The sequence below is a fragment of the Euprymna scolopes genome, chromosome 21 (genome assembly GCF_053919585.1).
Source record: "Euprymna scolopes isolate OS-2025 chromosome 21, ASM5391958v1, whole genome shotgun sequence".
NCBI lineage: Eukaryota > Metazoa > Mollusca > Cephalopoda > Sepiida > Sepiolidae > Euprymna > Euprymna scolopes.
Genome location: NC_136502.1, coordinates 71,206,231 through 71,278,319, shown reverse-complemented (window position 1 = coordinate 71,278,319; position 72,089 = coordinate 71,206,231). Strand labels below are relative to the sequence as shown.

General features: G+C 32.9%; 2 protein-coding genes across 7 annotated transcripts; one reads left to right on the top strand and one right to left on the bottom strand.

Annotated features, from left to right (window-relative positions):
- Positions 1-1,205: 1,205 nt before the first annotated feature.
- On the bottom strand, positions 1,206-20,277 carry LOC145242466 (uncharacterized). Of its 5 annotated transcripts, XM_080105522.1 has the most exons (4): positions 20,231-20,274; positions 15,946-16,075; positions 10,768-10,914; positions 1,206-2,671 (listed from the first exon to the last, which is right to left on the bottom strand). In XM_080105522.1, exon 4 carries the CDS (start codon positions 2,506-2,508, stop codon positions 1,471-1,473), a length of 1,038 nt encoding a protein of 345 aa, XP_079961648.1. In that variant the 5' UTR covers positions 2,509-2,671; positions 10,768-10,914; positions 15,946-16,075; positions 20,231-20,274; the 3' UTR covers positions 1,206-1,470. The 5 variants fall into 5 exon arrangements, with proteins under 5 accessions (XP_079961648.1, XP_079961650.1, XP_079961652.1 ...); XM_080105524.1 differs by lacking the exon at positions 15,946-16,075 and having other exon boundaries at positions 20,231-20,277; XM_080105526.1 differs by lacking the exon at positions 10,768-10,914.
- Positions 20,278-37,496: 17,219 nt separating this feature from the next.
- Positions 37,497-61,245, top strand: LOC145242464 (uncharacterized). 2 transcript variants are annotated; one of them, XM_080105520.1, is made up of 3 exons: positions 37,497-37,816; positions 44,711-44,831; positions 53,614-61,245. In XM_080105520.1, the coding sequence occupies exon 3, from the start codon at positions 54,446-54,448 to the stop codon at positions 55,382-55,384; it is 939 nt and encodes a 312-aa protein (XP_079961646.1). In that variant the 5' UTR covers positions 37,497-37,816; positions 44,711-44,831; positions 53,614-54,445; the 3' UTR covers positions 55,385-61,245. The 2 variants fall into 2 exon arrangements, with proteins under 2 accessions (XP_079961646.1, XP_079961647.1); XM_080105521.1 differs by lacking the exon at positions 44,711-44,831.
- Positions 61,246-72,089: the final 10,844 nt, after the last annotated feature.

Below are 72,089 nucleotides of genomic sequence, written 5' to 3'. Positions count from 1 at the left end.
TCGTCTACTTTAAGAATAGCATTTTTATTTTATTAAAATGTATTGAATTGAGATGACTAATCTATGAGAATATTTTTTTTTAATTTACTCTGAGTTAGTATTATTTATTCCAGCCGTTGTTGATTTTATAACGTTTTTATGCTGCATCTTTTTGAATCTGGAAATCATTTATGTCAAACTATAGAGAATCAGAATTTTTATGAGAGTAGACTGAGTAGAAGCGTTTAGAAGTGGTTGCATGTTTAGTGAGTTGCATGTTATACAAATAACAGATTTCTGCAAGAAATATTTAACTAAGAAAACTCAACCAAGAAATAAGAACTATGTTTGTTTGGTTTAGGTTTAATCACCAAAAATTTAGTTTCTCCTTTGTAAAATTAATGTCTCTTTTAACAAGGGTTCATGCTAAGAGATAAAGTCATTAAGTTATTCTGGCAAGATACCTTAAATTATGTCCATAATTGGCAGCAGATTAGCCTTTTCAAGTGGATCCCTTGATGGTATTTGTGATGTATATATTAATACATTGCAGCAGCAGGTATTCAATTGTTTTTTCTGAGCATTTTACAGTCAGTTGAGGTTTAATTATGTTCACTTGGATTTCTGTTTTATTTTGATAAAAAAAAACCAAAACTTTTTACTTGAAGTTATAATTTTATTTGGAGAAATAATTCTATTGAGGCACTAACTGAAGCTACACAATTGAACAGGCAACCTGCGTTGAAATTAAGCAACAACTTTGAACCAACATAATGAGTAGATATGATCACAGCCTATGAGGTGAATGCACACAGATGCACATTCATGAGTTAATTATTGTTATTCTTAATATCACTAACCTTAATCCCTAGAATTGATTATTAATCAACAACTTTAACAATATGAACAAGCCCAGGATGTATTTTGGAAGCTTTAAACTTAATCTTATTTTAGATGTATTGTACTATATATCTAACTACTTCATTTACTCACATAAATTATTAAATAGTTTTTTTTAAGAAAAAAGCTTATAGTCTCTGTTCATCAAGCTTTTATGTCAATATTCACAATTCTCTGTTGATATGCCAGATTGACTTTATAAAGACAGAAATCTTCAGGGTACCCAGTCCTCACAAATACTGAAAGAAAATAAATCCAAACTCTTTCATTGTTCATTTTAACAGTCAAATTATTAAAACTGAAAACCATCAACAAAACACATTTAGTTCTTTTGTAAATTTTATTTCATAATTTTAATATTCTCAAAATTTCAAAAGTCCTAATCCATGTTATCACAATGGATGGAAAGTCAAAAATGAGCGTTTGTATTGTAAACCAGCTTCCCCCACCCCACCGATTGATATCCTCGTCTGTTTGTCTTACTCTTTACGACTATAAACCATAACAAGGGAAGACACAGATATAATTCATTTATTAGTAAATAGGAATTTCACTTTCGTTTGGTATAAGCGAGAAAAAAAATTAAATCTGTCATTTATGAGTTTTCAAATGATTTTTATAGGATGTATTATAAGAAAAAGCTTTGCCACACGCGTCACAATGATATGGAGTTTCTCCAGTGTGGGATCGTATGTGGATTTCTAAGTTTGCTTTTAACGAAAAACGTTTGTCACAAACTTTACAATCGTACGGTGTTTCCCCAGTATGTGTGCGCAGATGATTTTTGAGGCTTGAATTTTGCGAGAAAGTTTTAGCACACACTTCGCAATAAAAGGGAGTTTCACCCGTGTGTGTTCGTGAGTGAATATTTAAATTACTTTTAGTCAAAGACTTTTTACCACATACATCACAAACATACAGAGTCTTCTTAGTGTGTGTGTTTTCGTGATATTTTAGACTAGAACTGTGAAAATAAGATTTGCCACAAAACTTACATTTAAATGGCATGTTTGGTGAATGCATCGCCATATGGCTTTTTAAGGAGCTATTCTGTGAAAACCTTTTCAAACAAACGTCGCATGAGAATGGTCGCTCATCCGCATGGGTTTTCATATGAGGTTTTAAGGAACTCTTTTGTAAAAAACCTTGGCCACACACCTTGCAGGAAAATGGCGTCTCTTTTGTATGAATTCTGCTATGGACATCAAAGTCATCTTGATCATTAAAAGTTCTTCCACAGATATTACATTGGAATGAAGTTTCTTCGGTATGCTTTTTAAGATGATGTTTTAAGCTATCGCTATGGAAATAAGCTTTTCCGCACAACTGACAGACGTATGGGGCTTTCTCCTCATGCATTCTCATGTGACTTTTTAAGTGGCTCTTTTGAGTGAATTTTTTTGCACATATTTCACAAGAAAACGGAGTCTCGCCCGTGTGAAGTCTCATGTGGATGTTTAGATTACTCTTCTGTGAGAAAGCTTTGCCACACGCTTCACAAGAAAATGGAGTCTCGCCAGTATGACTTCTCATATGAATGTCTAAATGCTCTCTTTTATAAAAGACTTTACTACATATTTCACACGGAAATATATAATTTTGTCTTTCGTTTTCTACGTTAACTTCCATGTTTAATTTCTACTGACTATAGAAATTTGCTTGATTTCATATGTAGAAAAAAGAAATATGGGCAGATGGGAAAATCAGTTTTTCAAATTACTAAACACAACTTATCTTTGATTCAACATCATCAAGTTCCAACCTGGGTTTTTCTTTCTAACAATTTTACAATCTGAAAGAAAAAAAATCATACAATTTATGATGAATGTAGCAACATATTTTATAAGATTACATTGAGAACTGTTTTTTTTTATATTTCCAAGAGAACTAACTTGATTGCTCAACCAAAGAAACATTAGAAATTCTGATACTTGACACATTCAACAATTTGTATGTAAATAATGTAAATATTAAAATTCTGAAATATTTCACAAACAAGGTTTTTGATTTTCTTATTTTGTCATTTCAGACAGTCCAATCGAGAGATCTTTTTCAGATTCTAACCATCTCTTTAAATGCAATTGTTTGTATTTCTCTTGCACTTGATTCACCAGGTAGTTTAAAAAATTCTTTTTCATGAGTCCAGTTGCTCCTATAATTACTGGAATGATGGAGATCTTCCTAAGATTTCAGTTTTTTTTTTAATGTTTTTACGCACAAGACTTTGATATTTCATTATCTTTTCCCTCTCAGCTCTGTTTAACCCAGCACCATTATCTCCAGAACCACTTTAAGATTGGCAAAGATACATGGGAGGCTGATTTTCAGTGTTTGCCGCTGGTCTCAGGGCAACGATCTTAGCCATGCATGATTTGTGTTCATTTGGGATGCCAAAAATAAAAAAAAAGTCAAAAGTCATCATTAGAGATATTAACTTCTACTAGGGTTGCTTCTTTCTTATTGTCCAATATCACCATGTCAGGTTTAACAGCTCTATTTTTTAGGTACATGGCTGCAGGAATTGCATAATCACCGTGCTTGGTGCATGATTTAATGCCAACTGTTCTTGCTGATATATGTTCCCAGGACTTGCTTCTATACAAGGTATTCAACTTTTTACAGATCGTGAAGAAATCTACACACTCCATTGTATTGCATTATATAGTAGCTGCCCCCCCCCTATCAGAACCTTACAATTGGATACAGGTGGCTCACACTCTCTACTTTTGTGTAGCAGAACCTGCACTTATTATTGAGAGCACTCATATTTCATGGACAGCATTTGGAACTTTCAGATGAGATTTAAAAATAACTGAACTTACGAGAAGTTATTAGTAATTGTCTGTATTTTTGGGATGAGGTGTTTTCATTGATTGAGATTGTCGGACTGACTTCCTCATCTTGGTTGTTATCATCAGGTGTTTTGTATCGAACTGGGGAACCGTTTGTTAGGAGTCTCGAACCCAACCCTTTATTATTATTACGGGGGTACCGTGTTCGGACTCCAGCATGGCCGAGTGGTCCTAGACGTTGTATCAAAAGTTTACAGTTACCCAAAGGTGCTGAGTTCAATCCTGAACGAAGGCAGTGAAAAAGTAACATTCAAAACAGAGAATCAGCAACTATGTCCCAGAGCCTAGCTGGAGTCTGAACACGGTACCCCCGTAATAATAATAAAGGGTTGGGTTCGAGACTCCTAACAAACGGTTCCCCAGTTCGATACAAAACACCTGATGAAGGCCGGAGGGCAAAACGGCCGAAACGTTGTGACGATAACAACCAAGATGAGGAAGTCAGTCCGACAATCTCAATCAATTACTAGAAGTTATATTTATTCATGATATAAAGTAGAACCATAAATAATGAAATGAATTAAAATTTTGTTTGTTTCACCATATACAAACAAGAAAAACGCAGCAATAATTATACTGAAAACTAAGAACTCCTGTATAACTAACTAAAGTAAAAAAAAAAAATAGTACATGTTTGGAGTTTGAGTTTCAAGCAAAAAATATAGGGGTTGTTATGTATATTCTAAGAACGTCATGAATAAGAAAATTTTGGGTATTCATGTATCGGAAAATGTAACTTAATAAAAAATGCTATTTGCCATGTAATAGCTGGTAGGCATGGTAATTAATATGAAGCAATATGAAAAATGACTTATTACATTTCTTCTGTATTTCTTCAGTGTGATGGATTGTAAGGATGAGGACTTAATATAGTATGAGTTAGTTAATTGTACGCTTGTGGAGAAATTACTAATCAAAGCAAAAACTGCTGATCAGATTAAATATAAAAACTGATAAATTTGAAGCTTAGTGATATTAAATTTTGCTGTTGAAAACACATAGTAATAATTGGCCTAAAAATCGCTGATGAAGCAGATTTTAACAGTTTTCATCGCTATACCCATCAACAATACATGAGCAAATCTCACTTTATTCTTTAGGCACTTGTGCATAATTTTAACCAGACGTAACTCAGCATCCGATCAGTTTTGCTTGGAATATGGCATCATGCGCTCGGGTTTGATTGTAATGTGATGTAAGATGTTGATCAGCCAATCAATGCACTGCAAAGTAGCAGACAAACTTTTCGAAACAAAAATTGGAAGGAAATAAAAATCATTAAATTCATTAAGCAGCACACACCTTTTCTGAAAACTTTTCTAAAAACTGTGTAAACAAAAAAATGAATATCTCCAGTTTGGAAAAATATTTGATGATGCCGGAACAAGCGGTTTCATAGTGTCAAGAAAAAAATAATTGCTGAAAAAAAAAACAACAAAAAAACTGCATTTCCTGTGGCGAGAAGTGCATCATCGCTAAAAGATATAAGAATGGATGTGGATGGAGATGCACATGCACGCAATGCACTCCCCAACCTCCCCATGTTAAGAACTGCTTTCTGAATAGACACCACTCCGCAACCTCCCCATGTTAAGAACCACCATTACCAAAAAAAACAAAAAACAAACAAAAAAAACATAATTTATTAATCTTTTTCTTGAAAAAAAAAAAAAAAGAAAAAAGGTTTCTTTAATTGTGACTCAAAAACATAAAAAAAACAAAAAACTTTTATCTGTTTTGATTAGAACTTTTTGTTGGACAAAAAATAAAACAAATTATAGGAAAAAAGAAATTATATTACAAAAAAATAAAACAAAAACTTGTTACAGTAGGTCGTTGTTTCTTGGTTTATTTTTTGTTTTGCTTATTTCTTCTGTTAAAATTATTATTATTATTCCTTAATTTTTTTTTTTTTTACCAGCATTTGTTACGCTTTCATAATCAGGGAAGCTCAGTGGTTAACCTTGTGTTCCAAGCAATGCCAATCGGACGTTGAGTTACGTCGGGTTCAAATTATGCACAAGTACCATTCTATATAAGATGTTAAAGTGTTATAGTGTATTACTTTCTGCATAGTGTTTTTGTTTCATTTTACTTCAGTTAAAGTTCTCAGAAATCAAAGGTCCCCTTCCTAGGGACTAACACTTGATGTCTATATGAGATATGTAGATATTCGAATATTCCATTAAATCTCCTTTATCTTTCAAACACTGAGGTAGTAAAAAAGTTAAGGATGTTCCTCTTCCCAATTGACCAGTAAAATATATTATGGTAAATCTTTATTGTATTTTCTTGGTCATACTGGATTCCAGAACAAGTATTCATTTAGTCTGGTGGATTATCCAGCTTTGTGTTCTTGCTTGAGGTAACATAACTTGGAGAAAGTGCACCATTCCTCATATAAACCGCTGTGTGTTAGCCAGTTATATATCAGAAAAAAGATATCTACACCAAAAAATAATCGAAAATTAATCGAAAATTAAAAATATACATCTTATAAAATTAAAAATATATATTGATATATATATCGTTTTATCTTATACTAGCATGGGTACCTGGCGATGCCCAGGTCGACATGAAGTTCCGTTTGGAACAAACCTGCTATACTAAGGATATTAATCATTTTCATTGTGGGCAACGGCGATAACCCTACAACAATTTAAAAAATAAAAGAATGGATAAAAACTTGTAAATGTAATCGCCCAAAAATAGAAGTATATGATACCCTCTCCACCAGATATTTCAACAGAATGGATACAAAGAGAAGAAGCTATTCTTCAGATATTGAGCACTTTTTGTTGCTTGTGCTCTGGACCCCACCTCCGCCAGAAAAATAAAAATAAAATAAATGAGTCAAAACAACTTTTATTTCAATAAAAATAGCAGAGAGTGCCAGAGTGACTGAAAAAAAAAATAGCCGTATCGCTGAAAAGCGAATAAAGGGAAAAGCTAATTTGCCCACTCTAGAAATAATAACGTTATAAACATTAACGCATTTGAAAAGTTTAAGAACAAAATGTAATTTCTTTTATTGGCTTGTTCCTTTTTTTATTTTTTTCACTGCCTTTTTTATTTCTTCATGAATGAAAGTAATTTTCGACTTGTTTCTTTTTTTGGGGGGGGGGGCAATTCCTGGGATGCTCAAAGATTCTGTACAGGCATTTCAAGAATAATAAAAACAAACGAGATCTTTTCATTTAGTTGTAAGTATTTTATTTATTTATTTATTTATTAATATTTAAAAATAAAGCAAAACATCTTTCTGTCTACACGAAATTATTTTTTCATGCTAGAAACTTATTGCGATTAGTTTCTTTTTTTATCTTTAAAACTTCGGAACATAAAAACAAAGGAAACAGGGGAAATAACTGCACCCATTTCTAAAAAAAAAAAATTAATGTCGGAAATAATAATTCCAAAATAATTAAATTAAATATATTATCAATATAATTATTATTTAAAGTTGATGAAATAACAATCTTAAATAGAACACTCGCTAGAAACTTAAACTAACTTACAGCTATTTAATAAAATCGATTTCTCTTAATATACATGCAAATGAGGTAACATCTTAATCGTATATTTTGAAAAAAAACATACTATATATAGAAATCAATGAAATATTAAAGTAATCGACCTTTTGTATATATTAATCAAATTGTAAACAAACAGACAGGAATACGAATTTATATATATAGATTTCCAATTCTTTATTAGCAGGAATACATTTTACTGACTCATCTCCCCTATTCCCCCTTTTGCGTTTGTGCCAATGGTGAATCATTGGAGAATCGTAAATATACGATAACATACATTTATATATTTTTTATTTTATTTTTCCAAAACTTATTACTAGAAAGGGGGGGTTGGGGTAAAATATTAATTCTGAGAACGAGTATATCTTCCCTCTCTGTTTTTGTATTTCCATTCCAGACGTATTGGGTTAATGAAGGACATCTTTATTAGGTTGAAAGGGTGAAGACAAGAATAAAAACCTGAATCGACTGAGAAAAACAAAATGACAGATTTTGATTGACACCAGTTTGACCTTCACTTTCGCACATGACTTTTGTAAGGAATTATAAAATAACACGGATTAAGTAAAGATTAGATACCCTGGTAGCAGATGACGAAGATAGGCGCACATTTCAAGTGACACCGGTTGTTCGACCTTGACATTGCCGTTGGTTGTTTGTAAACACGTCAAATAGCAGACAATGTCCGAATGTTCGTGAGCAAGATTTTTTTAAAAAATATATTTACAAAACTTTTTAAGATTTAAAAGAAAAAATATATATTTACAAAACATTTTCTTTAATATTAAATATTTACAAAACTTTTAAGAATAAAAAAAACAAAACTTTTCTATTTATGCAAAACTTCTTAATGTAAGTAATAAAACGAACGTATTTAAACAAAATATATTTAAATAAATGGGTGTCTTTCTGGGTGAGTTCTTCTTATATATTTACAGAACTTTTTAATAAAACTATTAATAATAATAATATAAATAAATAAATTGTAAATTTTTACGATGTGCCCCAGCCCCAGCATATTATAAACACTCCAACCTCCCTATGTTAAGAATGTCCTTTGGAATAACACCCCCAACCTCAAAAGCCGTTCTTAACATGGGGAGGTTGGGAGGTGTTTATTTTGAAAGCCGTTCTTAACATGGGGTGGTTGGGGGTGTTTATACTACGCTGAGGCAGTTTGTAAAATAATACCAAATAAATAAATAAACCGACGTTATAACAGAATTTCGGATGATGTCAATTAAAAAATACACAATTTTTAAAACGATTTAAATGAAATTATTATAACCAAACTTTTTAATAGCAGAAACAAATATAAAATAACTGACTTGTTCTGATTTTTGCGACCAAGATTAATTTTTATGTACAGTGTGTGTGTGTGTGTGTGTGTGTGTGTGTGTTTTTATCTTTCTTTGTGCGTTTTTAATACAATTCAATATTTATTTAAAAGTGTGATGTATGTAGGTGGTCAGTGAAAGAAGAAATCCTTCTAGACCGAGGCAATTTTTATGCATAAAAAAATCACAAATGTAAACAATCGAGATTTTTAAAAATATATTTTATTCACATATCTTTTATAACTTTTATTTTTATAAAGTATCACAGGATACAAATCTTTTTATAATTTTCATTTTTATTTAAAAAAAACAAAAAAACTTGCTATTTGCTTACTTCTCCATAAAGACAAATTAAGTGCAAGTAAGTTTAGCGTCCGAAATTTTCAGTTTCTAATGTTTTGTAATTAATATAGTTCATTTTTATTTTTTTTTTATTTTCATTATAATTATTAGTTTTATTAAAGTTCTATAAATATATTAAAAAACGCACTCAGAAAGACACCCATTTATTTTAATATATTTTGTTAAACTTACGTTCATTTTGTTACTTACACAAAAAGTTTTGTGTAAATAGAAAAAGGGTTTTTTTTAATCCTTAAAAGTTTTGTAAATATTTAATATTAAAGAAAATGTTTTGTAAATATATATTTTTTCTTTTAAACCATAAAAAGTTTTTGTGAACATTCGGGCATGCCTGCTATTTGACGTGTTTTCAAACAACCAATGTCAAGGTTGAACAACTGGTGTCACTTGAAATGTGCGCCTATCTTTGTCTTCTGCTACCGGGGTATCTAATCTTTACTTGGTCCAATAACAGAAATGTTTGGACATTCGCAACCAAGATTTATTTTTTTATTTAGAATGCATTTTTTAAAAATATATTTACAAAACTTTTTCATAAAACTATTTAAACCAAATACAAGGGGAATTTTTAATATAACAAAACATATTTAAACAAAATACATTCATATAAATGGATGTTGATTTTTAGGGAGATTTGGCTGTGTTCCGAATGCATTTCTTGTTTAAAATTGTCACTAAAAAGTAGGTTTTATGATATTAAAGCTTTTATTGTCTATTTTCACTGGTCACCATGTTTGTTTTTGCATGAACACAAAACTTAAAAGTCTTTAGTTGGTACTTTATTGCATTTTGACTAAAAACTTTTTAATAAAACTATTAATACCAAAACTTTTAATGTCCATTATTTTATTTTTTAAATAAGGAAAAATCCGCTATTCCAATCCATAGTGTCTCATTTTGGGAAGAACAAGCTTCCCAAAATGAGGCACTCTGGATTAATATTTTTATTAAAAAAAAACAAAAAAAAAACAAAACAGAAAAACATTCATTTATTTACATATGTTTCATTCCTTACATTAAAAACATACTTTGTATTTTGTTTAAATAGTTTTATTAAAAAGTTTTGTAAATTTCTATAAAAAAAACAAAAAAATGCGCACTCTACATAAAAAATAAATTTTGGTTGTGAAAATCCGAGCACATCTGATATTTTATATTTGTTTACAAAGGCCATGTACACATGTTAAGATCAAATGGATGTTGATTGATTGGGGTCCTTATTCTTGTCTTTATCTGGTAAAAGCTAGAACAGTTAACAGTCGAAAAATTGTAATTAAAAAAAACTGTTAAGTTATTTTATTTCAAATTATTATTTTTTGACTCTGACACATGATAAAAAAGTATGGACTACCTGTCACTTAACCATTGAGGTGTCATACCTGAAAAGTTAGTAAAAGAAAATAACTTGCCCCACCAATTAACCCTAAATCCGGCAGGATTGCATTCTGACTTATGATTATTGATAGGATAAGTTTTCTTCTGTCTTTTTTTATTTTCTTTTTTTAACTCTCTTTAGGAATTAAGGCCCTGCTCCCAATGGTTATGTGACAAGTGACTGCATTTTTTTTTTCTCAATTCATAAAGACTGCTTTAATTAAAATAAAATTAAAAAACAAAAAACAGTTTCAGTAAGTTAAAAGTATGCAGGTTGGTAGATAATTAAATTATATTGCATTTGGTTTTGTTAAAATCCTTTTAGTGTTAACTATTTTGAACAGGTTATTATTATTTGCAAAAAATCATTAAAAGAAATAAACATGTAAAAGCCGAGTAATGCACTTTCAATTTGATGGTACTCACCCTATCTACTTGTCTTTTCGAATCTTGTATTATAGATACACTGCTTTTGTAACTCTAGTTGGCAGAGTCCATCAAGGCGATATTAAATTTTCTTGTTCACACACTGCTATTCCGAATATAGCAAGCCGCTATCAAAGACTCCCTCTCCTGCAGCAAATGGTCATGATTTAAGAAAAAAAAAAAAAAATGAAAAATTAAGAAAATAGTCACATAAAATTTTAGGGGAAAATTTTTTTAGGTTATCTTCAGTTAAGTTAAGCACCACTATGTTGACAAAGAAAGGTTTGTCGGCTGGATGGTGAAGACTGTAAAAAATCCCTCCCCAATTTTTTTTTTTTCCAGTAATAGTTTTTTTTTTATATAGTCTTTATTTGAACTAAAAGCAGTTTACATAAAAAATAAATTGCTTATTAAGATAGTTGACATATTGATTTTTTTAATATGTTGTTTTAAGCAAAAACAATAGTACTTACTTGTCATGTCGAAAATAGTAATATATCCAAAAATTATGAACAACTGCTATTGTGTTTTTAGTAAAAAAAAAAAAAAAGTCTATCGCTAATAGGCATGGCCAAAATGGAAGAAGGGAGTAAGTATTTTTTGACAGTCTCTTTAAAAATCTACCAAAAATCAAGTAATTATCCAATCAATACGAAATTATCACCGATTATTAAGTAAAGATTGATCTTTATAACGGAGTACTTTTTTTCATAATCGATATTTATATATATATTTTTTTTGCCTACCCCCCCCCTCCACACACACACACTTCTTTATTTGTGAGTACAAATATGTTTAGAATAATCAGCTGTAACTGAAAATATATTGTATTGTGGGGAGGGTGAGATTTGTTGAATATGATAATTATTCTTTCAGATTAGCAAAAAAACTTTTTTTTTTTCATTATTTTTACGAAAAACACTATTTTTCAATCTTTGAAAAAATAAATAATTTCTTTTAGTGAGCCCAAGATACCAATTAAATAGGAAATATATAAAAAAAAAAATTGATAAATAACTGCGCATTTTGTTAAAAATACGATCATTTATTTCGGCAATTTGTTGTTACGCGATATCTCCTCGCCTATGGTAGACCATAAAGGCCTACAAACAGTTGTTATCTCCCCCTTTTCCTTTTTGCTGTGACTTGCACTAGCAGTGTCAGAAACCGACCTTAAGAATGCGTGAAAAAAATTGAATAATTCGACCTCCTATCTTTACAAGCTTATAACTACTTGAAAAATGTAATTCAAACCCTAATTTTTTTTCAATTAAAAGAGCAAAGACCAAATCTAAAAGAAAATAACCGGTTTAATAGCAAATTATGCAATATTTATTATTTAAAATCGGTTTTCTTTAAAAAAGATTTGAAGAAAATCAATGAAATTTTACTTACTTCGATTATAAAAAATCGATATAAATTCCAAAAAATCACGTACCTATAAAAAATACTATTCAATGTGTAGTTCCATTCTTCACTGTTAAGAATTTATTCATATTTATATTTTAAATTCCATTTATTTTTTTAATAAAAGAATTTTTAAACAACTGTTTGAAAAAGGCACCATTACATAAGCATTTTTATGTTCTTATCGAAACACCGGAAGTATTGGTTTGTTCTTGTTTAGAAGTATGGATGGACAGAAGGAAGTAAAAACCACACATTCGCGTTAGCTGTCTAGCCTTGTACGTGAAGAAATATGTGTTCCCATAGTTGAAAACTAGTCAAATTTTACTTATAAGTTTTTGCCTTAAAAAATTTTTAAAAAGTCAAGGAATTTTTTTTTCTTTTCTCAAAGAAATACATAAATTTTTGATTTAATATATTTTAATTCTACTTTATCGAATGAATTTTTTTTTTTAAATATCTAAAAAAAGAAAAAATTGAATGAAATAGAAAAAAATCGTCATCAGCATCCAATACTTACTGGACAATATAAGCAGAACATAGGCGTTCAATTAAAAAAAAAAAAAAATCAACATGGTTTTTTAAAAAAAAAAGGTTTTACACTTTGGACTTTACAGGTAAATTTCCAAAAATACATTTTTTTTTTGTTTTAATTGACAATATATTATTTATTGATCTTTTATCTTCAATTTGTGATATATAAAACTTTGGTGAGTAAATTAATTATTAAAATTTTAATAGACATTTCAAAATGGGGGGGTGAATTTAAAAAAAAAATATTATATTCGGTTTATTGGAAAGAGCATAAATTTCACATTGACCTTGGAAATATTGTAAAAATAGAATCAATAGAAAAATTTTGATAGATTTTTAAAGTTTAAAAATTAAAAAAAAATTAACTCGTAAAATTCAATTGTTTTCATTACATAAAAAAATGGATGCATGATTAATGGGCGCCGGCACTTTGTAAACACTGTTTTTTTTTTTTAATAATATTTCTATTATTTTTTAACCAACTTCAATAGTTTATTTTGGAAGTATATTCCATAAAGAAAATAAACAACACAATTTTAAAAGAGAAATTACGAGGTTTTTTTTTACATCTTATTCGCAGTTTTGTGTTAGGGGTGTCAAAAATTCCCCCCAAAATTCTGATACACCTAGACTTGCACTTGACTTAGTTTAAAGTGTGAGGGACTTTTGCATCTACCACACTCTCTCATCCAGAAACACTTGGTCCAGATGACAACACAGGGTCAAGACGATCAAGCGTGATTAAGTATTAATTTAAAAAATTTTTTTCATCGAACGAAAATAATGAAATTGCGAGACGAAAATCGTGTTTACATAATTGGTGCTTTAAAATAACATTCCCATGTAGTAAGCATTTCGAACGTGAAAACATACTCGTGTTTAATAAATCTAGCAAAAATCAACTAGTAGCTCCCCTCCCTCATATTTTGTTTGGGTAATCTGGAAGAAAGAGAGAGCCTGTTTCCTCGGTTTAACTATAGGTGGCGTTACTGTCTGTCCACCCAGTTATGGAAGCACAAAATGTATATAATGGCACCCTTGAAATAAAAATAAATATTTTTGTTATATTTTAATTTTAAACATGTTTTTTTTTTTGTTTTTTTGCAAACATATTTAATTTTAAACATGTTTTTTTAAATTTTTTTTCAAACATATTTACGTTTTTTTTTTTGGTTTTGCAAACATATGTAAGCTTTATTTTTTCACACATATTTACGTTTTGTTGCTTGTTTATTTTCAAACATTTACTTTTTTTTCGTTTTTCATATTTATTTTTTTGTTGTTGTTTGTTTTGGAAATATTTACGTTTCTTTTTTTGTTTTTCCAAACACATTTACGTTTTTTCTTTTTTTTGCAAACATATTTTTTTGTTTTTGTTATTTTTTTTTCAAATATAGTTTTTTTTTGTGTGTTTTTTTTTAATTTTGTAAACATGCACAATCTATTTCTATTACGATCTTTGCCGCCAATTAACCCTTGCCAAACCACATAATGGATGCAATTGTTGATAACATTTTACCTCTAAGTGACGTGTATTTTCTTGAGTATTCCTTAAAGGATGTTCTCTTAGAAACGTAAATGTTTGAAAATAAACCAGCAACAAAACGTAAATGTTTGGAAAAATAAAGCTTAAATATGTTTGCCAAAACAAAAAGAAAAACGTAAATATGTTAAAAAAAAAAAAAAACCCAAAAAAACGTAAATATGTTTGCAAAAAACAAAAAAAAAATGTTTAAAATTAAAATATAACAAAAACATTTATTTTTTATTTCAAGGGTGCCATTATATACATTTTGGGGTATTCCGGCATAAAGCTCGAGACAATAGTCTCAAACCCCCTTTCACAACAAAAGGAACTAATTTCCCTATACACCGCTTTTGGTTACTATGGGAACAGCTAATTTTTGTGATGATTCGATTTTTAATAATAAACACATTTTATTATTTTAAATATTAATATTTATTTTTAATAATAAACACATTTTATTTTATTTTAAATATTAATATTTATTTTTAATAATAAACTACACTGATTAATATCCCAAAAACTACTTTTTTTGTGACAAATTTAAATGCGCTTGCTTGCATGTATAGAAATGGCCACCACCACCACCGATAACAAAGAATTACATTGCTTAATATGAATACTGAGAATACTCCAAAAAACACAGGTCAGCTGCTGCAGGTATAACATCATCAACAATTTTCTCCATAAGTGCAGCACTGCAGCAGAACGCGTACGATTTTTCGATTAATTAGCGGCAGTACTAATAATTTGTGCGGGTTTTCAGATCAAATAATAATTTAAAAAAAAATCAACAATAATAATAAAAAAAAATCGACAATAATAAAAAAAAAAATCAACAATAATAAAAAAACAAAATAGATTTTATTGGTTTATTCCTCGAATCACAAAAATTAATAAATAAAAAATCCTGTATATTGTAGGCTACAATAAATGTTTGAAGCCAAATCTTTCAGCAAAAAAGGCCAAATTCAAAGACAAAACCACATTTTTTAGATAAAAAAAGGCCAAAAAAGTCAAATTTTAACTTTTTCTTTAATAATTACTATTAAACAAATATTGTTTTACTTTTAAAATGTCCTGTATATTGTTTATTATTAAAAATCGAATCATCATTATTATCATTCATCATTATTATTAAAAATCGAATCATCACAAAAATTAACTGTTCCCATAGTAACCAAAAGCGGTGTATAGGGAAATTAGTTCCTTTTGTTGTGAAAGGGGGTTAGAGACTATTGTCTCGAGCTTTATGCCGGAATACCCATTTTGGCTTCCGTAACTGGGTCGACAGACAGTAACGCCACCTATAGTCAAACGGAGGAAACAGGCTCTCTCTTTCTTCCAGATTACCTTTGTTTGTGTCTTTTCACCGAACAAAATATGGAAGCCGTAGTTAATTAAACGAACATTCAGTAAAACCGTATTTCATATTTAATATACAAATGTTTATAATATTATTAATCATTAAACTGTGTAAATCTTAAAACCTAACAAAATTATAACAAAGATTAATTATTAATTGCAGTTGAAGAAGATAAACAAAGATTTTGAAAAATCATTAAGTCGCTTCTGCTTTTCAATAGTTCGTATAGTTAACGCAAGTCTGACGTCACGGAATCATGCGTATTTTTTTTTTTTTCCACATTGTTTTGGAGATACCTAAAGTCCAGATAAACGAAAATAAACAAAAAGCTTTATCGTTTACCTACCTCTTACGGAATGTCGTCGGTTTTTTTTTTCTCATATCGAAAAACTGTGAAGGAAAGAATTTTTGCGTGTGTGCTCCCTTTTTTTTGTACTTTATCGCCGAAACTGGAGACGCCATTTTATTTCACGTACCTGCCGTTCAAATCCAAGGGAGAGATCAGTATTTTAAACTATGGCCGAAGTAAGAAATAAATAACAAAAAACAAAAAAAACAAAAAAATTAAACTTCCGGAAACAACTATAAAAAAAGAAGTGAAAGCGAACATATACCCATGATTGTTTAATTGAAAATGTTTCGATTTAATTAATGAAAACGGGGAGGTTTTTTATGGAACATATAATATATATATATATATATATATATATATATATATATATATATATATATATATATATATATATATTATTATTATTAAAAACAGAAAAATAAAATGACATATTCATAATTGTTTAAATTGGGCGACCGCCATTTGAAAACCAAAACATTGTATAAAAATTTATCAAAATATAATTGTAAAAAAACATTTATTGAAAAGTTTGCGTAAGAAAATATAATTTTAATAAAATAATTTTATAATGAAAGCAACATTGGATTTTTATAAAATAGTTTGTTTTTTTTTTGAACAAATAAATTTTAAACGTTTTTTTATTTAAAGCAACAATAAACTAATTTAAATGAAACCGAAAAGCGCCACCGTTTTTTCTTTTTTTAACGAGGAAATGTTTTTTTTTTTTTTTTTTTAACTGGGAAGTGGGTACAGTTTTTTTAATCAACTCCAAAATACTTCTCAGCGGACTGACTGTCTGTAAACTTCTGTCGCCACATAAATTCGGCTGGATATGACTCCACCAGTCCACCATATATGCGTGTGAGTACCACATTCTAATTTTTTTTGCCTCACACCACATACGCTCAACATGGTTTGTGGTTGCACTTGTGGTTTTCGGTCTACAAAATTATACCGGTGATCACACGCAAAAGGTGGAATCGTTCCTGAGCCAGATTATCATAGGATTTCCAGCAATCTGACACTATTGTCGTTCCTGGTCTTATGAACCGCTTTTACTGGAATTAATGTTCCCGCATCTCTACGGGAACGGTTACCAGAAAACTTGATCTTATGGCAGATTCATACCCACCAAAAAGCCATAGCTGGCGTGGTAACCGGCCAGTGTGATATTTTCGTTTTGAAAACAAACTTTCGTCGATTTCAACTGTGCTCCCTCGATGCATCCCTCGCCACCAATTCGCTGAGGGTGCCGCATGAAATATTCGACGCACAAGTCCCGCATGAACATGCGTCAGTCTGCAATTGTCACTGGCGACTGTATTTGGCACTCGTCACTGACCGTTTTGAAAGTTGCATTTTGTTTGACCCAGAGATATATAAACAAAACCAATCTTTTAATTTGGTCTCGTTGCATTGTGAATGGGGACACCGCCATTTAAAACCGTCACGAAATTCCCTTGCAGGTACCATTCGCATTTCCCTTTCAAGGGAACAAATTTGAGAACCTGCGAGAAGCCCCATGCCATGGGCTTATGCACTTGCAGAAAGTCCATCATCCTGATGTTATTATCTGGAAAAAAAAATATATATATAGGTGTCTTCTTCAGGTAAGATTGTCAAGATTAATTTCCTCCAGTAATGTAGGTTTTACCACGTTTCCGGAACTAATAAATGTTAATTTTAGGTTAATTTATTCTTCCCGGAAGATGCAATCGTTCTCAGTTTAATTTTTTTGTTATTTTTTATTATTTCATGCTTTAAAATAATGATTTCTCCTTGCATTTAAACGGCAGGTGCGTGAAATAAAATGGCGTCTCCATTTTTTTTTTTTTTTTTTTTTTTTTTTGTAAATGTTTTGTTTACTTAAAGTAAAGTACTACAACAGAACACCGACCAATAAAAGTTGTTTTTCTTTAAGGTTTTAAGGGTCGTTGACAACGAATCTGATATTCAAACCCGTCGCAAATTTACCGTTTGCATGGTATTAACCCCTGAACCCTCGCACTATTTTGTGCCAACTCACCGCCATCGTTTATGATATTCTTATATGATGCGTTCGCGCATGGACAGGTGACTTGTCATAATGCGGAAGACGTTTTTAGCAGACATTTGAAATAACAAAGTTTTCAGAAACAAAAAAAATCTAGTTCATTTTTCTGTGTTACGTAGTTTTTGATGCTTTTTAATTAATCTAAAAATATAAGTTTTCACGAGCGGTTTACAAAAGCATTTTTATTTTTTAATCTTTTTTGGAGGGGGTTATTCAATTATAGAACTTGTACACAACAGGTGTGTTTCCGAAAGTAACGCGCCGACATACACCGAGCAGAAGAGCTCGGTGTATGTTCGGCGCGTTACTTACGGGGAAAACGGTAAATTAAACTGCAGAAGCACCTGTTAAATGTTGTACATTGAATAACCCCCCTCAATAAATAAATAGATGCTTTTGTAAAAATTGCTCGTAAAAACTTATTTTTTTTAGATCAATTAAAAAAAGCATCAAAAACTACGCAACGCAACGTCGCAACACTCAACAGTCGCAACAACACAGAAAAATGAACCACATTTTTTTGTTTCTGAAAACTTATTTCAAATGTCTGCTAAAAAATTCTTCCGCGATGTGACAAGTCCATGCGCGAATGCATAAACGATGGCGGTGAGTTGGCACAAAATAATGCGAGGGTTCAGGGGTTAATACCATGCAAATGGTAAATTTGCAACGGGTTTGAATATCAGATTCGTTACCCGAAAACCTAAAAAAAAAAAAAAAATTTTATTGGTCGGTGTTCTGTTGTAGTTAAAGTAAACATTTACAAAAAAAAAAAAAAAAAAAAAATCGCAAAGTTCAAGCGAAATTAAAATTTTTTCATGCTGAAATAATTACGTTATTTAGAAAGCCATTCTTAACATGGAGACGAAAGAGAGTTGTGATGTTTTTCGATATGAGAAAAGTCACCGAGAACATTCGTGAGTATGAGTAGTAGGGTTTTGTTTATCTTTGTTAATCGCCGCAAGTACTAATCTGGACTTGTACCCATTTTCCTGTTAACTATAATCGCCGACAAAAAAAAAAAAAAAAAAATATCCATGCAAAAAAAAAAAAAAACATAGCAAAATAATCCGAACAGCGCAAAGTCAAGAAACAAAAACAAACGAGGCTACACGCGCAAAATAATAAGCGCTTCCTCGAATGTGATGCATACAACATTGGAGTCGATGTGTAATTTGCTAGAGGGGCCTCACTCGTGTACATTCGCCTAAAAAAAAAAAAAAAAACTTTTGCAAGTGCTTGTAAAAAAAAATACAGGTTTGTTATCTAATTTTTAACCACGTGTTAAGAAAATGAAACTAGACGGTGTCAGTAACATTTTTCCCTTTTGGTTGTGCAAGGGTTAGAAGTTATTTTGTAACATCTGCCAATTTTTTTTTATTTTTTTTTTTATTAGAATTTGTACATTTTAAAATTTTTATTTCCGTATTGTCACCCTTGACTTAGGGTTAGTGTTAGGGTTGATGGACTAGACCTGTTTTAGTTTTACTACTACTACTACTACTACTACTATAAAAGTGAACGTGTGTGTACATTTCCCTACGCAATAACTCTGTCAAATTTCAGTCTACAGACTCGAAATTTGATATATAGGGTAATGAGATTTGGGAAAATCTATGTGATTGGTTTTCGGCCAGAAATTCGGCTGTTAAAGGGTCAAAGTTCAACGATTTGACCTTTGAGAACTCTACCAAACTCCTCCAACAATTTGGAGTCTAAACACTTGAAAATTTAGATATCGATTCCTTGGACATGAATCCAACTTAATAACTTGATTTGAGCCCAAAACAATAAATGTTAATGATAGGAGTCGAAGTTTAAAAAAATTGATCGCTTTTTTTTTTTTTTTTTGCTCAACATACACCTCCAAACACCCGGGCAACGCCGGGCTGGAATGCTAGTTGATAAATAAATAACAGGGAATAATTTCTCTAGATATTTTTAGCAGTCAATTTTATGATTTTGAAGTAAACTCTTACCCTAAGTTCTGGTTGACAATAATGAACAAACACTGGATAGGCAATAACGATGAAAAGAAAAACGTATTTTCATTAGTTGAAAAGCAGTATTGTAACTAATGATATGCATACTATTATACACGTGCGTGCGGAGTCGTTTTTTCTACACTGTTAGTCATTCATTTAATCATAAAATCGGAAAATTTATAAAATTCAAAACTTCGAAAATTAAACCAACTGCTTAAAATAAAAACTAAAAAAAACTTACTCGGTGCCCTTTAAAACGGAATGAATGTTTTGCAGACGGTGTCAATGTGATATTTGTCCCTTGTGTAAAACGATTTGTTAGTGAAATACGTATAAACTCGTTTGTTAATCGTCTATATTGTTAATACGTAAAGAAAGTAGGTTATCTAATCTATCTTCAAAATATTTCATTTCAGCGTATTGATTTTTATTTATTTTATTCATTAGAATGTGCCTATTCATTCTATGAATGTATGGATGCATCCAGTCATAATGGATAGTTATTGATTCTGTTGAACCCTGTTTCAGCAGTAATAACAATAATGAAAAGTAATCTCTGTAAAGTGTCAGTGGAAATCCTACAAAATGACTGTAACAAAGAAAAAAAGATCACAAACACAATTCAAACTTCAAACAGATTACTAGAGCCACTACTTTCTTTCTGCTCCTTGAAAATCAACTCCTTGCTTTTGTGCGAACCTTTTTCTAGCCTCACACAAAAACACACATTCACATTTCAAGCTATGTCATATACATACGCGCACACAAACATACGCGCCCACGTCCACACACGTACATATATTCACGTTCGCGTACATACACTCACATTCACGTGTATATACACACACGCTAATGTACACACATGTACTCACATGCACACATGAACGTACACATGGACGACGTCACTTCCGCTTTCTAAGGAAATACACACATGCGCAAAAGACCACCGGAAACGAGTATAAAAGAGAGAGCAACAAGTGGCTCCTCCTTTTCAGCCCAGCTTTCGTGCTGGTCGGTCGGTCTACGGACCGACCGCGTGCGTCACACTATTTACTACTATTGTTACATGATAAGGGCTGTCCCCTGTTCATGTAAGTATAAAAATAGAGAGATTAGTTAAAATGGAAATAAGAGAAAGCAGAAATCGAACCCTGGACATAAGTTTTAAAGAACAATAGGTTTAAATGGAATGTCCAGTAAATTGTTAATTCGGATGAAATAAATAATAAATAAACTATTCAATTGTTAAAAGAATGTGGATAATAAAATATGAGTTAAATAAATTAGATATGTAGGTTAAATTCCTTTGTGGAAACAAACAAGGAAAATAGGTTATTGGGAAATCAATGTCGAAAACGTGCAAAGTCGTGCATGTTGAGACACGTGAATTTTGCTCACGTGGCCGGGATGCATGGAGTTCTGAATATAGCAGGTGGGAGTTAGTTGGTGGAGAGACAGTCAGAGAGACAGTCAGGAGAGACAGTCAGGGGAGACAGACAGGCGGACGTCTGAAGCGAGACGTCACTTCAGAAACTAAGATGTGAAACTTTGAGTTCTTAATGAGGAAATCCCGACCGGTCGTATTAAATAAATTCACCATGTGTTTTGGATAAAGCTCATCTTTGTGTTGTGATTTCTACAAAAAGGTAAATTGTATCGTTATTATATGTCTGTGTTATAAAATGTCATTACAACAACATCTCTCTCTCTAAGATACAACATCATATGTAATAAGACAAGAACTCTCACTAAGACACATATCATTACTAATAAGAACTCTCACAAGAAAAAGCATCACTTATAATAGTCTCTCTCTAAGACTCTTTAATGAAACAACTATATAACAACTCTCAATTTGGTGTTCGTGAACCTTTTGCATCAGCGATGCAGAAACCGAACCTGGGGTCGATACCACGAAAAAAAAGAAAAAAAAAAAAAAAGAAACACAACGTTTTAAAGGGGTCCAACATAATTAAAAAAAAAAAAAATAAATAAATAATACCACGGAAAAAGAAAAAAATCACACGATCACAGAATTCGAAAAAGAAAAAGAAACACAACGTTTTAAAAGGGTCCAACATAATTAAAAAAATAAATAAATAAATAATACCACGGAAAAAGAAAAAAAAATTACACGATCACAGAAATGCGAAAAAAAAAATGATGAAAAAAAAAAAAAAATTTGAACATACACGCACACAGAGAACAAAAGATACAAGAAATATTAAAAAGAAAAAGAAGAAAAGGCCGATATGCCGTAAAAAGAAATTCGTAGTAATGGAAAAAAATAGTAAACAAGTCACCATGCGTAATTCATTGATAAATGAATTGGTCTGTTAAAAAAAAACACACACACATATACGCGAAGGCAGAGACTGTGTCACCCTAATGTTATTGTTTTGAAATTGTAGAAGTATCATTAGAAAATCTGTGTCAATATGAAATCGTTTGGACGAATTGTTGAATTTAATCTGTCAATCAAAACAGGAATTTCAAAGGTCGCATGTACTCTCTATGAAACGGCGTGTAAATTGTTTTGAAATGCATTTTGTGTTCATAGTGAACTTTTCGGCTTTTGCGTGTTCATTTATTTTGTTTTTGAAAAAAAAAAGGGACAATTGTTTTGGACAGACTGTTGAATTGTTGTTTGTTACAGATGATTTTTTTTTTGTTGTTAAAAAAAAAAAAAAAGTTATAACTGTTGCAAAATGTTTAAATGTATTAAGGTATTTTTTTTTTGGAAAATGTTTTTATGATGTTGAACAAATATTGTAAATTGTCTTATGTAATGTTATGATTTTCACAGCAAGAATTCAAAGTTATCCGTAAATATACATTAGATTAAAATGATCTAGTAGAAAATAAGTTAAGACGTATGGTTGGCTTACAGATTCAGTTAGAATTTTAGAAGGGGGACAAGAATTAAAATTACGTAAACGGGCATTTGGAGAGATTTTAGATGTGATACGCCGTAAGAAAGGTGTTTTGTTTTAGCATTTGGTTTTGTTGTTTTTTTTGTTTTTTTTTAGAGATCCTAAAAATTTTTCTCCAAGAAAAGTGACTTGGTAGGGATTGATAAGCACAAGAAGTGCCCCTATACGAAAAATTTGGGAACCTGGTTAATTAAGTGCTTAAAATAAGCTGGTTGCACGTAGACGACTCCAAGCAAAGTAGTAAATAAGTCTTGGCTTAGTTAATAAACAGGCGTTGGAAAGAATACGAAAATTCTTAAGAGGACCAGTAAACCGATGAGAGGTAGTCCCGAGGCAATCACATATAGCTTAATGAAGTAAGAGACAGGCAAAAATATGCCGTAGATTACGTAAGAAAGATATAACCTTGTATTTTTTTTTAGAGAAGCATGAATGTGGGATATATCTGCTGGATCTTGGAAGCTCTGGTGAGAGGAAAGAAAAATCACAAAAAAAAAAACGGGCAATTAGATAGAATTTAGGCGCAATTACGGTGTTGGGCGCGAAACGTGTTAGTTAGTTAGGGGTGATATTTCTAAATCCTCGTCGAAGTTTCAAAAATCCAAGCAAGGAAATCCGAGTGAATCCGTATGAGAGAAAAAAAAGGTATATCTTAAACTTCTGAAGCCAACCACAAAGATTTAAGTATATGAGCTTTGGTATGTCCCGTATGAGATAGTTATAGAAAAAAAACAAAGCCATACTTGATAAGACTAACCATGCGGAAAGAGAGATCAGAGCACTTTTGAGACGAAGGAAGTCGTCCATTTCGAGAAAGGTGAAAACCTCTAGTCTGCGGCATATGGGTGGCTGGAAAATAGCTGATGTGAATTATAGGAATACCCTACACCCAAAAAGTAAATGCCACAAAGATCAGAAAGGTTCTGATCTTATAAAAAAAAAATAAATAATTGTGAAATCGGCCGTGAAGGGCTGACTGAAAGAGATTTTTTTTTGTGTGTTTTTTTAGCCTGATCTTTCTAGCCGTGTGGTTGTGTAGATGTAGATGTAAAAATAAAAAAAAAAATGTACTAAAGTTAAAAATGCATACATTTTTTTTGTGAAATATGGAAGGGAGGGATGTTACATGATAAGGGCTGTCCCCTGTTCATGTAAGTATAAAAATAGAGAGATTAGTTAAAATGGAAATAAGAGAAAGCAGAAATCGAACCCTGGACATAAGTTTTAAAGAACAATAGGTTTAAATGGAATGTCCAGTAAATTGTTAATTCGGATGAAATAAATAATAAATAAACTATTCAATTGTTAAAAGAATGTGGATAATAAAATATGAGTTAAATAAATTAGATATGTAGGTTAAATTCCTTTGTGGAAACAAACAAGGAAAATAGGTTATTGGGAAATCAATGTCGAAAACGTGCAAAGTCGTGCATGTTGAGACACGTGAATTTTGCTCACGTGGCCGGGATGCATGGAGTTCTGAATATAGCAGGTGGGAGTTAGTTGGTGGAGAGACAGTCAGAGAGACAGTCAGAGAGACAGTCAGGGGAGACAGACAGGCGGACGTCTGAAGCGAGACGTCACTTCAGAAACTAAGATGTGAAACTTTGAGTTCTTAATGAGGAAATCCCGACCGGTCGTATTAAATAAATTCACCATGTGTTTTGGATAAAGCTCATCTTTGTGTTGTGATTTCTACAAAAAGGTAAATTGTATCGTTATTATATGTCTGTGTTATAAAATGTCATTACAACAACATCTCTCTCTCTAAGATACAACATCATATGTAATAAGACAAGAACTCTCACTAAGACACATATCATTACTAATAAGAACTCTCACAAGAAAAAGCATCACTTATAATAGTCTCTCTCTAAGACTCTTTAATGAAACAACTATATAACACTATGTGGGACAAAAGGCCAACAGACAGTACCTACACTCTTTCTCTATCTACTACTGGTCCCTGAGAACACCTTCGCATAGCTGACCGCTAACTGACGTCAACTCTCTATCCTCTTCTTTGTCTACACGCTGGACTATCATTCCAATTTCCACTATAACTCACTTCTCTTCCCACATGCGAACAAACGACAGTAACCCGAACTTGAGATGAACACACATTTCCTTTTCTTTCTACAACACCAGTCCTGCAACGAACATTGGTTACACACGCGTGGACATGAACACATGTTATATCTAAAACATTCTTTCAACAGTAAATAAACAACGTTTATCTTATCCATCAATTGAGTCTTTGTTTCCTTCAATTCCATTCGTTTCATTATTTTCTTGTAGCGAGCTAGGGTATTATACTCTGGTCTGTTAAACTTTTCATCCTTTTATTTAAATCAGTTGGTATCCACAGTGGGTGGCCGGTTGTTTTACTCTAATACTTCATATTAGTACAGTTATTTCTTCGCTAACCTAAGTAGCAGATGTACCAGGATCTGAATGGTGAAATAAAGCAACTCATTGGCTGGTGCATCTGCTATTAGTCTCTCACTCCTAGACAGGGTCCAAAAGAGAGTCGCCAACCTAATAGGACCTGAACTGTCATCTAAGCTTCAGTCTCTGTCCCATCGACATAATGTAGCATCCCTCTACCTGTTCTACAAGTATTTCAATGGTGAAGGAAAACTCTGAAGCTAAACCTAAGGGGAGGGAGGCCTCTCCAGTCTTGGATGACAACCTTCTTAGAGCTGGTGACTCAAACAAATTACTGGTCTGCAAACCTAAACTGCTTAAGGAGTAGATAGGCACTGCCTATCGCCCGACTTCCATACTGCTTCTTTGCCTATTAGCCAGGCATAGAGGTCGAATCACAGGACAGAAACACTCAGTTGTCGATCTTGTTTCCTGACTAGGGTAATGAATGCCGTTTTCCCCTCTCCTGACACATCCCACCTCTCTAAACTGGGTGCTTGGGAGTGCATGAATGCCAAAATGCCAGTACAGGTAGATTGGGTTGACCATCGTCTGATGGGTTGAGGGTACTGGATTGACAGTTCCTGGCTGCTGTTCCCAACTGGTAGTACAGGAGCCCTAACGCTTTGGTAGTGCTTAGAGCGGGTGCTCCATCAACAGTTGAATAATATTGGGATGTTTGCAGTACCATGTTGCGCATGGAAAAGGGACCCTGCACTCATCTCCAGTGGGTTTTCCTGAGGCCACAATCCTAGTAGATGGAGGTTCAGCTGATGGTCTACTTGTATTGCATGTCTAGTATTCTGCATAACTACTTGTTCCGCACCCCTACCTAAACTGAAACTCTAACAAAAACAATGATGGCAGTATAATCTAAAATGACGCTTAAACCAGGACAAAACTCAAAACCAAATTGCCTCCTCCCTTGAGTCTTGCATATACGAATATCAGTGGGCTTAGAACTAATTTAAATGACATTGAAACATTTCTCCTAAAAATACCCCGGATATCTTAGCACTAAGTGAGACTAACCTACACTCCTCCATCCCCTCTAACTACTTTAATATGCCCAGATATCTCCCACTCTGCCGTAAGGACTCTGACAAACATATGCACGGGCTTGGAGTCCTTATTCGAAATATCCTCCCCTTGATGAGAGAAACAAAACTAGAATCTGATGATCAAGCCTTTATGTGCTTTAGACTTAACATGCAACATAATATTAGTTACTTTTATTTCCTCTACTGCTCTCCCTCAACCCAGGACTGTACCTTAATAAACAAAGTCTCTGACAGCATAGATACAGCATTTTCCCTCAACACTAGCACACAAGTGCATGTATTTGGTGACTTCAATGTCCACCACAACAACTGGCTGGGATTTTCTACTTACACAGACGCAGCTGGTAGCACGACATATAGCTTCTCTATAACTCATTCCCTATCACAAACGGTTACGTTTCCAACCCGTTTCCCTGACCAGCAAGAACAACATGCATCACTGTTAGATCTGTTTCTGACCCCAGTCCTTGATGATTGCGTTACGAATGCCCACAGCCCACTTGGAAATGCTGATCATGTAGTGATAAAAGTTGAAATCGCACCAAACTCTAGAGCCAAAATGGAAGAGCCATTACTCAAAACAACAAGATATTATAAAAAGGCTGACTGGGAAGCCATCAGGGATCTCATCAGGGACGCCACATGGCGAAATATCTTCTCACTTCCTGCTGAACAGTGCGCACATGAGACCACTGAGTGGTTCAAAACAGCAATTGAAGCACATGTTCCCTCGCGGAAGTTTTATAGCAAGCCCCACTCTCCCTAATGGTTTACTTCTATTTGTGCAGCTGCCATCGCGCAAAGGCAGCATGCGTACCGTAGATTTAACCAACATACGTCCAGTTCAAACAGACAGCAGTATATAGAAGCCAGAAATAACTGTAAGAAAGAAATAGCGACAGCTAAGAGAGAATTTATTGAAACCACCAAAAAACACATTGAAGCACAGAAATTAGGAACCCATGACTTCTGGAAAATCTACAACAGTATAGTAAATAATGGGCAATCAACAATTCCCTCACTATCCAACAATCATGAGGTTGTTTGCTCAGCAGCCGAGAAGGCTAATATGCTTGCCAGTCGGTTCGCCTCCAACTCCACACTGGACGCTACAAATCACCCCTTCTCTGACCTTCCTTTGCGGACAGACACCACACTAGACGATTTGGAAATCACCCCATCTCAGGTGCATGCCATCATAAAAAATCTTGACACTTCAAAAGCATGTGGACCTGATCTCATCCCGGCTGTGCTATTAAAAAAGTGCTCCACCGAAGTAGCGCCGGTTCTCTCCAAACTTTACAACAAATGCCTTAATGAACCTTGCTTTCCTGCCTGCTGGAAAACTGCTTCTGTGGTACCAGTTTTCAAGAATTCTGGTGAAAGAACTGACCCATTAAATTACTGCCCCATTAGCCTCCTCCCACTTTTCGCCAAAATATTTGAGTCCATTATTAACCAAGCTCTAGTCCATCACCTTACACATACTAAACTTCTGACCGACCAACAATATGGATTTAGGCATGCCCGTTCCACAGCAGACATCCTAACTGTAATCTCTGAGTATATATACCATTCACTGGACAAAGCAGAGGAGGGTAGAATGGTAGCTCTAGATATATCTAAGGCTTTTGACAGAGTATGGCATGAAGGTCTTCTCAGGAAAATCAGATCATACAGTATCACTGGAAGAATCTTTAACATAATTAAATCCTTCTTAGATAAGAGAAAAATCCAGGTTGTCATCGATGGTCGTACATCCAAACAATATGATATAAATGCGGGAGTGCCTCAGGGGTCTATCCTTGAACCTCTATTATTTCTAATATTCATAAATGACCTCCCTGACAAAATTGTCTGATATGGTATATATGCTGATGACACCACTCTCCATAACCGACACGACAGGAAAACAAATGAACACATATCTAGAGAAATGGCAAAAACACTAGAGGATGACCTCTAATCTGTAGTGGAATGGGGACAAAAATGGATGGTCACATTCAATGCTGCTAAGACTAAACTTGTTTCCTTCAATAACTACAAGAAACCTTTTCTACCACCAAAAGCAATGACTAAAGACTCTTTATCTGAAAGCACATCCTTTAAACTCCTCGACCTAACGTTCACAGGAAACATAAGTTGGAACAATTACATTGAGAGCATTGCCAGAAACACTGAAAAAGGTAGGTTCTCTCTACCGTGCTAGAAAGCTACTAACACCCGAAAGTATCCTGTACCTCTATAAGGCTACCATTCGCCCATGTATGGAGTATTGTCATATTTGGGCTGGTGCATCTGCTATTAGTCTCTCACTCCTAGACAGGGTTCAAAAGAGAGTCGCCAACCTAATAGGCCCTGAACTGTCATCTAAGCTTCAGACTCTGTTCCATCGACATAATGTAGCATCCCTCTACCTGTTCTACAAGTATTTCAATGGTGAATGCTCTGACGAACTGCAAGCACTTTTGCCCCCTCGATGTAAGTACCCCCCCGACAAACCTGACAAGCAGCAAAATCCCACCCCTTCACAGTTGAGATCCCTAGATGTGAGAGAGCCTTCTACTCCAGTAGTTTCTTCCCCAGAACTGCTGGATTTTGGAATTTCCTTCTGAGTTCCTACTTCCCCAACTGTACTGACATGCAGAAGTTCAAGTGTAACATAATCGACATCTTGCTGCCCAACTCCCCACATAGTACCTCTGTAGCTTATGTCCCTGATAGTAGCCCCCTACAGCAAAGTGGCAATATGCCTTGTTTGGGGTGAAATTGTAATTAAAAAATATATATATATATAGTTCTCGACGATAATTCTTGGCCTGAAGACGTAATTCCCCAACGCGGGTGATTACAGAAACATGTATGCACATACGTAGCCATCAATGTTTGTATAAATAAATTTCATATACCTGCTCTGTTTACTCATTGAGTACTCTTTGGAGACACATGTTGTTTCATTGGATGTACTTCTAGGAAACTAAACTCTGCTGGCTATATACATACATACATACATACATATATATATATATATATATATATATATATATATATATATTTCATCGATGTATGCCAACATTGTTTTCCTTATCTCCTCATCCTGGCTTGATGTAGCCATTCCATATTACCAGAAGTGCCATCTTGTTGGACAAAAACTATCTTTCAAATCCCACCATCTCGTACGACCAGAAAAATCTCTCAACATGCATATGTAAGTATGCCTCTCTGAGTTCTAGAATGGATACATTTGCTCGTTGCTCTCTTCATTCTTAAATTTTTCTGTGCAGACATCTGCATTGCCAATGAATGCATCAACATAGGTGTTTAATTCATGATAGTTCATTTCTGCAGTACAAACATTAGTGCTATCAGTTGCTTGTGTGGGCCAAACACGTCCTCATTATATGGCACAAGCCAACTGTTATTCAGGTCTGCAGTTCACATTCATAGTCCTCGATCAATTCATTACACATTAGACATTCGGAAATTTGAGTTTCAAGATTCTCTTGTAGATGACCCACTGAATATTTACATACTGCGACCTACAACCCTTTCACTTGTCAAACTTTGCAACAAAATTAGCTTTGTTAATATGAAACATTGTACACATGGGTTGTATCTCCCTAAACTCCACACTTCTAGACTTCATGAAGTGAATTCTGCCGAATGCCTTAATGGCATCGATACTAAGTAACAAATCAAAATCAAGAGGTTTCCTTTCCATAACCAACACAGTAATTTACTGTCTGAATCCTAACAGCAGCATTTGCATAGCAGACTTGCATAGCACTGGTCACTGTGGTTGTCTCCATGTTCTTCTTTAACTAAAACTGACAGCTTTGCAAATGGTGCATCATCAACATAGGCAGTAATGATAAGGATCGCAGAGTTCACATTTTGATTGGGGAATAGACTGGTGCTAATGTCGCATTCTCAACTTCGTTTCTTAGACAATCTCTGACCAGATGATTGATCTTGTTGCACTGATAACAGCATTAATGATGGTTTGTTTCCTCTGAATGCAGTCTCTGCTGAAATGATTAGGGTCATTGCATTTATAAAACTTATAATCAGATCAGGTCATGCCCACAGATTCTCCACTGGTTCTCCACTTCAACATTGTCTTTCATCAACGGTTGACCTTAAGATAACAGCTCTTCTCAGGTGAAATCATTCATCTTGAAACAATCTTCAGGCAGAATCAGGAAGCCCCCCCCCCACACACACACAAATACATATGTCATATTATCTGGTATTCCCCAAAATAAGACTGACAGCTTTTGCAAATCTGCCATCCACGATCTCATCTGGTGCCCTGAACTTCTCATACACTCTACATCTGTCATCGATAAAGACCATAACTAATGTTTTTTTTTAATTTGCATTGGATTTCTGTTCTTTAGTTGATTATTAGTAAAGTGCAAACACCCCTCCCCAGTTAACCAAAGTAGTATGGTATTATTACATATGAGAGCCCTGCAGATGAGTGTTCAGGCTGTTAGTCTTTTAGGTCTACAGGCTAGATTTCTAGTGTTTCCATGAAACTGCAGGTATCGATGAACGATGCAATGTTATTGAAATATAAAATATTTTGTAAGCAACAAAAAGAATGTTTACCATAACACTGGAATTTAGTAAATAGAAATGTTGCATATAAAATAGTTACATTTATAATAAACAAAGGACTTTGGAATTTCTCAAGTGCAACACATGTTTGAAGAAACTTTGTCTTTGTGAAACGTTAAAACACACAGCACGATGCAGATGAACTTCAATACCCAGCGTGGAAATTTAGTGCATTTAATGAGGACTCAAACCTCCTTTTAAATATTCGTTGTTCAAACTACTGTTCTTATGATATGAACACACACACACACACACACACACACACACACACACACACACACACACACACACACGTATTCGTTTATATGATGTATGGACTGTTTCCCTCAGAAAATAGCCACATTGATTCCAAGCCTTCATGAGGCACTCTTATCGTAAAAAATCAGTAATTTCAAGCCTTGTGCCATACTCATAAAATCCTCACCAGATTCATTACGAACGTTCAAACACAAGAAACCACTTATGTTGGAACAATTTATTTTCATGTTTCTAACACGTAAATAAATGTTGTTTATTTTATATTAATTCAGCGATTTTGTATTCTTTGTCGAGTGCTGTTTTTTTCTGGAATTTATTTTTTATGTAAGGGTGTAGATTGATGAACCTTTCTATGAATTTATGACCCCGTTAAATTTACCTTTAATGGTCTCGCTTAAAATACACTCTACAACATGTTTATATATAAAATATGCTATATAACAGATCATTATATGCACACACAAAAGTATATAACAATATGATCAAGCCATTTCATCAAAAGAAATCACACACTAATTTCAATTTCTTAATCCATTCTACGACTGCTCAAACTCAAGAGCAGCTGTCCATTTTAGGTCGAAATACTTAGTAAAGTTACGACAAAAAATATTACAAAGGAAATACGAACGTCAGATTTTCCAATTCTTTCTGCTCTTTTCTCTTCTCTCTCAAAATCAACTCACTTCTTCCCAGCTGTCCTTTTTTTAAGGTCAGTTGGTTTCCACACATGCAAATTAGTTTTTCACATATGCAAATCAGTTCCAACAATAAAAGTCTACAACTGTAAAGAAAAACTGTATTTTCCTCTGGCAGATGGGAATGCACTTTATGCAAAGCATCTCCTTCACTTTTTAGCTGGTGAGATTTTGTATCTATTGTAACAATTCTTGTACTGATTGGTCAATTATATCAAAATACACAATTTCGATTGGTACGACTTTAATCAATCAGAAAGAGTCGCCTTTGAGAGTTGGAAACCTCTTCGTGTTAACTAAAGTGAGAATCCAAATGTTATAGCTAATGAGAGCCCCCACATGTTACAGGAACTTATGCCATTCACAATGCGGCAAATCCTAATATACTTTTGCTATTTTCCACTACCTAAAAGATTATCTCTGGCTTCAAACAACTCGGCCTTTTTGAAAACTGTCTACTACAGCTTTCAATTTGAACCTTCCCTTTCTATAACAAAGAACTTCTACAACCTTCAATGTAAATCTAATTGTAAGGAGCTTCTACAACTGGCAACCTTTTTTTTTTTTTTTTTTTTTACAAGGTGGTCACCACTTATCAAGGCCGGGAAGCCACTCGGGGATAAGGGTTACAGTACATTAGTGTTGAGATTTGATAAAGTGTCTTACTTAAGGGAACGGTTCATCAGGAATTTGTTTATGTTGAACTTGACTGAGTCATCGACTTAATACCTTCTTTCTAAACCGTGCAGACTTGTGGAACTCTCTTCTTGCTGACCTCCTATTTATAGCATTGGACTTTTTAAGACTATAATCAACAGGCAACTCCTGTCTTTGTGATAACCATCTTTCAGTCTTTTTTAGTTCTTACATCAAATGGCTTTATGTCTTGTCTGGAGCGATTTTCATTTAAAAAAATGAAAATTGTTAAAAAATTACCTTTCAAAGAAAAACATCGTTCATGAGAAAATCACTTTTGGATATTCCTCCAAACACTCAGAATCTTAACCAATCATGAATTGAAATATAAAAAATATTAAAACATTAAAAATTTACAAATGCATACATGTCATAAAATTACTTACCAACTGGACTTCCATGGTACTGGGAAAAATATGTTACAATTGTAAGATTTTTGTTCAACAATACCTATTCTTATTTTTTGTTCAACAATACCTATTCTTATTTTTTGTTCAACAATACCTATTCTTATTTTTTGTTCAACAATACCTATTCTTATTTTTTGTTCAACAACAAGATCACAGTGTAGTATTCTGTTCTTCAGATGCTGCACTTCAATTTCTTGTTCTCTGTCAGTGGAGGAGAAATCCTTCACGTCTGAGACAATTTTTATTTTTGTTCCTTTTCTCCACGTTAAAAAACGACCCTGGTGTCTAACTCTGTCCCATGGGGAGGCATTGTAAATAGGAACAATACCTATTCTTATTTTTTGTTCAACAATACTTATTCTTATTTTTTGTATTATTTGGATTGTTTGGACTATTATTCTCATCTTGGTTGTTTTTTCCACAACGTTTCGGCCGATGTAACCTCTGATCATCTTAAGGTGTATTCACAGTGGATGTTATTACTGAATAGTGAAAAATGTTGGATTTTTGCTTTCCCAATGAACATAACCATTAGAAATTCAAAATGCAAATACCGCCAAGTCTACGATTATTCTACGTATTTCTTTTTTTAATAAATCCGGGTCCATTCCGTTTTTTTTGATATGATGAATGCAAATATTTTTTTTTGATATGAGAATTGATAATTATTTTTTTGTATTATTTGGACTATTATTCTCGTCTTGGTTGTTAGCTAATCTTATTATGGTGACCACCATCTAAATATGGTTTATTTTTCTGGTTGCAAACTGCTTACACATGGAATTGAGTACACTGGGATTCTAATCATCATGATCACACAAGAGTTGTAGAACATACTCGTGCACTTCACCATAACAATGTGTGTTGAATATTAATCTGACACACTCGCTGCGGCAGAAAAAGAAATTAAAAGAAACACCATTTTTTGAATTTGACAGTCATTTTTTTTTTGTCTCTATCTCCTTAGATTCAGATTTTTGAAGCTACATTCATGCACTACTTTTAAGTAGCTGGGCCAAGCAGCTGGTAGCATTCACAATGGGAGTTTGTCACTTAACACAGTCGCTTTCAATATCACTCATCAGAAACCAGAAAGAGGTCATCTTGTGTCGACCGAATTCCATTGCACTAAAATGAATTTTTCTTGTTATTCTGACAACCGATCTTTTCAACAAAAAACCTATCATTTCAACTACTAAACCTTAACCCTAACATGTCCCTTCAACTATTAAGCCTAATCGTAATCTGTTCTTTCAACAACTAAACCCTAACCTGTCCTTTCAACTATTAATGTAAATTGCAAACAACTCATGTTGCTACTGCCAGCTGTTAATTCACCACTAATCTCTCTATATTCCATTCCAGTCGCACTTGATATTAGAGAGTCGAGCAACTCAGGGCCAATGATGATGTCACACTGATCCACACATCCTTATATGTTGTATCCATCTATAATGCATACATTAATGGTGCATTGTTTAAATCTAAATTCCTGTATCTGTTTTCCTTGCTACCATATATTTTATAATAAATATTTCCTATAATTCTAAAATAAAATGGGTTTCTTTCTCAAATAGTTATGTAGCTCATCAGAAACCAGAAAGCTGTATTTAAGCTGTATTTAAAAAAAATAATTCTAATTAATCAAGGTTTCTTTTCTATTAATCATTAACTCCATTCTTAAGAACAAAAAATTTACTTTGATTTAATTTCTTTCAAAAAATATTTTATCTGTTTATGAATAGTTTTCAAATGGACTCTTTTCAATAATGACCAACGTAGCAGCATTAGCAACAAATCGTCCCTAAAGTTCAACATTTCCTCACTAATGATCTCTGCCTCTGCAGACAAAAATGTATCGAGTATTGAACCACAAATCCATGGACATATACAGCCACTATGCTTGTGCATGTTTTGAGGACAAACTTCCCCGACTTTGTATGCAACCACTGGGCCTTGCTCTTCTGGGAGCTGAGGTATAAATACCTGTCATCTTGTAAACGTAATGAATGAAAAATAAATCTAAACTAAACAATCTTGAGGCACATTTTTCATGGGCTCTGATCAATTCACTCAATAATAGCAGCAGCAGAAACAACTCCTTGTTGTAAGGCCAATACAAATAACACTGTTTCTCTCTTTGTTCTTAAGATAGTACAATAGCTTAGTTCAAGAAAATCAGACTGAACATCCTGTGGATTTTCTATTCCAACAACGAGAACAGAAATATCAGAGAAACGATCTTTGACAAAGCTTTGATGTTTATTTGGTTAAAATACTTAATACTGATTTATAATATATTTACTTGATCTTGATTGATTGTATATATCAAACTTCAACCAATCAGAAAGACTTGCCTCCTGGAGCCAGACACCTGTTCATGTTAACTATATGAACAAGAACCCAAATGCCGTTGCCAGCTAGAATTTCAACTTGCCACAGAAATGTATGTCATTCACATCACAATGTTACTAAATGCACACATATGTTAAATTAACTCTAGCTGTACTTCCTGGCTGATGGGATCTCAGAAAACATTAATCAAAGTCATGGGCTATCAAAATATAGCGACAGCTTGTCAAAGTCACTACTGAAATCAATACACATCTATACAGAACAAGACTTTCTTTGTCAAGCCTCTGAACATTTCATAACTTTTTCTTTCTTAACATTTTAATTTTTGGTATTTTCAAGAAGATGTAAATAAAGTTGATGTATGACTTTGTCAATATTTTTGATAATCTCTCATCTACTACAATCTAAAGTTCCCAGTTTCAATCACTAGTCTTGGCATAATGTTTTTATTTTTCTTATTAAACTTTTATTAGAGACTAGCAAGTCTACCCAGCAAAGCCCGGGGCAAAAGTGTAACAATTTCTCTCTCTCTTTCTCTCTCTCTCTCTTCCTGCCTTTATTTTCCTCTCCCCACCCTTCTTTTTTCTTCTCCCAGCCCATTCCTCTCTTTAGATATACACACACACAACTCAAGTCAGAGTAAGGAAATAACTCTGTGAATAAAAATTAAAGTTACTTCCCTTTATATGATAACATTAAAAGATGATAACAATAAAAGATGTGCATAAATGATATAAATGTCCATTTGTTCCCCAAATAACTGATAATTTTTTTAAATTTTAGATATCGTATATTCAGAGTTATGGGACTCGTACAGAACATACTCTCATTATGTACTTTATTATTCTAAACGCCCTACACACACACACACACACACACACACACACACACACACACACACACACTCTCTCTCTCTCTCTCATATATATATATATATATATATATATATATATATATATATATATATATATATATAGTGGATCCAAAAAGAATTTGAAGATTCTTGAAATAGAAACTTATTGGATAATAAAAATCTCAACATGTATGGTGGAGCTTAGATACAAGAGGAAAAAAGGAAAAATCGACAATACAAAAATATATACTAGTGCATATAAATTTAATCATCAATTCAATAACGAAATTACATCATTAGGAATAAGGAATATAGATGCTCTTCATATCTAGGTATTTCAAAGCCTAATGCTTCTCATCAGAAGAGAACACAGATAAGAAATGTGACATCTACCGATAGGCACATTAGAAGCAAAATATTAGGATATCTAGAATAGAAAGTAAATAGTATAGAGCTGGAAAGAGAAAAGCTGGATAGCTATTGTGATGAAAGTGATATAAGCCAAAACTGGGATTATCACTGGGAAGAATAGATGTGCCAAAAAAACTTGAAGTGAGCGAGATAAAGTGAATGATATATTGTCCAAAGGTAAAAAGATCGAAAATATAAACAAGTTTAGTAGGAGGAGTAATGTAATATAAAGAAAGGGGAATGAGAGAGGGAAAAAAAGAAAGAGGCGCAAGAATTTCAGAAAGCAGAGAATAGCAAGAAAGTAGGGGATAGTTAACTGGGCAACTGAAAATGAAGAAAGGGTATTTAAGTGCAAGGATTGGTGTTAGGTTTAGGGGAGCCATAAGTGCAGACCTTTCAATGCAGCCAGAGAAGATTTAACAGGGTTCAAAAAGGGTTAGGATGATTATGTGCAGAGGATATATAGAGACTATACAAGATTGGTCATATGAATATTGATATGCAGGGGGAATTGTATATATGTATGTTAAATGCATCTGTCAGAGGGGGGCGGGATAGATCCAATTAGGGGTAGTCTGAAAGTATTATCTTGAGTTAAAGCAAATTTTAATGCGCCGAGGGTTTTAAAGAGGCAAAACTAATATATATATATATATATATATATATATATATATTCAAACGAGTCACTCATCAATTCATACTCTGAACCTTAAAGAAAAAGACATTCGTTAATTTACACATTGACTTACAAATAAAGTAAATATTCAAGAAAGGGACACACGTTAATTTACACCGCCTATTTCCGCTTTTATTAATGAATATAAAGTGACCGTCTTTCCGGAGAAATTCGCGTTTTCTTCTCCTAATTGTTTATTTGTTTATTTTGCAGTTTTCTGGTTTGGACAGAGAAAAACGCCACAGAACATTTGGCGAGTGAAAGTGTTGTTGTAGCACAAATTAATTTTCTTGAGAGAAAAAAATATTTATTCCAATTAACATTCTTATGCAGTGTTTCATTCACTCAGTTTTATGTAGAAAAAAAAAAAAAAGAAAAAGATTATCCACGAGGAAAATCGAAACATTAAAGTAAAAACAATTAAAAAAGGTAAGACAAGTGAAAATGGCATATTTTTTGTCAATTATCTTAAAAAAAAAAAAAATAATAAATAAAATGAAACAATTAAAACTAAACTTGTAAGCATCTGGCGACATAAATTATTTCAAATAAAATACTGCTTGGAAATTAACCCAAAATAGTTTATTTCATTTTACCTACTCGTTTGTAATCTAGTTGCGTTTTTTATGTTTAATATGCATCATAAACCATCAATATCGATTCTAAGCATGGTACCCAATTGTTTTCGTTATAAACCTATTCCTAATCCATTGACTAAAGATGGCTATTCTGCTCAGACTCGATATTACGTCAACTTTATATTGATTTTTAACGTAAATAGATCACAAATGAGTAGGACTAACCCAAGTATATATTTCTTTTAATTTCTCAAATGTATTTTCTTGAAAAGAATTTATGTCGTCAATAGTAACGTTTACCACTTTCTTTTCATTAATAACAGTCCGTTTCTACCGTAATGATTCCTGCCATTGTTTATGCTTGGTTTAGTAGCACAAATGCAAATGCACCATAACATGCGACTTTTCATTATAAAGTTTATTTTTATCCAGAAAGACGGCATATCTTTTAGTAGTTTGGTTAAATAGAACGTTTGTTTGGTAGTGACTTCCTGTTTTGAAATCTGAAATTGACAAGTGGTGTTTATCAAAGAACAGAACAGTCCTTTATCATTTTAGACGAAATTTTTAATTTAAAGATTTTCAGCTTTGGACCTTTTTTTTTTTTTTTTTTTTTTTTTTTTTAAATGTGGTCGTTAAAATCGATTTTTTAAATGTATCGTTTTAAGCAGAAAATTGTAATATATCCAAAAATTACGAAAATTCATTGAGTAGAACAACTGCTATTGTGTTTTTAGTTAAAAAAAAAAAAAAAAAAAAGTATCGCTATAGATAACAAATGTTGCAACCATGACACAAGTAATCTAAAATAGTCTTTTCGGAGTTATGTCCCCTGTATTCAGCTTACTACTGTCTATTTCATAATAAAAAAAATAAAATGCGATGTTACCCAATTTTCCGTAAAAATTACTTTTAACTAGAAATAAATTTCTTCTCGATGATTTTTTGTAATATTTGGATATATATATACTCGGGTTTTTTTATATTCAAAAGTAATGGACTAATGAATTCAACGAGGTTGTTAGATAGTGCTCAATAAAAAGAGCTGATAATACTTGTTTATTGTTATATAAACATGCTCACATCCCGCTGCTACAAATAGCCACTTGTTTCAATCAAACAACAGATATCATCAGGCAGCGACCTGACTATTCAAAAGTTCAATGAATAATGGATTTTTATTTTAGGTAGGAACTCTTTAGAAGTTGGAGTTAAAAAACTTAAAACACAGGACTTTAATTAAATAAAAAAGTAAAAAGGGAGAGGCAATTTAAATAAAGTTAAAAGATTACAATGGGGGGGAGAGTGATTGAGAAGAGAAAAAAAAGGAATAGAGACAGAAATAGAGAAAGAAAATAGAGAGAAAACAAAATAGAGAGAAAAAGAAGAGAGAATATATATATATATATATATATATATATATATGATATGGAGAAGAAAAGAAAAAAGATATAAATGGTTATAATAAAGAGAATAAGAACTAGAAGGAAAAGGAAAGAATAATGAGATCTAGTTAAATAGAGAAAGAGAGAAAGTAAGAATTTGACAGTATATAGAAAAAGAAAAAGAAAAAGATCTGCGTGTCAACCAATTTATGAACAATTATACAATTCAGTAATGAAACATATTATTACAAATACAAACAGAAGATACAATCCAAGCGTCAGAAATGAACGTGTCAAAAAAGGCAGTGAATGTATTCAGCTAGCATATTTATCATCTTACATACGTCCACGAGTAAAATCAACGCAATTCAAACATACGTCTACCATTAATTAGGCCCTTTATGCTAAGTGATATAAGTTTAAAGTTTTCGCGTTTTTATTAGATAAATATATGAATAAAAGAAGAAAATAATGATAAAACAATATTAAAATTATTATTAATAACAATAAACATAATATTAATGATAATAATAATAATAATAATAATAAAAACAGAATAAAATTAATATTTATTATCTTTTTAATATAACATATTTAGCCATAAGAGGGGATTAAATAAATTAAATAGGTCCAATAATTATAAATAAAAAACTACTAATATTTATGTATATAAAAAGAATACAATACAAATATATATATATATACACACACACACATATATATATCCAAATATACACACACATACACACACACATATATATATATATATATATATATATATATACATATACATATACATGCACATAAGTAAAGGTGTAACTATACTATTAAGTTGGAAGTTTAAGCTATTTAAGTACAGATGTAAAGTCATATTAAATCACAAAATAATACATTCAAGACCAGATTACTAATAACACAGATACAAGTACACTTACCTATAAATATATAAATATATTCAGGCAAAAGAAGTAATTAAATCAACGAAATACTCAAAAATAGCGACGCACAGGTAGATAGTACCCAAATTAAAAATAATAAGATACATATGTATATACTCACAGAGAACCAACCGACATACAAATAAGCATATATATATATATATATATATGATCTTATGTATACACATACATACAAAAAAAAAAAAAAAAAAAAAAAAAAAAAAAAAAAACAACGCACACACACATATATATACTCACACATAAATATGTATAATTTACATAAATTATATATATATAGAAATACATAAGAATACAAATAATTTGGCAAGACTACAGATAGATGCATACACACATAGAAACATACAAATGGATTGAATAAACATGGGAGGGTATACCAAATAATATAGAAATATATAGATCTAAGTACACACGGTCATAAAATAAATACATAGACACATACATATACACATAGACACACAGGTATATAAGATAGGAGAAGTAAAGAATGAAATCAGGAGAGGAGAAAGTATATTAATAGTATTTTAATAAATTATAGAAATCAGTGACAATTTTTAATTTATTTAAATTTTATATCTAAACTAAATTACTTAAAAGATGGGTTTTATAATGTTTGCAATTAATTGAATTTTCGTGCTTCTTATTTAATAATTTATCTCTTTCTCTAAAAGTAAGTATAAATAATTTCTCATAAAGACATAGGTAGCAAGGCGAGTTTAAAGATGAACATGTTTTCGCTTTCTTTAAAATTTTCCAATTTACTATTGGGGAGTAACCTTGCTCTACTATATATATATATATTATTCCTTCATTGGAATTCATTTTTGAGATGAGCATTATATATTAATTTATTTTTATTTCGGACTATTATTCTCATCTTTATTAGTTGTTGTTTTTTTTATCTTTTATTGGTTTTGTTTATTCACAACGTTTCGGCCAACTATTCCTCTGGCCTTCGTCAGGTGGTAACCGTGACGGATAGGAACTTTGAATCTCCTAACTGCATTCTCAGCCATCACTGTCATCCGTAGTTGTTGTCGCCTCACCACATTTTGGCCAATTAACCTCTGGCATGCTTTGGATGGGATTGAAACCGCTATCTTCAGACAATGTTCATCTGGAACTGTAGAGATTCAACGTCTCTATCAACTGTGCCACGGGCCCCGAATGGCGATCAAGGTTGGATTCTTTGATCTTATAAATCCACGTTTATTTATCTGATCTTCTATAGTCTGGTCCGTACCGATTGGTGTATATATATATATATATATATATATATATATATATATATATATATATTATTCCTTAATTGGAATTCATTTTTGAGATGAGCATTATATATTAATTTTTATTTCGGACTATTATTCTCTATTCTCATCTTTATTAGTTGTTTTTTATCTTTTATTGGTTTTGCTTATTCACAACGTTTCGGCCAACGATTCCTCTGGCCTTCGTCAGGTGGTAACCGCGACGGATAGGAACTTTGAATCTCCTAACTGCATTCTCAGCCATTACTGTCATCCGTAGTTGTTGTCGTCTCACCACATTTTGGCCAATTAACCTCTGGCACGCTTTGGCAGACAACTAATAAAGATGAGAATAATAGTCCGAAATAAAAATAAATTAATATATTTGGATATATTACTATTTTCGGCATGGCAGTTAAGTAATATTGTTTTTGCTTAAAACAACATATTTAAAAAGATCGATCTGTCGACTCTATCTTAACAAGCACCAAAAATAAAAAAAACAAAACATTCATTAACAACCGTAAAAAGCAAATAAAAAATATATATATATATATATAAAAAAAAATGACTACTTATGTAGAATATGAACCGTGCTAATGATATTATTTAGAAACCTGTTCTTAATATGGGGGCAAAACCCCCTCCCCTTAAAAAAAAACTATTCTGTACTTTCACCTAACAATTTAATAAACAAAATAGACCGTAAAAATTGAATTTAACTTGAAAATTGCATCTAATAAATAGCACGGTTCATATTTTGCATAAGTAACAAAAGATGATTTTTTAAAACAAATTATGAAAAACATATGGTGCTCTTCTAAAGAATTTAAACCAAAATAACTTTTGCCAAACTAAACCTAAAAATTTGGTTAGAGTTAGTTTTCTTACGTATTTATAATTAAAAAAAATGTTGAAAACAAATTATGGTAATCTTGACTAATTGTTTACTTACTTCAGCAAAAACAAAAGTTCATTGCAAAGTTGTTAAGAAGCGGAAACATGGTACCAGAGTTGAAAATTTAAAAAAATAATTGGAACACTTGCTTTATTCTGTGGATTTTTGTCAGTATTCCTCCATCCCGAGTTTTTCACCAATAATTACCATTGTGCGTCGATGGTATCCATTATTGCAACCACAGCAACTCATTCAACTTTAACTTCCAGCCCTGTATTGGTAGAAATCATCACCTTGATCATCTCCTAGTGGACAGATCTTTGCATTCCAGAGAAAGAGGTAATTTTCTGGACAAACGTTATTCAACACAGTAACGTAGATCAAACTCTTGATTTAACTTGTGTTTCTATCATTAAAAAGTCACAGAAAGAGCTTGTAAGTGCAAGCAATCTTGTTCCTTCCAGAAACTGAACCATTTCAACAAATAAGCCGATGGGATTGTGTGGTGGATCTCATATCTCTGAAGTCATGTCGCCTACTCTACATATCCAATGCACTCTCCCGTCGGAAATTCCTAATTGATTGTTTATGTAAGTGTGATTCCTTCTACACAATATGACAACACAGCAGCTGACTCCTTTTCACTGCAGACTGCGAACGGCAGTTTAGTCCGTATGTACGGCACCTTATCCCTAATGCTGGATCTTGGACTTCACCAACAGTTCTCTTGGATCTTCATTATTGCTGATGTAAAAATGCCTATACTTGGCAGAGATTTCCTTTCTCATTTCAAACTCTCCATTGATTTGACAAACCATTGCTGACACAAGGACATCTCTTTCTGCCCATTGCGGAATGCTTTCATGATACACCAAGCATCCACACAGCAACTCCATCCAATGAAGTTTTTGTTAGTCCGTTTAAATAGTTTCTTTATCTCAGCCAGCCATTTTCTCACATACAAAAATATTAAACACCATGTTCGCCATCATGTCACAACTCATATTATTTGGTGGTGCATGTCAAACCGCAGCGTTGTGTCCAGAAAAGCTGGCTCTGACCAACTTGGAATTTCAGCACATGATGGCTCTATTAGCCCTTACATTCCCGCTTCACATTGTACCCAAAAAATTGGAAGAAGATTAGAGACCATATGGTGATTACCATGCTTTCAATGTAGCTACTGTTCGCGACAGGTATCTGATTTCACATTTGCATGACTTTTCTTCTTGTCAGCTTCATCTTTTCTTGGATTGATTTAATCCATGTCTCCAACCAATCTTTCACCAATGAAAACATTTCTAAGATTGCAACTTATATTCCCTTTGGTCTGTACAAGTTTTTTGGGCTGTGTAATGCTGCCCAGATCTTCCAAATATTCATTGATGAGGTCCTTTGAATGCAACAACATTTGGTTCATGTGACTGATGTTTACAGTCCTTCAAATTAAAAATTAATGGTGTAAAGTGTGAATTCATTGTCGACTCTCTAAATTTACTTGGGCACCAAATCTGGACTTACGCCCTTACCTTCAAAAGTTCAAGCCATCTAGGATTTTCTTGTATCTTCCTCTTTGCAGCAACTATGATGTTATATTGAACTCATACACTATTATCACTGTTTTATTCCTAAATGTTTGCATCACCTGTTGAAGCTTACGGACTCACTTTGTACATGAAAGAAAACCTTGTCTCTCACGGATGAAGCCATGGCAGCTTTTTTCATGCTTCCATGCTACACCAGCTAAATAGTTTTTGAAATTTCTCTTCACCTATGTAGCGATGTTTTCACTGAGGACCAATCCATACCTGCCACAACCTTCCGCTATTCAGCACGTCTGAAACTTGCAATGTCATGAATACTGTATACCCCACCTTGCACAGCTACTTCTAAGCCTTATCGTCTGCCTGACCACCTTCAATCTGCAAAGTTTTTTTCATCTATATTGACTTGTTATGCAGACTTTTCCTACCTCTTTATGCTAGACCATACTTAGTGTTGGAGCGCTCCAATAAATAAACAAGACTAGGTAGTGTTGACCAGTTTTTCTGATCCAGAACTTATCGCACCCAATCCTGAATCTGAATCTGCTCCTTCACTCGAATCTACTTCTGTCATTTAGTTGTCGTCCTGTATATGCAATATGCAAATATGCAGACTTTGACACTACCTAATTTTTTTACTTTTCTTTATGAAAAATCCATATTAACTGTTTACTTTTTTTTTTTTTTTTTTTTTTTTTTTTTTTTTTTTTTTTAGCCTTCGACCATCTGGATGGGGAATATTGTAGGAAACAGATTCACAAAATTTTGGTATCAGCAGAAGCTTGCACATATAAACACAATCTGTTAGCAATTTCCAGTTAAATAATAACCATATGGTGAGTTGTTGCACTAAGTTAGTTACATATTTAGCTGCTAATACTTTAGTATTATTACATTTGTTATATATTACATATGTTACATTTATTACATTTTACATGTTACATATTATTACATGTTACACATTTATTATATACGTTAGATTTATTACGTATTATTACATTTTACATGTTACACATTTATTACATTTTATGTGTTACGTATTATTACATGTTATTACATTTGTTATAAATTTAGCTGCTAATATTTGGTAATACATATTTAGCCGCTAATATTTTGGTGGTGCGACGAACTTCCATTTGCCTAACACATTAAAAAAAACGATCTCTTTGAAAACATGGGGTTTAAGCTGTGGCTATTCTAATTGATGCTTTAATCATCTTGCCACTGTTGTTGCCAAATGCCTTCTCCTAGATCAATGGGTCGTAATTGTACAAGCTGAGGGAATTAACAATTACATCAGGTTTGACATTTGAACGTTTACAAACTGTACAGTTCAGTCATAAATAAAGTGTATTGTCATATTTTCACTGTTTTGGCTATAACATAAATAACATAATAATAATTATAATCAAAATGTAATGATCGTTTTGGCTATAACATAAATAACATAATAATAATTATAATCAAAATGTAATGATCGTTTTGGCTATAACATAAATAACATAATAATAATTGTAATCAAAATGTAATGATCGTTGCTTCTAAATCTCATTTGTCCCTTCATCTTGTTGCACTACAAATTAAATTATTTACATTTATTTTTTTCCAAACTAATGAATATGAAAACCTATGCAATCTATTATGGTCATTGCCACCAATTATGTTAATATTCGTTTAATCAAGTTGAGGAAAAATTTAAACTGTTGAATAGCAAGTTATGCTTCAGTAAACCCCTTTATTAAATTTATTAAATGTTCTTTACACATCATGGATGAAACTTTTGATAAAGTTGGTAATTTATTTAATTAATCATTTAAGGACATATTTGTACAAAAATAATATTTATTTAAAAAAACAATGAAAATAATAATAAAATTATTTGCAATATTGACAAAAAAAATAATAATAAAAACAATAAAATTATCTATTATATTTATTTGTAATATATAAGTAAATAATTATAAATATTCAATTTAAAATCAATACTGAAGCAAAATAAGTTTGAACTGTTACTAGCGGTGATAAACATTTAGTCACCCAGTTGTTTAACTTTTTGATCTTCATAACTGAAGAGTACAATAAATTATGCTTCAAGATTACCCCCCCCCCCTTGGTAGACTTGCACTAAAAAATTAGCCGCATCTCTTATAGCTCCACGAAGTCGCGTTAGTTTCAACGTCCTAAATTCTTGTATGAAAAAATGAACTTAGTAAAATGGAGTTATTTCCCTTATATCAAGAATGAATTATGCTCATGATAACATAACAATTGTCTTCCCTGACTAATCTAACAAGCAGCAAAAAGAAAGATTCATAGATGCTGGAAAGCCTTCTACTCTGATAGTTTCGTTCTGCAAACTACTAGTTTGGAATTTCCTACATTCCTGTTTCCCTGAGTGTACTAACATGCAGAAATTTAAATACAATATGAATAGACATTTCACTGCTCAATTTCCTAATAGTACCTGTTATAGTTTAATATATATTCGTTAATTAACAATTTCATTTAATTTTTATAGTTGTTCAATTAATCTAGTATGAAGGCAAAAGTTCAAATGAGTTCTCTTTCTTTCTAGCCATGGGTCAAATAGCAACAATACATGTGGCGATATTTCCTATTGTTTACAAAGAACTATTACACTTTTTTGATTCCGTCCTTTTTTATTACATTGACTCCTAATAAATAGATACGATATAAAAGTAGGGCTTCAAGCAAGATTCAGAGAGAGAAAGTGGTACCCAATTCTTCATTCAGGTTGCCACCTTATAAATCTGACCCCTATCACAGTATCATATTGAATTAAAATTTCTGCATGTTAGTACAGTCAAGGAAGTAGGAAACAGAGGGAATTCCAAAGTCTAGTAATCTGCAGTAAGAGTAAAAGACTTTCTGACATCAGATACCTTAACAGTGAAGGGGTGGGATTTTGCTGCTTGTCAGGTTAGTTGGAATATAGGTGCATAAGTGCTATGAGTTCATCACCATTGAAGTACTTATAAAACAGGCATGTGGGATGCAAAATTGTGTCGGTGGGACAGAGGTTGGAACTTTGATGATAATGCAGAACCTTTTAAGTTGAGATTTTTTAGACCTTGTCTAAGAGGAATAGACTGGTGGTACATGCATCAACCCAGATGTGTCAACAATAATCTATACATGATGAATAGTCGGGTAGTAGTGATATAGGATACTCTAAGGTGTAAGTAATTTTCTTTGCAGCAGCCTTGGCAATGCCCCCATGTCTGTTATTATAGAGTGTGCCATGATCTCAGTGATGTTAAATTTTATTTTTGTATAATTGACTGCAAACTTTTTAATAGATACTTGCACCTAACGAACTGCATTGTGGGATTATTATTTTCATTGTTGTAACTGTTTGCTACTTCTACTTTTAACATCGTAACAGATATCCACAGATCAATACTACAGCTCTTCTACTATTTTGAAAAGGCAGATGTGACAAGATATCTCATGTTACATAAACAGTTGTTTCAATCAGAAAGATGCAAAACATACTTTTATACTTCGGAACTTTTTAGATAAGGATTGATCATTTAGATGAGAATAGTAGTCTTAAACTACTATTCTCATTTTAGTTATTTTTCATAATGTTTCAACCTATATCACTTTCTACCTACTCCAGATGAATCTTTGCACTTGGGAATCTTCTTCTAGTTGAACTCTAAAACTGATACGGAATTTTGAACTGAACCCTTTATTTAATACATAGGAATTCTTGTTCCCTCAGCCATGAACATGAAGTCTAAATTATAAATTATTCTTAGTTCTTATTGCTTGTAGTAGGAAATTGAACCTTTTACATCCATAAGACAGTCACTTAAAACTGATTATTAATAAACACCTTTATCCATTGTCATGTATTCAGATGTATTAAATAACATTTTCAGTTGAAAATTATGTCTAGATTTCTGAATTCAACATGTAAAGATTTCAGTTAAAAAAAATGCATCTATGTAAGGTCACAACTCATATCAACAGAAACGTGAAAATAAAACCAGATGAGAAAGTTTATTTACGAAAATAATTTCTTTTTATTCAGAGATCTTCACAACACATCACCCACTTTGAAAACAACTTTCTGATTGACAAATGTTCATGCAAAAATATTATTGACAAATGTTCATGCAAAAATATTATTGACAAATGTTCATGCAAAAATATTATTGACAAATGTTCATGCAAAAATATTATTGACAAATGTTCATGCAAAAATATTATTGACAAATGTTCATGCAAAAATGTTATTGACAAATGTTCATGCAAAAATATTATTGACAAATGTTCATGCAAAAATATTATTGACAAATGTTCATGCAAAAATATTATTGACAAATGTTCATGCAAAAATATTATTGACAAATGTTCATGCAAAAATATTATTGACAAATGTTCATGCAAAAATGTTATTGACAAATGTTCATGCAAAAATGTTATTGACAAATGTTCATGCAAAAATGTTATTGACAAATGTTCATGCAAAAATGTTATTGACAAATGTTCATGCAAAAATGTTATTGACAAATGTTCATGCAAAAATATTATTGACAAATGTTCATGCAAAAATATTATTGACAAATGTTCATGCAAAAATAAACTACTTGATATTTTCAACTACTCTGCTATTTCATGTAATTTCAATTAACAATTAACAAAAGCAAGTTGAAGTTGGGCAATCTGAGCATTCAGCATCATTTAAATCTGCATGACCATGTTTAAATTCAGCATACCACCTCTTAACCATTGTTTCCAATGAATGCAAGTCCAATTACCACATTCCTTTCCTTGAACATTATTTTTCCCCTCAGAAAGCAAATTAAGATTGTTTTTAAAATCGACAACATTAGCTGTATTTAAATAACTGTAATTTATAAACTAATAATTTAGTTTTGATGTGTGCCATTTGGATATTAGTTTATATAAAACTCAATGTCTGTATGTATGTATGTATGTATGTGTGTGCTTGCATGCTCTCTTAAGAAAGAAAGGTTAGAGAACCTACATAAAATTTAAAAGTGTAATTTTATGTAAAACTAGCAGGGATACCCGGCATTGCTTGGGCCATATATATAAAAAAGAAAATGAAGTTGTGTTTGAACACACCTGCTATATCACTTTTATCCTAGGCAATTCCAACAAAATATCTTAATATTACTGTTTCCAGGCAACGCGGCCTTTTAACATACTTGCTTTATCAAAGACACGACCTCCAATAACACTACATTGGTTTTTTTGTATAAAATTGTATAACAAAACATGACATTTTATTGTAAATACCATTCTTCTTCTTCAAAAAAAATATATATATAGAAAAAGGGTTCTTCTGCAGCTCAGGACCATGAGATGTATGTGTGTATTTTAGTTTCAAGAATGGCCAATAGAGGTCATTTCTCAGTCAAAGTACAGAACCAATAACTCATACTTTTCAAAAAGTTCATGTGAACTTTTCTCCAATTTTTATACAATCTTACTGTATTATACAATCTTATTATAAAAAACAAACAAATAATTCTAAAAACAATTTGTTTCATGTTTTTAACATATTTATGTTTTATTTTCCGTTATTGAGTCTCATTGAAAAGAAATCATATTAAAACATTAAAATTATATTTTGGTACATTTTTATACTTCAAAATTATATTTGGTACTTATGCATCGTTTGAATCAGATGTAACTTAGCGTTCGGTTCTGCTTTCCCTGGAATATGATGTCAACAGCTTGGGTTTAGCTGCTGTCTGACATAACATGGCGATCAGCCAATCACAACACTGCGCGCTGAGTTTCAACTCGAGCAACAAATGAGAATTTGGATACCAATTTTAAAAAAAAAATCCACCATTTCTTACATGCAAGCCAGTGCATCCTAGCAATAATAGGGTTAGGGTTACCAACGGCTATGACTGGAGATATGGTAATGTTAAATGTCGACGGTGGACAGGAATCCAGACTGGGACTTTATTCGTAAAATCATGACTGAAAATCGTGTGCATTATCAAACTGATATACCTGTGAACGTTCGAGATGTCAACAGATAAAAAAAACTCTAGCACAAATGTGGGCTGGGAGCGATCCATTTGTCTCTATATTAACTCACATCGCCAAAAGCTACCTGGTTGGTGAAGAGCTTTCTTACATGTTCGCTACCTCTTTTCCGTCCACTTTGCCATCATCTGATGCCATTCAAAAATCTGAGGAAATCTGCTACTTGTACACTTTTGCTTCCATGCTGAAATAATGTAATTTTGAAAGCCATTCTTAACATGGGAAGGGTGTTTTGTAACTATTCTGTACTTCCACCTAACAATTTAATAAAAAAAGAATATCATGAAACTTGAATATTACCTAAAAAAACTATTTAAAAATAGTATGATGTCAAAAGTGCATAAGCACCGGAAAATTTCCTGGCATTTGAAAAAAAAGATTCCAACTATTCCCAGTCAATCGGCAAAAAAACAATCCTAATCCACCCACTTTTGTTGTTATTTATTTGACAAAAAAAAACACTTGCTAACATTTATTTGAAAAAAAAAAAATTATGTAAAAATTATTTATTTGACAAAAAAACTTTTCTTAACACAGTAATTATGGTAGATTTTTCTTTTTTTTTCTGTTTCCACATTTAAATTTTTGCTACTTTTCTTCTATGAAATGTTATGAGTTCATTGGCGATGCTCGGCATAATCTGGCTGTTGATATCATGTTCCAGAGAAAGCCGAGCGAATGTTGTTACGTTTAGTTCAAAGGATGCATAAGTACAAAAAAAAAAAAAAATATGGCATCTGTTTTCAAACAAAAATCTGAACTATTAGCTTAAAGGGAAATAATTCATAGTTTAATATGAGACTTCCGGTTTTAAATGCCACTATTGTCAGATATTAATAATTGAAAAAAGTTAAATCAAATATAAATTGAATCAAAAATAAACTAAATAAACTTTAAATAATATTTGTAAAATAGTACAATTAAAACGATTCTATTACAGCAAATAATAAGATAAAGCTAATTATCAAAATAGATTTTCTTTAATGTAATATGCAAATGAGGTTACTTATTAAGTGCAGATTTCGTTTGTACTCACAGATCTCCTTTGCAAGAAATAGCCTAAAGTGAATTTATATATTTCTTTGAACAGGAGAGTTGTACACAGACACACACACTCATGAATGCTACTACTTTATATATATAAATTTACATTTAAGTATTTCTAAATTTCTAAACAGTCTGAGGGCATAACTCCCTTAAAACTTCAAATATATCCTATTTTTATGAAATTTAAATGATGCATAAAATTTTCCAGAAAAACAGTAGTGTGCCTACATTTAAGTAACCTATAGGGACAGAACTCTTTTAAAACTTTAAAATATGTATGAGATACCTTCAATAAGTTTCCAGACATTTTTTGTATGGGCACTTTTATTGATAGTAAATGCATGAAACTCTAGTCCCCCTTCAAAGTAATCTCCTCCGACTGCAGTGCACTTGTTGTACCATTCCAACAACTTCTGGAAGGCTCCATGGAAGTCATTGTGTGTGAGCGTGTCAATGACCTTTGTCGCAGCCTCTTTCATCTCCTCACTCAATTGTCTCATAACGACAGCCTCTAAGGTTTTCCTTGAGCTTAAGCAATAACCTAAAGTCACTTAAAGCAGTCTGGACTGCTGGATATGAATTGATCAGCTCGACCATCTCCTCTTATGTCTTTCTGATCTTCTCTGCGTACCCTTAGGACAGACTCTACATCTTCAGTTCCTCACGAATAATTGTGTGTACAGTTCTCACACTGACATCAAACCATGCACATATTGCCTCTATAAATGTATGATGGTCCTTAATCAGGAAATTCTTTATTTGGCCAATCAACTCTGGTGTTCTGATTTCCTTACTCCTCCCACACCTCTCATTATCCTTCACAGACTCCCTGACTTTCTCAAATTTTTTATCCCACTCAAAAAATGATGCTTGATTCATGTAAGATGGTCCAAAAACAGTCTAAAACATTCCATACGTTTCTGTGGCATTTTTTTTTTTTTAAGTTTAAAACAGAATTTTTTTGCATATCATTCTTCTGAAATGTCCTCATGTCCAGATTGCATTTTTGAAATTCAATAGCTGTGACAATCAGGCTTTAATTGAGTGTATTTCATGTCCTGCTGTAGTTGTTCATTTGAACCTGAAATCATAAAAATTGGCCAATCATCTCATAAGATGTATAGCAATAACATACTGAATTTTTAAGTCTATGATAATTTTAAATGCTTATACAAAACAAGTCTGGGAACTTATAAAAGGCCTCTTGTATATCCGATTTTAATGAAATTTAAACCATATGTATAAGTTTCCTAAACAGCTGCATCTAAATCTTACAAAGCAGCTGGGATAATATTTTACTTTAAAATCTGCTTTATTCAATCTGTATTTAAATAATACAGATGCTGACTGAATAAATCTATCTATATAATACTAAAAGTCTATGGGTCTTGTATGTTTGCAATCAGATTTCCGGTTTTCAACATCCGGTTGCGCATGCGTAAATAGCAACGTCTTCAATCCGTTATTCCAATTCCGGAATTTTTATATCGCTTTTAATACAAACAATTTCATTTAATTTGATCAAATAGTTTTTTGTTTTTTTTCAACACTCCTACTCCCTCTGTTTTCGTTACGTACGCGAGAAATCTTTAATTCATGTCATTATAAATAAATAATTTTATAAAATCAACCGTAGTTTTTTTTTTTTTTTTTAACGGCTAAAAACATTCAACTTCGTGAAGTCTGTCGCAGTTTCAAAGAAAACACCTCTCACTTTCACTCTCATAGATTTCAACACTCCTACTCCCTCTGTTTTCGTTACGTACGCGAGAAATAGTTACGTGTATGTGTGAGAGAGAGAAAAAGGTAACCGATGTAAAACTGGATAGAGTTATCCCCCTTAACTAATGCAGACCTTTTTACTAGAGGGCGTTATTACAAAAATATTTCTTTTTCTTCTTCCCATGTTTTTTAAAGTCGTCTGCTTACATTTCCAAACGGAAAGCTGAATCGGTAAATGCACACATTTCTATTACATTAAATAGTGTTTTCCTTTACACAATGGGTACTGAATGTTTGCTTAAATTAAATGAAAAAAGTTACATTTTATTTTCATTTTCTATTTAAAAAGCCATTATTAACATGTGGAGAGTGTTTTTTTTATTATTCTGTACTTTCAACTAACAATTTCATTTAAAAGATGATATATCAAAATTTGAATTTAACTATAATAAGGATTATGATACCTGTTCAGTGCATAAGTATGACCAACCACTTATAATTCAGTGACTGTAATTTAAAAAAAAATAACAATTATAATAAACAGAACGACTCATAGAAATCTATCTATATTCTTTTTTCATTTTAATATACTTTCATAGAAATGCTTCTGTTATGTAAAAAAAAACTATTTTCTTTATGCCACAAGTGTCACGCTCATACATGAATTCCATAGCTAATATAACGTACTGACCCAACGGGTTACGGGTGGTCTAGTATATCTTAAAAATGTCCAATTTCATTTTCGTGATTTTTTTTTTAACATATTGACATAATTTTTTTATTTTTCAGGTTTTAATGCCAGCAAAAATTAAAATATGGAGATACACAATTGAAAGGCATGAAATGATATCCAGATTCTGTTTTTGTACAACACATTAAAACCATTTGTATTTTTGAGACTCAACATATTTTAACATTATATGAAGCTAGCAAAAATACCCGTCTCAATACAGATACAAGTCAGTCTGCAAAATATGTAAATCCAATTAAGAACATCAAAAATCAAAACATTTGTAGAAATACAACTTACAGAACTAAATTTATGAGTTTACAAAAAGTTTTAATTTGAAGATTATGTCAAGATTAATATTAAAACTTGCGCAAATTTGAAGAATTTTAATTATGTGTAAAGTATATCTATGATTTAAATCACAAAAACAAGTCAAACAATTTTAAATGGAATGTTTCATGCTCTCTCAGGATTTATATGAAGAAAGCAGATAAATATTCACCTCTAAGACAATCGTTCTGATCAAATTTCAAGTTCGTTAGTCTAATAAACTAAAAGGAGTTAATGGACTGACAGACAATTTTTCTCTTTTATACATTATTTAACATACATAGTCTTCCTATCAAAGTTGTGACTTGACCTTTTGGCTAAGAGTAAAGTGTAATGTCTGTTCTGAGACTACACTTTATTTCTTTTGTTCTCGGTCAGTGAAAAATAAATCCTTCTAGACTAAGCAATTTTATATTTTTGTTCCAATCCAGAGTGCCCCTTTTGGAGGGTTGGATTTTTTCTGCATTGCAGACTGAGCTTCAAACTTTGACCTCGTGGGGAATTAAATAAATAGAAAAATACATTGCCTTTTATAAATTATAGCCATAATTCTCAAGAATCATGGCTGCACTGAAAAAAAAGAAGAGGATGAATACTGCAATGAGTAACAGCTGTAAAATGCCACAAAGTTCAAATCGTGATGCTAGTGAAGCCTCCACAGCACTAAAGAAACCGTTTTATTGTGAAATGTGCAAGTGTAACTTTTCAGACAATTCCAATCTTGAATATCACTTGAGTATACACAAGAGTGAAAAACCATTCCACTGCGAAACTTGTAAGTTATTGTTTCCTGAAGTTTCGGAGCTGCGCATGCACATGCAGTCACACTCTGGTAAGACACCTTTTCATTGTGCGATTTGTGGTCTAAAATTTGCTAACAATTCACATTTAGTCCAGCACATGGACAGGCATATTAAAAGACCGTCTGCAATTGCTTTTGAACCAGCCTTTTTTTTGGATCCTCAGTTTCAAGAAGCTAGCAACCAGAAAAACTTTCAATGTGATATCTGCAACTTGAACTTTATCAACTACACATCTCTCAAAGAACATGCGCAAATCCACACTGGTGAAAGATCTAATATCAATGATGAAGGAAAAGCAAAGTTTTCATTAAATAGTTTTAACCCAAACAAACAAGGTCAATTAAAAACCATGAAGAAATACTACATATGCAATTTTTGTGGGATGCAATTTTTTCAGAAAGCAAATTTTTCAGCACACATTAGAGTTCACACAGGAGAAAAACCATTTAAATGTCAAATTTGCAGTTTAAAATTTTCACATAGTTCGCAGTTAACCAAACATGTAGAATGTCACATTGAATCAAAACGTTTTAATTGTGAACTTTGTGGTTCCAGATTTTCTAAAGATTTGTACTTGATAAGACACATTCAGGCAGATCATGGCGGGAAACCTTTCACTTGTGAAGCTTGTGGTTCTAAATTCACATGCAAATCAAATTTACAAATGCATATAGAAACGCACAATAACTGCAATTAGAATTTTAAATTGATCTGGTTGAAGTTTCTGAAATAGCAGATGAATGTTTGGCATGGATGCAAATATAAATTATTTCTTGGACCACATATAAATTATTTCATTAGTCTTTATATGAGTAGAATTATTACTGGGGAGCTGAAATATTCCCCAACAAAATAAACATATCATCTCATGAATCAGTTTTTTTTTTCTTAGTAAAAAATAAGAGTATATTCTTTTGTTTCAGGAATAACTCTAACATTTAATATTTCCTTTTGTTTAGAATTAGATCCCATTGTTCACACAATGTAATATATCGACATATCAATATTTATTATTGTTAAGATTCACTTTTCGTAAGAATCCCAAACCCAAATTTTATAGAAATTGACTTCTAAACTGACCTCTTTGACCAGATTTTTATTTATTCATCTTTCCCCTGGGTTCATTTTTATTGCTTCCTGCTATGTTTTCTTTGAAATTCCCCTGTGAACTGGATCTGGTATCTAAACTGTTCTGTCCAGAAAACAGCAATTCTTCCCTCTTTGTCAGGAACATAAATCATGGAATGTGAGGATTAAAGGATTAAGTTACCAATTAAGTTTTACCAATCGTTTGATGAGAAAAATTTTTTTAGGGTTAGTTGTAGGTTAGAAGGTGAACTTTTCCATAAATGCTTAGTGAATGAAATAAGCTGAAATTTACATTTACCTTAATGCATGATAGTTTAGTGTCTTTTCCATGTTGTATTGTCAAGTATTTGCAACCAAAACCTAAAAAGTATCTTTATAATTAAATGCATTTGTAGATTTACAGACCATAAATTTATGTTGTTGCCTAAAATAATAAAACGTGTACTACTACTTTAAAGTTGTCATTATTTAAAATTCTGTGTACATCGCTATTTGCTTCTCATGTTTTTGTGCATTCTTTTGTTCTCTTTATTTTTTCACTCGTCAAGCAACAAAATGTTCATTATAGATATAGTGCGTAAAATACCCTTTTTTTCACCTTTGCTTTTTCTTCTTCATTGTTGACTGTTGTGTATGTGTGTGTTTGATCTTTTTGTCACTGTCACAGTTTAATTTTTGCTGCAATATTAATTCTGATCTTTCCATGGCATGATATGACTATTGACTGTCTCATCTGTGGAGAAATAAAACTTTTACCTTGAAAGAAAGGAAACTAGAAATGATGAGTCTTTTACAGTTTATTTGAAGAGAAGTAATTTACACATGAAAGAGAAACCTGAAAGAGATTAAAAATGTACTTTTAATTAATTATCTGAACTAGGGATAAATTGATGAACATAATGAATAAACATCTTGGGGCTATATTTCACTCTTGGTGATTATCAAAGTTTTCTTTTCAGTAATTACATAATTTTTGGCGATCTGCCCAGTGTACATTCCATAAACAACTGGCTTTCAAGCCTTTGCTTTTCTGTCAACTTGACAAATGTAACGTCATTACCGATGTTGACTCCTATTCTTTTTGTATTTGGCCTATTTAATCCTGTTTTTCAGGTTTTTAACTTCACAAGTCAAGTTTTGATTTCGCCTGTTTTCATGTCCCCATTGTGTGACTTAGATTTATACTAGCTTATGTAATCGCTATCCAACATAGACCCATCCATGATGTAACACTACTTTAAAAATTAAATGATAAAGTGAACTTAAAGTTTTCTGATCCAAAAGATTTATTTTCATAATATAGCCGGTAAGTTTTTTTTCATGTTTTTTTTTTCCCAAATGTTACAATATTTAAGTTATTTTGCATGATAGAAACATTCTTTTTTACATTCAGTAAAGTGGATGCAATAACAAATGTCACTTCTTGTAGGGAATTTAATTTGAAATTGATATTTTTTACATTCTTTTAAATTTAATTTGAAATTGATATTATTTTCATTACAGAATATAGTTTTTTTGTTTATATTTGTAGAATGAAGTATTAGAGATCTTTGTCCAGAATTTCCTTTTTAAGATTCTGTTGAATTTACAACCCACTAGAATCAGAAAGTGTTTCTAATTTGCCTTCACTTGAACAAAATTAATATTTCCAAATACCAATAGAAAATTGTCTTGCATTAGGCATTTAAAATAGTCCAGAAAATTGCTTCAATTGTCACCTTCTTCAACAATGTGCTATAAATAATCTATAACATCTATATATATATAAAAGCAAATATGTATGTATGTGTGTTCGCTTTTCTGTATGTCTACAAAAGGCTTTTTTCAGAGAAGAGGTCGGTCGGTTCACAACTTTTTAAAACTTTTTATATCACATATAAATCGTAATATCTCAGAGTTAACAACAGAGCTTGTCTGTCTATTTAATTTGCTCGATTTCGGGAAGATAAATATTCAACATTTGTCGCTCGCTGCATGTGGGTTAGTCTTTTTCCTATAACATCTTGGGAAAATAAAAATAAAAAAAAGTGTTCCCCAGTAAATGAAATACTATCCCGCAGTCAAACTTGACCTCATTAACTCATTAAAACAGGCACCTGCCAAATCCAAGTAATTAAATAAATTCAAATGTGTTTCCGTTAGTATCTCGCGGTGGGGCAATGGTTAACATCGCATGTTTTTTTTTTTTTTCACACTTTAATTTACAACTTTGCCTCAAGGGTTCGGGTTCGATCCTCATACTTACTTTTTCTTTTTAACCCCCCGGAGTTTCCACACACACCTCCAAACACCCGGGCAACGCCGGGTCCCCACGCTAGTCTATACTATAAATCTCACCTGTCTATTTAAATGTATGTATCACAAAAACTTTCGACAAAGGCGATGGATTTTCATGAGATGAGTATCATTTTGAGGCTCGACCGTTCGGACGACAAATATCGAAAAATTGGCCAAAAACATTAATTCCTTCACCCTCAACTCGCCAGTTTTCTATAGGGAGGGTCGGTTTTTTCACCAATATTTTCAAAAGTCATCCCCTCTTTTCGATTGTCTAGCCTTAATTTAAACTTGTGTCACTTCCGGTTTGGTGATGAGCGCAATAGCTAATGCATCAGATTTTTTCACTTTCTTTTCCTCCTTTGCCGTACGGGTTTGAGCCTACCTGCATACTACCACCTTTTTTTTCAAGCACACACCTACAAACACCTGGGCAAAGCCAGGCACCCAGGCTAGTCTATTATATAAAAGCGGAACTGTGTGTGTGTGCACTTTTTTTGTGTCCGGCAAAGGCTTTTTTGGAGGGGCGCACAAGGGGGCTACCACATCTTACAACTTTTTATATCTTCTCTAGATTATAATATCTACGATTTACAAAAGAGGTCGTCTCTATCTTTTATTTGAGCAACTTTTATTTTATAAAATTCCCGCTATTTTGCCTTCTCATATGTTTGTTCATGTGTTTTGTATAAAAAAGCGAAACTAATGAAAGCGAAGGCAGTTTTCTGGCTTCATGCTGGAGATGTTCAGAAAGCAATTAGCTTTGATCACTGTGGGGAAAACTCTTCATATTAGACAAATACTATTCATTTGGACACTTGGGAGCTGGGAATGACCTTGTGATGAAGAAAATAAATACCATGAGAGAAAGCTGAAAACTTAATTGGCCCTGGACACTTTCATATCTTTGCCGAGTCCTGACTTAATTATCAGTGAGTCAACAGCTTTTGATTGACATTGCTAAATTTAAACGCTTTTCACTGCCTTTGTCGTCATAGCGCAGCGTTAAGATCTCAGGTTTTCCACCTTTGTGTCAAGGGTTCGAACCTGTCTGCCTACTAACACATTTTACATCTCCAAACACCCTGGGCAATGCCAGGCACCCCGCTAGTCTATAATATAAAAGCGAAAATGTGTGTGTATTTTTTTGTGTATGTCTGGCAAAGGCTTTAGAAGGGAGGAGGGGGCTCAGAGCGATTACTCTTTCTTAAAACCTTTTATATGGTACCTAGATTATAATATCTACGATTTATATAAAGGGGGTGGTGTGTATCTTTTATTTTACATATGTTATATAAGCGAAACTGAACCCGTAGCAAAATAAATTTCTCTGGCACTCGTGCTCTGGATGTCCAGAGAGCAACGAGGTTTGATCAATGCCTTCAAAATCCATCATATCAGACAATTGCTATTCATTTCGACACTCCCCTATTTATGTAGGAAACACAAACACTGGCTTGCAGCCAAAGTTAAGTTTCCCCATATGGCATGATGTTTGACCTCATTAAATTCACGCACCTGTCATTTAACTTTTTAATCGTTTAATTAAAACGCTTTTCATTCCTCTCCCTTCGTGGCCTAGCAGGTTAGATGCCAGTTTTTTCCCCCTTTCTTTTCCACCTTCACATCTAGGCTTTGGGTTCAAGCCTACCTTCCTACCAAAACTTTTTTTCTTTTACACTTCCAAAACACCCGGGCAACGTTGGGCACCTCCGATAATATCTATATATATAAAAGTAAAAATGTGTTTGTGTGTGTGCATTTTTTCTGTATGTCCGGCAAAGGCTTTTTTCCGACTGCTTTTCAGCTTACTCGCTCATTCTTATAACTTTTTATATGCTACCAAGATGATAATATCTAACACGCTCATTCTTATAACTTTTTGCTACGAAACGATGTTGAAAAATCTTTTATTTCAGCCACTTTTCTCTTACAAAATTTGCGCTGTGAATTTGTTTTCTCTGCTGCTGTTGCTATGCCAAGGTTTTTAAACATTTATTTTTGATTCTCTAAAGTCCATGCCTTCGTGGTGTCATGCTATGTCATCAGACTATTAACCTCAAGACTTCGGGTTCGAGCCTACCTCCCTCTCAAAACTTTTTTGCTGTTTTTTTTTTGTTGTTTTTGTTCATTTTCTTAATATTCAAACAATTATTACTTTTAGTTTACATCTACACCCCCGAACACACATATCTATGATTTTAATATTGAAACGGGGTTATTTATGCCATTTTTCGCGTTCGCTGTTTTTTTTTGTTTTTATTTTTCAGATTTTTTTAAGAAGTTTTAACATTGTTCATTTTTTTTTTCCATCACATTCGCGTTTTCTTTTTTTGTTTTTCTGATTTTAAGAAATTTTAACTTCGATTGTTTGCATCACGTTCGTTTTTTTTTGTTTTTTTTCTGATTATTGTTTTTTTTTATAATATTTAAACAGGTTTAATTCTTTGCTTATTCTTTTGTTTTAGTTTACCCATTCCAACACACGCATGTCTAAACACCCCCATTAGTCATTTTGAAAACATAAAAACGTTTATTATCTTTTTTTGGGGGGGTGGGGCTTACATTTTCATGTTTTTTATCTGTTTTTAAGTAGGATCACCATATCTTTTATTTTTGAAATTATGGGAGTATCGATGTTACCCATGATGGAGTTAACATATAATAATGAAAAAGTGTTCAATATCCTTAGTATGGTAGGTGTGTCGAAATAGAACTTCATGTGGATCCGGGCAACTCTGGGTATCCCTGCTAGTCTATTATATAATGGGTAATTGTCTATTTAGTTGTGTCCAGCCAAAAGGTAGAAACTACACAAGACACACCCACAAACCTGATATATTCTTTTTCGTCATTGTTTCAAACAGAATATTGACACATTTTATTTTTTTTAAATATTTTTTTTGTGGGCCAAAAGTGGTCAAGAGGTGGGGAATATTAAATTTCTTTTTTATCAATCTTTGGTGTGAAACGCTAAAATATGCTGTCTTGATTTTTAGGCTAGGATCAAAGTATAGTATCTGTTCTGACCTTGATCAAAGGAGGTGAAACCCTTCTCAACTGGAGAGAGAGAGAGGTATTACATACAATTTTGTCCATGCTTGCCCGGACAACATCAGGTAGCTATGCCATAAATAATAAAATAATTAAAAACTTATTTTATTAAAAATAAAATCATAAAATTTTAACAGCTGAATGTTTTTATTTATTTTTTTACAATACATTACTTTGAAGCGCAATCATTTGCACTTTACTATTATGTTTCTGAATTTTTGAGATGAGGATTCATTATTCTTATTTGGATTCTTTAGACTACTGTTCTCGTCTTGAGTGTTATTTTCACGTTTTGGTCAATGTTACCTCCAACCTTATTCAGGTGTATTTTGTTGAACTCAAATCTTTTTGTGTAACTTGGGAATCTGCTTAGAATTTTTAATGGGATCCTTTATTTAATCCATGGAGGTAGCATGCTCTCGTTCTGTCAGCCAATTGTATTTTTGATTGTCATGCACACTGAGGATTGAACTTTCAGTTTTTAGAAAAGTGTAACTTTACAACTGAATTTTACCAAGTACTTTATCCACCATGAGAAATGGTATAAATCCAAGTATAAACACATGTACATTTTCTTTTAAATGCTTTATAGTTATTCATTATTTGGTAAAAAGAAAAACTGTTAAGTTTATTTCTATATATTTGAATAAAATTAATGAGCTAGATTGGAGACCCTGATCATTTATCATATCACCTGACGTCATAGGGATGGATGAATATAAATCATTAAATAAAATAAGCACTTAAAGATTTCTCACTTTATTATTTTAATAATTTTACTCACACACATATCTTATTATAAAGGGAGTTGATTTGAAGCAAAAGGAATGCGTGTTGTAGTTGTCCTTGCTTTGACTGTGACAATTGGATCAGAGACTCCCATTGATGTACACATGTTAATGTATTTATTAATTAAATCTCTTTGTATGCATTTATATTTTATCACTTCTCTTTTAGGTGTGCAGAAAAGGAAGACTAAGACATTCATTGGAAGCTTTAATTTGTAGTTTATTGAAGAGAAACAGTTCATACATTAGAGAGAGACTAGTAATCTCTTAACTAATTAGTTAACTATCTTGTTATGGGAAAATGAATGAATGCAATGAACAAAGTATTTCACTCTTAGCGATCATCAAACTTTTCCTTTCTGTGATTACAGCATTATTGCAATCTGCCTTGTGCACGTCCATAGACAAACCAACTGAAAACTTCGTTTTTTGTCAACCTTAATATCTGACATCATGCATCATATCATTGACATCTTTGTTTTATTCTACTTTTACCTATTTGACCCCGCCTTACACAGCATCTCTCCCTGTTCATCTTCTGTGGAAATTGGTTTATTTTCCAAACTTCAGGTAACTTCGATTTGCACTTAGTGTTAATCTTGAATAGGGTCAAACTAACTGATGTACTCACTATCCGACATAGGACTATCCATTATGTAACAGTTTTGGTATGCATCATTCCAGAGGCACATCATCATGTATTGTTCCAAACTAAAATCCAGTCCTCCAAAGAAATTTAGCTGTATATTCCTTTTTTGAGGTGGAAGACGATTAAATTCGGGGGGGGGGGGTATAAGGTGTGTACATCGCCTTCAAGTCATGTACATTACAATGTTTGTGAATAAAATCATGATGAATTTAACGCCAAGTTGCAATTAGCAAAAATATGTATATCAATGCATTATGACCAAAAGAAATTATTTGTGTTTTTATGTTTGATTTTCAGGTATTGAAGTGTTGTTTTAGATTACATTAAATACTTGTGGTTTAAGAGAACTTCCAGCAGAGTGTTTCCACTGTTAACCAAAGGAAATACCTATTAACCATGTGTATGCAGTGTGATGTATGGAAGTGAAAGTAGCCAGTGAGGGTTGAGGACATGTGTTGCATGAAAATGTGTAATGTGTGTTTTAAAGATGGGCTTAGTTCTGATGATCTCAGGGGTATATTAAATCCGGACAGTATAGGAGATCTATGCAGAATAGGAGATTTTGATGGTATGGTCATGTTGAAAAAAATTAATGAAACTTGTTGAGATAGATGTATTAGATTGTGCAAAGAGTTTGTGCCGAGTTTTAATAGTTCATGTTTTAACATATATTAAATTATTGACAGATATATTTACATTTCTGGTTAGAGTATACTTAAAGTTATCTCTGAAGAAGAGAGTTGAAAATTATTTCATTTGTTTTAATTTTGAAGCTCTTTGAAAATGGAAGATTGTAAGGCACATTTTAAACATTTAATGCCTTCATTTCTGCAACAACCACACACACACACACACACACACACACACACACACACACAATAACTATTATGTGCATTATACAGTAAAGATGCTTTAGCTGACAAAAGTACCCAGAAGTGGTTTGCAAAGTTTAGAGATGGCGATTTTAACTATAGTGGTGAAGGACATTCAGACAGACATGCTCTAAAAGAAAAAATAAGCCACGTTACACAAAGTGAGAACTATCAGAAAAGCTTAATATATTAAAATCCACTGCATGACTGGTTGATTTTGAAGCAAAACTTGGATGCACAAATTAATCTAATGTTTGAGTGAAGAAAAACAAAACCTTTTTGTATTTTGATCTACGATTTACTTTATAAACGGAAAGAAAAATATTCTCTCTTTAAAGAAAATTAGCTTGAGTGCCCGGCGTTGCCCGGTTGTTTGGAGGTGTGTGTTGAGCAAAAAAAAAAAAAAAGTGGTAGCAGGCAGTAAGGCTTGAACCTGTGCTGCAAGGCGGAAAAGGAAGTGAAAGAAAATCTGACGTCTTAGCTGATGACTGGAAGTCAAAAACGTTGAAATTAGCTCAAGTCAATCCAACTATGACGATGGCTTGCTAAAATGTTGGCGAAAAAAATCGATTCCTCCTTGTACAAAATGGCCGAGTGTAGGGTGACGGGATTAATGTTTTTGGCCAATTTTTCAATATTTGTCATCCAAGACGTCAAACTTCAAAATGATACTGATCTTGTCAGGATCCGTCGCCTCTTTCAAAATTTTTTGCGAGACATACTAACATAGATACATACATACATTTAAACAGACCGGCGAGATTTATATTATAGACTAGCAGGGGTACCCGGCGTTGCCCGGGTGTTTAGAGGTGTGTGTGGTTTTGGGTAAATCAAAACAAACGAATAATAAAAAATCGTTACCCGGATGTTTGTGTCGCGGGGTGGGGGGGAGTTTAAAAAAAAGTTTTGGTTGGTAAGTAGTAAGGATCAAACCCGAAGCCTTGAGGCGAAGTTGGAAAATAAAATGTGAAAAAAAAGCATCCAACCTGAACCGCTTGGCCACCAAGAAATAGTAACAAAAAAATGTTTAATTTATTTAAGTATTAAGAATTGGCAGGTGCCGTACTTAATGAGGTTAACTTTCACTGCGGGGCAGCTTTTTATTTACTGCGGGGCAGTTTTCGTTGTTTTCTGTTTCCCCAAGATGTTGTGGGGGGAAAACCAGCTCCCCGTAAAAAGGGGATTGTCCAGCCGCATTGATCAAAGCTGATTGCTTTTGGATGTTCCCAGCAATTGCGCTGGGAAGAATGCTACAAGGTTTGAATAGTTTCGGTTTTATACAGAAAAGCCAAATCCACATGCGGCGATCCAAAAATGTAGAATATTTAGCTTTACAAAGTCGGGCAAATTAAATAGACAGGTGACCTGCGTTCTAAACTCGTAGATATTATCATTTAGATGTGATATAAAGTTTTAAAAAGGAGTGAGCCGACCGTTCACTTCCCGGAAAAAAGCCTTTTACAGACATACATAAAAAGCGAACATACATACATACACACACACACATTTTCGCTTTTATATATATAGACTAGCGGGCTACCCGGTGTTGCTCGGGACCGTATAAACAATGAGAAAATTAAATTTAGTTTTGTAATATATTTGTTATTCTTATGAGAGAGGAATTTAGTATGTTTATGTATAGTTTGTTATTTCGAACAAAAGAATATTTTACCTACATAAGACGGGTATTACACATATGAAATAATTGTATCTTACCTAGGGTAGGTCATTTATAGCATGTATATGAAAGGACGGGTAATATACAACACATTTATCTCATCAAATCCCAAGCGATGCCAGGTATTTTACTAATATATATTCTCGCCTATTTCATTCAATCCCGGGCAATGCTGGGTGTTTTGCTAGTATATATCTCAATCAATCTTACTAAATCCTGGGTAACGCAAGGTATTCTGTTAGTATATATTTGCATCTATCTCCTAACATCCCAGGCGACCGTGTATTCTGCTTGCATACATTTGCATGTATCTCATTGAATCCAGGGTGACTTCGGGTAATCTGTAAGTATATATGTGGACGTATCTCATTAAATCCCATAATTCGTGGATTGTTACAAATTTCGACAATTTAACCCACATTATCACTCACCTGTCTAAAATAATAACTTGGAGACATTGTCTTAACTGTTTTTTTATTACAAACACATCATCCAAATAACTCACATTTCATCATTTTCTATAATTTTTGGATATGTTACTAATTTCAACAACCTTGTCACATGATTTAACTTACATTATTGCCGCCACTCTTACTAAAATAAAAACTTTGATACATAGGCTATGGTATGTTACTAATTTTGACTATGACTTTTCATGAGTAAATCCACATTATCACCCCCTTCTATCACTAAAATAATACCTTTTAGACATGGTATGGCTGGTTATTTCATTACAGACCCACCAAAGAAGTAAGTCACATTATATCATTTTTCATGATTCTTGGATATGTTATTAATTTCGACAATCGTTTTTTTTATAATTTAACCACATAATATCCTTTCCTTTTGCTATAATAATTACTTTGTGACATTGTCTCGCATGTTATTTCATTACAAACACACCCAAAAATAACTCGCATTTCATTATTTTTCATAATTCTTGGATATGTTACTAATTTGGACAATAATTTTTCATGATTTTACGACATAATCGCACCATCTTCTTATATGGGGTATTCTGTTAGCACAAATATCCACCTATCTGATCCGATCCCAGGTATTCTCCTAGGAAACATCCCATCTATTACATCCAATCCCAGACAGCATCGGGTATTTTGCTAGTACATATATCCACTTTTCTTATACAATGCCCGGCAATGCTGGGTATTATGCTAGTACAAATATCCAGCTATGAAGCCATATCCAAGAACGTTCACTGGCATAATATTACATTCATTGCATATTAATCTAATGGTATTCGACAATGAAGTTACATCCAAGGGAGGTCACTTGCATATTATAACAATGATTGTATATTAATCTAATGGTATTTGAAAATGAAACTACATCCAAGGGAGGCCACTTGCGTAATCTAATGGTAGTCGGCAATAAAGTTACATCAAAGGGAGGTCACTCCCATATTATAACAATGATTGTATATTATTCTAATGGTATTCGACAACAAATCTACATCCAAGGGAGGTCACTTGCATATTATAACAATGATTGTATATTATTCTAATGGTATTCGACAACAAATCTACATCCAAGGGAGGTCACTTGCATATTATAACAATGATTGTATATTAATCTGATGGTATCTGAGAATGAAGCTACATCCAAGGGAGGTCACTTACATATTATGACAATGAATGTATATTAATCTAATGGTATTCGAGAATGAAACTACATCCAAGTGAGATCACTTGCACATTATGACAATAATTGTATATTAATCCAATGGTATTCTAGAATGAAGCTACACTCAATGGAGGTCACATACATATTATAACAATAATTGTATATTAATCTAATGGTATTCCACAATGAAGCTACATCCAAGGGTGGTCACTTACATATCATGACAATGATTGTATATTATTCTAATGGTATTCAACAATGAAGCTACACCCAAGGGAATCACTTACATATTATGACAATGATTGTATATTAATTTTATGGAATTCGACAATACGGCTACACCCAAGGGAGGTCACTCGCATATTATGACTGTATATTATTTTAATAGAATTTGACAATGTAGCTACATCCAAGGGAGGTAACTTACATATCATAACAATTATTTTATATTAATCTAATGGTATTTGAGAATTAAGCTACATCCAATGGAGGTCACTTACATATTATGACAATGATTGTATATTAATCCAATGGTATTCCACAGGAAAGCTACATCCAAGAGAGGTAAATTACATATTATGACAATGATAAGATATTAATCTAATGGTATTTTACAGTGAAGCTACATCCAAGGGAGGTCACTTGCATATTATGAAAATGATTGGACATTAATCTAATGGTATTCCACAACAAAGCTACATCCAAAGGGGCTCACTTGCATATTATAACAATGATTGTATATTAATCTAATGGTATCTGAGAATTAAGCTACATCCAAGGGAGGCCACTTGCATATTATAACAATGATTGTATATTATTCTAATGTAATCTGACAGTGAAGCTACATCCAAGTGAGATCACTTGCATATTATAACAATGATTGTATATTAATCTCATGGTATTCGAGAATGAAGCTACATCCAAGGGAGGTCACTCGCATATTGTAACAATGATTGTATATTAATCTAATGGAATTCGACAATGAAACTACATCCAAGGGAGGTCACTTGCATATTATAACAATGATTGTATTAATTAATATTATATACAATATATAGATTGTATTAATTAATATATACAATGATTGTATTAATTAATATTAATTAATTGTATCAATCTAATGGAATTCGACAATGATGCTACATCCAAGGGAGATCACTTGTATATTATGACAATAATCATATATTAATATAATGGATATCTAGAATGAAGCTACACTCAATGGAGGTCACTTGCATATTATACCAATTATGGTGTATTAGTCTTATGGTATACAACAATGACGCTACATTCAAGAGAGGTCACTTGCATGTTATGCAATGATTGTATGTCGAATTCCATTAGATTGATAATGATGCTACATCCAAGGTAGGTCACTCGCATATTGTAACAATGATTGTATATTAATCTAATGGAATTCGACAATGAAGCTACATGCATATTGTAACAATGACTGTATATTAATCTAATGGAATTCGACAATGTAGCTACACTCAAGGGAGGTCATTTGCATAGTATAACAATGATTGTATATTAATCTAATGTAAATCGACAATGAAGCTACATCCAAGGGAGGTTACTTGCATATAATAACAATGATTGTATATTAATCTAATGGAATCCGACAATGAAGCTACATCCAAAGGAGGTCACTTGCATATTATAACAATGATTGTATATTAATCTAAATGAATTCGACAATGAAGCTACACCCAAGGGAGGTCACTTGCATATTATAACAATGATTGTATATTAACTTAATGGAATTCGACAATGAGCTACACTCAAGGGAGGTCACTTGCATATTGTAACAATGTGTATTAATCTAATGGAATTCGACAATGAAGCTACACTCAAGTGAGGTCACTTGCATATTATAACAATGATTGTATTTTAATCTAATGGAATCTGATAATGAAGCTACATCCAAGGGAGGTCACTTGCATATTATAACATATATACTGCGCAAGCACCTTCCAAATTTTTCAAATCGGACATATACTTCACAAGCACCTCCAAAATTGTCAAATCGGACCTATAATGCATAAGCACCATCAAAATTTTCCAAATTGGACCTATACTGCACAAGGACCTTCAAAATTGCCGAATCGGACCTATACTTCACCTATGTCATACAATCCCAGGCGACGCGTGGTATTCTGCTAGTAACCATCCACCTATGTCATACAATCCCTGGCGACGCCGGCTATCCTGCTAGTGCATATACACCTACTTTATCCAATCCTGGGTTATGCTGGGTATTTTGCTAATACAGATATCCACCTATGTAATCTATCCTGGACGACGCAGGGCATTTGGCTAGTACATATATCAACCAATTTTTTCCAATCCCAGGTGTCGCCGCGTGTTCTGCTAGGAAAAAATCCATGAATTTTATCCAATCCCAGACCAGGCCGGGTAATCAGCTAGTATATATGTCGTGCTAGTGCTATGTCATACAATTCAGGGCGACGCTGGGTATTTTGCTCGTACATATACACCAATTTTATCCAATACGCATGTTTTTTTTACTTGGCCTTCGGGCCGGGATCAAAGTGTAGTATCTGTTCCGGCAGATGCTGCACTTAGGATAATTTGTACCAGTCAATGGAGGGGAAACCCTCTATACTGGGACAATTATTATTTTTGGTAACCAGAGTGCCCCCTTTTTGCCTACTTTTAGGGGAGCTGGTTTTTACCTCACATTAAAAACGGCCTTGTGCCTAATTTGCTCAGTGGGGGAGCAAATAAATACCATCTGTTCCGGCAGATACTGCACTTAAGATAATTTGTACCAGTCAATGGAGGGGAAACCCTCTATACTGGGACAATTATTATTTTTGGTAACCAGAGTGCCCCCTTTTTGCCTACTTTTAGGGGAGCTGGTTTTAACCTCACATTAAAAACGGCCTTGTGCCTAATTTGCTCAGTGGGGGAGCAAATAAATACCATCTGTTCCGGCAGATGCTGCAAGCTATGACTAGCTATGACTAGCAAAGACCAGATGTGGGGGCAACCCCACATGCCTGACCATTAACCAGCTCCCATTTCCCACCTCTCGGGAGCTGGTCCCCTTTTTCCCTTCCCCCTCCCTTCACTCTTCACATTAAAAATCGGCCTTGTGCCTAATTTGCTCAGTGGGGGAGCAAATAAATACCATCTGTTCCGGCAGATACTGCAAGCTATGACTAGCAAAGACCAGATGTGGGGGCAACCCCACATGCCTGACCTTTAACCAGCTCCCATTTCCCACCTCTCGGGAGCTGGTCCCCTTTTTCCCTTCCCCTTCCCTTCACTCCTCACATTAAAAATTGGCCTTGTGCCTAATTTGCTCGGTGGGGGAGCAAATAAATACCATCTGTTCCGGCAGATGCTGCAAGCTATGACTAGCTATGACTAGCAAAGACCAGATGTGGGGGCAACCCCACATGCCTGACCATTAACCAGCTCCCATTTCCCACCTCTCGGGAGCTGGTCCCCCTTCTTCCCTTCCCCCTACCTTCACTCCTCACATTAAAAATCGGCCTTGTGCCTCATTTGCTCGGTGGGGGAGCAAGTAAATACCATCTGTTCTTAGAAATAAAGCGATTTCACCTTTCGCCCCCCTCCCCCAACTCATATTATGCCTGCCACCTTCCTCCCTCTAAATAGAATTTGTTAATATACGAAAAATATATAACACACGTCTTTTTTTTTTTTTTTTTACTTGGTCTTTAAATCTCGTTTCCTGTCTAGACATCTCTCTCTCTCTCTGTTTGTGTGTGTGTGTTTCTCTCTCTCTCTCTCTCTCTCTCTCTCTCTCTCTCTCTCTCTCTCACTTCGTCTTCCTTACTCTACAGAGTGTTACTAAAAAAGAAAATGGCGTCTGGATTTGTTTTTTTGTTTGTAAAAACATCGATCGTTCATATTTTTTGTGAGCGTATTTTTTTTTTACTTCACATTTTTGGCTTGTTATTTTTCGTTTCATATCTAACTATTTTTAAACCTGCTAATAACTTTGGTAACGTTTTCCTAACGTGAAATTTTTGTATTTTGATGTGTATGATAGTCGTCTTTTTTACCGATAACAAACTCTCTCTATTCAATGGTTTCATATAAATATTGCCATTACAGCTTGCTTACGTCAAGGCCACGTGACATGACTCGGCGTTTATTAAATTATGTATAAATATCGTTAAAATGTCATTTTTTTGCCCCCCCCCCCTGTAGAAAAAGGGTCAGCTGAGTAACTTAGATTGGACCTTTCGGGCCCAAAATTCGATATTTGTCGTCCGGAGGGTGGGGCTTTCATATGAGATCAAATTTGTGAATTTTTGTTCTGTCTGTCAAAAGTTTTTAGCAGACATACAAACATACACACATACATACATACATACATTTTTGCTTTCGCTAGTCTATACTAGCGGGAGGTACCCGGCATGCCCCAGGTGTTTGTAGGTGTGTGTGTGTTGAGGTGTGTGTGATCAAAGCAACCCAGTTTAAAAAAAAAACGTTGGGCGGGTGTTTGGAGGTGTAAAAAAAAAAAAAAAAGTTTTAGTAGAAAAGAAGACTTGAACCCCGAACCTTTGATGTGGAGATGGAAAGGAAATGGGGGAAAAAACCCTTGGACCTAACCATCTCGGCCACGACAGAAGAGGAATGAAAAGCATCTTAATTTAACATTTATAAAATGAAATTAACAGGTGCGAGAAACTTAAGTCGCGTGATGTTTGACCTTGAAACATGACGCAGCTGCAAGCCAGTTTTTGCTTGTTTTATACTGAAAAGCGAAACATACACTGGACGCTCTAAAAATCTGGAAAAAATAGCGCGTGAAAGTCGGGCAAATTAAATAGACAGTCGACCCCCCGTTCGTAACTCTTAGATATTATCATTTAGATGTGATATAAAAAGTTTTAAGAAGGAATGAGCCGAGCGAGAAGTCCGGCAAAAAAAGCCTTTTACAGACATACACAAAAAGCGAACACACATACATACATACATACATACATACATACATACACACATTTTCGCTTTTATTTACCATAAATTTTGAAAAAAAAATATTGCTCACCCAATTGTGAGCAATATTTAGCTTAAAGGTAGAAATTAAAAGAAAAAATGCCCGTAATTAACTCATAAGAATGGTGTTGTATTCTATCATGATAATGTAAGACCATGTGTTTTTTGTTTACCTGACAAATTTTTTTCAGTTTGATTGGGATGTGTTACGCCATCCTCTTTATTTAACACTAGCAGGATTCATGTCCAAACATTTCCCAAAGAAATATAAAAGAATGATTTAAATATGAAAAAGCTTTTTAGAAATCAGTATCTACAAATTTGCAGTTATGATGTAACCAGTTTTTTTG

Excerpts from the sequence above, each read along its gene's own strand:
- LOC145242466 (XM_080105524.1), bottom strand. The coding sequence starts at position 2,508 with ATGGAAGTTAACGTAGAAAACGAAAGACAAAATTATATATTTCCGTGT.
- LOC145242464 (XM_080105521.1), top strand. The coding sequence starts at position 54,446 with ATGGCTGCACTGAAAAAAAAGAAGAGGATGAATACTGCAATGAGTAAC.